The sequence below is a fragment of the Phocoena phocoena genome, chromosome 9 (genome assembly GCF_963924675.1).
Source record: "Phocoena phocoena chromosome 9, mPhoPho1.1, whole genome shotgun sequence".
In the NCBI taxonomy this organism is placed as follows: Eukaryota; Metazoa; Chordata; class Mammalia; order Artiodactyla; family Phocoenidae; genus Phocoena; species Phocoena phocoena.
In genome coordinates this window covers 14,762,333-14,834,421 of record NC_089227.1, presented here as the reverse complement: position 1 = coordinate 14,834,421, position 72,089 = coordinate 14,762,333, and positions in this window count along the sequence as shown.

Below are 72,089 nucleotides of genomic sequence, written 5' to 3'. Positions count from 1 at the left end.
TCTTTTTTAAAAACTTGTCTTAAAAGAAAAATCATGCCCAGACCAGCCAGATCTTCTACTTTGGTTTTTTTTCTCTTTTTTTTCTTTCTCTTTCTTTTTTTTTTTTTCTACTTTGTTTTTAAAGGTAGACTTTAAAAAATAAATTAGTCCCACTAATAAATTGTAACTGGTGTACAAAATGGTATGGGAATGAGGAGTATTCCTTTTACTTGTACCAACAATAGTTCATATGCCTGTCCTCCCAATTGTATCACAAATTGTCAAATCTTGGTGCACTGTCACATCTGATATTTCACATAACTGAATCTTTCCTAAATAATTATACTGTTTCCCAAGCTCACAACTCTTTTTCTAAACCAAGCCTCTCATAGAGTCTGTCTCCACACAAAGATTTTCTTCCCAATTTTCTTCTTCTAATAACATGGTGCTTATTTTTGATTGCTATTAAACACACCCACCATAATCTCCAGCATCGTTCTTCACAACCACTCCATCATGGCCCTTACAGTTTGCTACATTTCATATCTACCATTTTGTTTCCTTTCCCACTGCCACCACCCTAGCTCTGATATACGGGTAGTCTTTGCTTTGCATGGCAGTGAGAGACCCATAAAAATGACTGCAAACAAACCATGCAAAGCAATCTCATCACTCAAAGGGGGAAAATTACAGTTGTTCTGGGACCTTTAAAAAAATTTTATCAACACATTAAAAACTCTTTTACTGTAGGTTATAAGCATATAGGGAAACTGAAAATTATAAAACTCAGAGTTAATACGTATACTGTAATTTGAAACATTTGAAGCACTGAGCAGTAAAGAGGTTTTTTCTTTGTAGAAATCTTATCAAGAGCAGTTTGAACAGTGCTTGCCCTCCTCTTATCGTATTACATACAGTGTGGAGTGAGCATCTTTATTATGCTTTGGTGAGTTGTCATAGCACAGGGAGATCAGCTGGGTGCTTTGCGATGACCTAGAGGGGTGGGATAGGGAGGAGGGGAGGGAGGCTGAAGGGGGAGGGGATACAGGGACAGGTATGTGCATATGGCTGATTCGCTTTGTTGTACAACAGAAACTAACACAGTATTATGAAGTAATTATACTCCAATAAAGATCTATTAAAAAAATTGCATTAGCTTCTGACTACTTATCCTTCGTCCTTTGTGCTTTCAATGTCATGAAATACCTCTGATAGTTTCTTTAATGTGAAGATTTTGTTTGTTTGTTTTTTTGCTAGTGTGCCTTCTTTTGAGACATCTTCATCCTTTTCACCACAATCATCCTCCTCATCTGTGTCACTAAGTTTGCCTTCACTGACTTTCTCTGGCTGCACACTATAGTCTCTCAGACAGTGACAGTGTCAACATTCCCACAGACAGCTATTTCTTCTATAACTCCATTTACGTTCGATTTGAATTTCACTTGCAGCTTTATTAATTTTTGTTAATTTGTTGCACTTCAACTCTTATCCAATTTCCTCTTTGGTCATCCATTTTTCAAATGTTATGCAGGTTTATCACTGGAAGACAAGGAGGCAACACAACTACAGGCTTTGCTGTCTGTGTGTGAAACGAGTAACAGATGTGTGGTGGCCAATCACCAATAGACTTTGAAGAAAGTGACATGACTGGTCACTGATTATGATGTGCATCTGTTATTTCTGTAGTGATATGTGAACTGAAGATCTAGCAGTGAAGTTTCTACTTTATGCAGTTATTCACAGCTAATATATTATGGTAACTGAAATGAGAACTGTGTTGTTAAGGAACTGGTGTCATTTAACTAAACTGTGATAACTGCAATCTGTTTATTATTGTAACCATGTAAAGCAAGGATGACCTGATTGCGACTAGGATAATTTTCCGGCTTCTCTTTTTATCTTCGGTGTCTCTGATCCATCTGACATTCACTGGTCCAAATTTTCCTCTAGGATTACTATTGCCTTATTCATCACTTAACCACTCAAGGACCTCACAGAATCACATGTGTAGTTTTCACCCAACACACTTGTAACATAATTGTAACCATCTACCTAGTTGGCCTAGGCACCTCTACTTACATTTTGTAATTTCATCTCTATTAATCCTCTGGGGGTAACAGGTTTTCCTGAGCCCTGCTGCAGGATTAGGAAATTGAGGCTGCTTTGTTCTTGTTGTGGCTGTGGCTGCTGTTCATAATTTCTGCAGGAAGTTAGTACTATAGGAAGACTCAGCTCCGTTGTTAAAACTGGACTTTCGGGGTGTCATGTCTGAGTGATACCCCAGTAGGGTAGATTTGAAGAGCTGTCCCTTTTGTTTCCCTGAGCTCTCCACAAGACTTGCTCTCCAAATACACTGAGGCCTGTGACAGTAACTGCTGAACTTCCAAGTGGGAAACAAATGATTAGACTTCTCAAACTTGTTGCTTTGTAGATGACAGCAACACAGACCCTTCTGCCTGATGTTTTACCTGTTATCTCCCAAATCAGAGTCTGGGAACAGTCATCTCACCTTGATTATTTACTCAGGGGTATCCCTCTCCTTGGTACTGCTACAGTGAGATGTCAGTGCCTCCTTCACAGTCTGTCTTTTGGTTTCTAGGAAATAGGACAATATCACTGTTTTTCTTTGTATTTACCATAAAACATCCTCTAAAGAATAAGAGGTGAATATAAAGAGACATTTTCTGTCTTATTATTCTGAGTCCCCAAAGGAAAACCCATAGAATCAAGCTGGGCAAACTCCTGTGACTATCTTGAACAACAGAGTATAACGGAAGTGATGCCACAGGCCTTCTGAGGCTAAATAATAAGAACACCTTGCATTTTTGTCTTGCCTTCTTAGGACACTTATTCGTAGAACTCAGCTGCTATGTATGCTGTAAGGATGCCCAAGCTAGCCCACATGCAGAGGCCATGAATAAGTAATTTGGCCAGTAGCCCAGCCAGTAACTGGTGTCATCTGCCAGACATATGAATAAAGATGCATTCAAATGATCCCTGCCCTCATCTCAGTCTTTGAATCTCTCCAGCTAATACCCCTCACCTGTTAAAAGAGATATAAGCAGTCTGCCCTGGGTTCAGACTAAATTTCTGACCCACAAAATCTGTGACTACAATTGTCATTATTTTTATAAAATTGTATGCCCTGAGTTTGGGGTGGTTTGTAATGCAACAATAGTAACTGGAACAGAAATACTTGAAATACTTAAAACTGAGTGGTGAGATAAGTGAATTTATCTTTTCTTGTCTATACATTCTAACATTTATACAACACATATGGTAACTTGTGCGGTCAATAAGGACAAGTTGGTTGATTAGATGTGGCTGGGAGAGGGAAGGGTCTGGGGTGCCGCCCAGATTTCATGTCCTTGGACACCAGTGAGAAGAGGCTGTTATGCATTAATTGTCCTCCTTATCTCATCCATATAAAGGACACTGGCAGCATATTACTTCTTGTTAAAGTGCTGCATTAGCAACCTCTTTAGAAGTAGCCCCCAAACTGTAATAAAATGTGATGGGATAATTTCCCACCCTTATGAAATATGGCCAAGATGTAGAAATCGCCTTATCCTTTGTAGCTAAATGGTTAATTCTGGGAGAGACCCATCTAAATTCTATACAGCCAACTTGATAGTCCAACTGTGGACCACCTTCATTTTTCCCCATTTCATCTCCTAGTTTTGTGCTTAAACTGATACACTTCAAGATTTATGATCCTTCTGACAAAAATGAAATGAGCCAGCCAGATGGTTGTGGCTCTCAGAAGGATAAGAAACAGTTTGAATAAGAATCAAGGATCATTTTGACCACCAGTTCACCAAACAAAGCCAAAACATTAGCATCAAGGAATAAGCCAATTGCTGGCATAAGTGCAAGTGCCAGGAGTTGCTTGTTTCAACTAATTGAATTCAATAAATCATTGCAACTGGACAATTCTAAGTACTTTATTTATTCCTTAGCAAGTGAGTCTTACACTTCCATCTTCCGGGAGAGGGGCGGAAAGCATTTACTACGTCTGCAATGGATTGAGCTTGTTTACGAGGGGTCCCCCATAGAATCAGCAGACAGCATTCTATACACTAGTCTCTCAACCACATTAGAACTTTAAGATTGCATTCTGGTGGTAGTCCTTAGAAAGGAGAAAGAAGTAAAGTTTCACCTGTGGGATCAATTAGAGGCCAATTTGTTTCTTCTAATCTTGTAATCTTAAAGGAGTTAGTCTATAAAAAAATCTAAAAAGTTTCTATCTTGACCATTTTGGCATAGAATAGTTGGAGATTAAAGAGAGGAACAACAAGGCCTTTGGGGGGGACAAAAAAATGAAAATAACCAAAATTACGTCTTTGTTACATGTGTGGCCAAAAGTAGAGAGCTTCATATCATACAAGGTTTTTTGTCTTGGCAGCAAGTATTGCCCTTACACCATTGAATGCCATTGCAATCATATGGTATCAATAACAAATGAATTATGGCCAGAATGTCTAAGGTCTGTTCTTGCAGATTTTAGATCTGAATTCTCTTTCTCACAAATCTCAAAAGCATTTTCATTCTGAACTCTGGCCAGTTTTTTGACCTTTCTTCTGACCTGAAAGGGTTATGTAGCTAGGGTAAGACTCATACTATTGCCTGGAACATCCCTCAGAGTGGCCAAATATATTCTTTATGACTGTGAAGCAATTTCCAAGTCACATTTCTTTCTGTAGCAGAGTTTTCTAGACTACTGAGTTATACAGCATATCCCAGTATAATCATTTCCAATTTCTGTCTCAAGACTTGGGTTAGGCTCTTTCAAGATGGTCTAAACACTCTACCAATTGATAGCATTATAATGGGCCTTTTGAATTAGATTTTGGTTCCAGATGCCAGACATGGGAGCTTATGTCTATTTTCTACACTATTTTAATTGGTCTTTGTGGCCAGACTCGTCAAGACCTGAAAGCTTTAATTAAGGTGGTACTAGTGGAGTAAAGAAAATAATAAGAGAACTTGATGACATTCTGAATGTGGGCTGTAGGGGGAAAGGAAACGAGGTTGACTAAGTCTTCTGGGTAACTGGGCTAATAATAAGATGTCTGACATAATGTGGATGATTTAGTTTTGGATGGTCTCACGCTAAACTAAGAAATAATGTATTGTTAACATGCTTCAGCCAGGTCTTAGGTTTATTTTAAAGATATCCTTCATATAGTAAAACTGCTGTCAAACAATACTGTAATTTAAGCCCTCTCTCCCAAAACAGAGACGGTAAATTTTACAGAGGGTGTACAATCCAGAATTATTTCCTGCTGGATCTCAAAACTAAAGCATCCTGAAATTAGGTCACTCACCAAGCATTCTAAGACTCAGAGCCAATGAAAGCGTTCTCTCACCTTCAGGTTTTTTAAAGGTCTCTTCTCTTACTTAGCAACCTTAAGTGCAAGACATTCTCCTGTTACTACTAAAGACAAACTGTTTGTTTATATTTTAAAAGTAATGTATTAAAATGAGACTAAACATTTAAAAACTTGATCTTAATTTGATTTTAAAAATTGGTTAAAAGCCTATTTTAAACGTCATACTTAATGGTGAATTACTAAAAGAATTCCCATTGGTGAGAGAAAAAGTATGACTTCTTTCACTATTATCCAATACTGTTCTAGTTTTATTCCCAACACAATATGACAAGAAAAATTAAGGTATATTGAATGTTAGAATTGGACATAAATTATTTGCCACTTGATATGATTTTCAGAAAATGAAAAAATAATAAGCTAAGGGGACAGATAAAAGGTAACACAAAACTCAGTTCTCATCACAAGGAAAGAATTTTGTAACTGTGTGTGGTGATGGATGTTAACTAAATGTGGTCATCGTTTTGGAATATATATGTAATATTATGTTATATCATATATAAACATATATTAATTCTACACCTAAAATGAATACAATGTTATATGTCAATTACATCTCTTTCTTTTTTTTTTTTTTTTCGCTGTACGCGGGCCTCTCACTGTTGTGGCCTCTCCCGTTGCGGAGCACAGGCTCCGGATGCGCAGGCTGAGCGGCCATGGCTCACGGGCCCAGCCGCTCCGCGGCATGTGGGATCCACCCGGACTGGGGCACTAACCCGTGTCCCCTGGCAGGCGGACTCTCAACCACTGCGCCACCAGGGAAGCCCAAGAACCATTTTTTAAAAAGTATTAAATGAAAATTTGCTCAACTTCCCTTAACAAAGGCATGAAAAAGAAAAGTAGGGTTTAGTCTTTTGATTTTTTTTTTATTCATTTTTTTAATAAAAGAGGTTTGGCGGGGTCTTCCCTGGTGGCGCAGTGGTTGAGAGTCCGCCTGCCGATGCAAGGGACATGGGCTCATGCCCCGGTCCGGGAGGATCCCACATGCCGCGGAGCCGCTGGGCCCGTGAGCCATGGCCGCTGAGCCTGCGCGTCCGGAGCCTGTGCTCCGCAGCGGGAGAGGCCGTAGCGGTAAGAGGCCCGCGTACCGCAAGGAGAAGAAAGAAAAAAAAAAAAAAAAAAGAGGTTTGGCAAATTGACATCCAGTGTATTTAAGGAGGAAATGTCACTCATAATATAAGTGATAATGTAATTGGTACAACATTTAGAAGAACATTTGGCAGTATCTACAGTTTAAAATGTTCTTACTTTTTGACCCAACAATTCCACCTGTAGTAATTTTTTTCTGCAAAGTAGACACATAAAAATATATAAAGATGTATGGAAAGATGTTCACTGCCATATAGTGTGTAATAACAAAATTTAGAAACTAACTTGTATTAGTCATAATTCATTTCAATTATGAGTGGCAGAAAAAAGATGTAGCTCAAATAAGATGGATAATTTCTTCTTCATATAAAATTCCAGATAGGCAGTCTAGGGTAGGTATGAAACTTGATCAATCAAGGCCCAGGCTCCGTATGTCTTGTGGTTCCACTGTGTGGGCCTCAACTTCAAGATACAAGCATGTGCTTATAAGCAGCAGGATGGAAGAAGGGAGGTAAAAAGGCAGAGGGTGTAGTCATCCAGTCTCTTGGGAAGAATCTTGGAATCTGCTATGTGATACTCTACATACATTCTACTGTTCAGAACTTAGTCATATGATTACACCTAGCTTCAAGGGAGACTGGAAAATACAGACTTTATTCTGGGCAGCCATGTGCCTAGCTTAAAGTGTGGAGGTATGATTACCATAGCAGAAAGGGAGAATGGATTTCAGGGAATATCCATCAGTCTCTGCCACATGCCTGACTGACTAACAACAGGAAAATATGGTATAGAACATCATACAGTTGAATACTATACCGTTGTAATAAAGTAAGGCAGCTCTACTTGGAAAGTTGTTACAGAGCATGATCTACATTCAAGTTTCAAAAAAGCACGTGTGAGAAATGCCTGCATATGTTCACCAAAAGACATGTTAAAATGTTCATTTATGCATTATTTAAAACAGCCCCAAACTGAAAATGCCACAAATGTCCACTCATAGTAGGATGAATGAGTAAAGGCTGGCATATTTACCTAGTGAAATACTTTCGGTAATGGGAACGAACACTGTTGCCATATGCAACAATATGGCTGATTCTTAAAACATAATGTTGAGCAAAAGAAGCCAGGCACAGAACACATAATGTATAGTCCACTTTATGTAAATTAAAAAACAGACAAAATTACCTACAGGGTTAGAGAGCAGGATAAGGTTACCTTTAAGAGATGGTAGTGACAGAAAATGAGCTGGAATCCCAACTATTCTATGCCAAAATGGCCAAGATAGAAACTTTTTAGAGTTTTTAATAGATTTTTTATAGACTTTTTAGATTTTTTATAGATAACTCCTTTAAGATTACAAGATTTCTCTTTAAGCATAAAGAGAGACTCAAAAGTCTCTCTCGTGAGAGAGACTTGAGGTGCTGGTAATGTTCTAGTTCTTAAACTGAGTGCTGGGTACTTGGGGATATTGACTTTGTGAAAATTCATCAAGCTGCACAATTAGATTTGTGCATTTTTTTGTATGCATGTAACATGTCACTAAGATTTCTAAAAAGCATATGTACACTTGTACATATGTAGAAAATCTGGAAGTGTATATGTCATATTAAATTAGGAGTCAGTAAACTTTTTCTGTAAAGGGCCAGATAGTAAATATTTTAGGTTTTGTTGGCCATACAATCTCTGCTATAACTACTTATTTTCACTGTTGTAGTGCAAAAGCAGCCCTAGACAATACATAAATGAAGGGGTATGGCTGTGTTCCAATAAAATTTATTTACAAAAGCAGGTGACAGGCTGTAGTTTACCAGCCCCTGTACTAAACTGTTCATAGTGGTTACCTCTGGGGATAGCATTGAGGGGAAGGTGGCTTTTTACTCTTTACATATTTCTATAATGTCTAATATTTTACAATTAGCATTCTACTTAAAGCACCTACTATTATTAAAAGATCAAATATTTCCCTGAAACCAAAAACTGGATCTAAGCACAATCAGTGCACACCGCAAAGTAGCAACACAAATCTGATGCAAGTCAGGCAGCAAAGTATTCAGCATATTATCTGTCACCTACAGTGCCTACAGAAATACAGAAAATTTTATTGCCAATTACTGAGAGGAATAACATCTGTTGATAATAAAAAGTCTATTCACCAAGGGTCGTTATCTATACTTGTAATTTCCCATTTAAAACAGATGTTAGCCATGATACCGCCATAGTGTCAACTTTCCATGTTATAACAAGAAAATCATTGCTTTTACACTGCACATGGAACATGTGTTTAGATTAAGGTATAAGCATGCCAGTAGCATAAATGTGCATACGCAAAGAGAAACTATGATTAATGGGCTAGAAAAGTATTCACAAATAAGCTGAAATTTGCTTTTGAACTTTGTCAAGATAAATTTCAACTCTTTTGCTTTAGTAAGAGGAAAACAAATGTAAGCCAGAGTCCATGGCTTCTAAGGATTTAAAATCCACTTGTAGACCCAAGATATACAAAGGCAACAGGTAATTAACCTTAGACAGTCTGTGCCTCTTATTTTGGCAGATATATATCAGTGCTATGAAAAATAAGAAAGAAAAATTATTGTGACCCAGTGTAGAGACCAACTTTTCAAAGAAGCAGAATGGATAAGATTTGGAGAATGGCAAATGAAAATCAGATTCTCTTAACTGGGGGGAACAGCAGGAGAAACAGAGAACGAAGTTCCAAATGAGCAAGACCTCCTCAAAGGACATTGAAACCAGTTTGCTTTGGGGGAAATCCAGTTTAAAGAATGTAGTCTTTCTCTCGAGTTCATTGGGAAGTCAGTGGGATATTGAGCAAGGAATTAATAATTTCTTAAGAAGACTACTTTTGAGATCATGTGTACAGCCCATGACCTTCTCCCTCATTCCCTTCCAAATATCCAGCCCTACAATTGCAAAAATTCAGGCCAGGAGCTTAAGACATGACAGGAGCCTGGAGGCTCTAATCAGGGTAATATTGGTACAAATAGCTATAAGCAGCAGGTAGTTAACTTTCCACAGCTAAATAACCAACGCTTTTAGCAAAACTGTTGTTGAATAGTCCATGCTAATGCTGTTTTTTTTTGTTGTTGTTGTTGGTTAGTTTTGATGTTAGTTTTTCGTCACTATGATTTCTACCAACATCTCTGACAAAATTTCATTTCAAGCTCAAATCTTAACTCCTAACAGGTGGTCAGATCTCTAGCAGAAGCATTTCTTTCTTTCACTGTTTTTCTTTTATTTATTTTACTTAAAAAAATACGGCATAATACAAGGAATACACATGAACCTGTGTTGTTACTTAAAGTGGGTAAAGCTTTCAATTCTGAGGTCAGGTGGGGCATGCTGTCTGGGGTGAAACAGACAACAAGCAGAAATATCCAGGTGGCCTTGATCTAAGATCTGCTCTGTCTTTTCTTCAGCTTTGACATCACAGAACATGATGCTCTCTAATGCTAAGTCCCTTCTTTCAGAAGGAAGAAAAATTTTTTTAACTTTTTATCTTATATTGGAGTATAGTTGATTAACAATGTTGTGATAGTTTCAGGTATGCAGCAAAGTGACTCAGTTATACATATATATGTATCTATTCATTTTAAAATTCTGTTCCCATTTAGGTTATTACATAATACTGAGCAGAGTTCCCTGTGCACAGAAGCATTTCTTAAGTACTATGGTTTCTTGGTAGTTGCCCATTCTTTTATCCTCAGTAAACCTAGACTGTGTTTCCAGGTTTCTGGATCTTGTGAAGAGTGTCAGAACTAGAAATATTCTTGCTGAGGTATCTCTCCTCCTCCCCAGGAGGCTTGTTTTGTGTTTTAATTCTAATGCTTTCAGGGATAGTTGCCCTGTGAGAATAGATGGTTCACATAGCTGTTACCTACATCTTCTATCCAAAACTACTTAAAATGCCTATCATTCCTAACATCTTGAATCAGGCAAGAACCAGGTTAAGACCATTTGGGGAGGAAGAGGAGAAGGACAGAAGAGGATACCATCCTCTCTCATTAAGTCAAGGTAGCCTCTCTCCTTGGAAGATAGAGGTGTAAATATGAGCGTGAAAAAATACTAAGGGGAATGAAGTCAAAGCATGGCAACGACAAACTTCAGGAAAGAGGCAGCCTCTGCAGAGGGAGAGCATATTAAAATGAAATGCCTTTGACAAACAGACATAATAGGCTGCAGGGTGGCTAGGATAAAGGAATCTGGGTGTGGTAGCATTTTTTCCATGGACATATGTGCTAGTTTTTAAAAGGTTAAAAAAAAAAAAAGGATGTTTAATTTTCAAAGAGGAAGTTTTCTAGAAATATAAAGTGGTGGGAATAAGTCCAAATTGGCTTACCCTATTGGGAGACCATGGCTAAACCATCTACATCAGCCAGCTTCCAGCCTCACATGACCATGTATTGGGAGCATAAGGGGGTGGTTCATAGTTTTACGGGATCCCAGCTTTCACCTTGGCCCTCACTAACCGCTTAACATCTGGAGCTCCTGCCATCTCCATCTTCTTATCCCCAGGCATTTGGAAGGCTATTGTTCTCTAGATACAATATCTTCCTGTTAAAGATAGGATTGTTTATGTTATATATTTTTCCATATTTTACCTTTAACTTACCTATATAATTATATTTGAAGTGAGTTTCTTAAAGACAGTGTATAGCTGAGTCATATATTTTTATCCTCTTTGACAATCTCTATCTTTTAATTTGTGTGTTCAGACCATTTATTTATTATCTATTTTATACATATTAGTGTATAGATGTCAATCCCAATCGCCCAACTCATCCCACCACCACCACCCCCAACCCTGCTACCCGCTTGGTGTCCATACGTTTGTTCTCTACATCTGTGTCTCTATTTCTGCCTTGCAAACCAGTTCATCTGTACCATTTTTCTAGATTCCACATATATGCGTTAATATACGTATTTGTTTTTCTCTTTCTGACTTGCTTCACTCTGTATGACAGTCTCTAGGTCCATCCATGTCTCTGCAAATGACCCAATTTCGTTCCTTTTTATGGCTGAGTGATATTCCATTGTATATATGTACCACATCTTCTTTATCCATTTGTCTGTGGATGAGCATTTAGGTTGCTTCCATGACCTGGCTATTGTAAACAGTGCTGCAATGAACATTGGGGTGCATGTGTCTTTTTGAATTATGGTTTTCTCTGGGTATATGCCAGACCATTTACATTTAATGTAATGATGGTATTTTGGGATTCAGGCCTGCCATTTTATTATTTACTTTCTGTTTGTTACCTCTTTTTTCTTCCCTCAAATTATTGTTTCCTCTTGTCTACTTTCTTTTGGGTTATTTGAATATTCTTTTGGTATTAAATTTTACCTATTGTGCTTTATACTATGTCTCTGCATAGAATTTTTATTGGCTAATCTAGGATTTATAGTATACATACTTAACTTTTCACAGTCTACTTAAAGTCAGTATTTTACCACATCAAGTGGAAAAGAGAAACAGTATTATAATATAGGTTTTATCCTTCTCCCTTTATGTTGTAGTTGTCTTATGTATTGCATCTACATACACTGAAAACTCCATCAGACAATATTATAATTTTTGCTCTCAACCATAGTTTAATTAATTCAAAGGTAGGGAAATAGCCTATCAGAAGCACCCAGATATTCACCATTTCTGTTGCTCTTCCTTCATTCCTGAACTTCCAAGTTTCCTTCTAGTATTATTTTCTTTCTCTCTGAAGAACTTTATTTAGTAATTCTTTTAGTGTAGGTCTGCTGGGAAGGAGTTTTCTTAGTTTTCTCTCAGCAGAGATGTCTTACTTCATCTCTGTTCCTGAAAGATATTTTTGTTGTATATAGAATTCTGGATTGAGTTCTTTTTCTTTCAGTTCCTGAAAATTGTTGTGCCATTTTCTTTTGTGATTTCTCCGTGGTTTCTGATGAGAAATCCAATTATTCAAATTTTTGTTTCTTTGTATTGAGGAACTATTTGTCTATGGCTATTTTTAAGATATTTTCTTTGCCTTTAATTTACAGAAATTTGATTATGTTGTGCCTGGGTGTGGATTTTTTTATTTATACTGTTTGTAGTTTGCTTAGCTTCTTGAATTTGTATGTTTATGTATTTCACCAAATATGGAAAATTTGCCTCACATACGTTTTCTTCAGAAACTGTTTCTTTGTACTGAAGGTTTCTCCTCTCTTTCTGGTTCTTCAGTAACATAAATGGTGTACTTTTCAGTCTTGTCACTCAGGTCCCTGAGGTCTGCAAATTTTTTTCTTTTCAATATTTTTTCTCCTTGTTCAACCTGGATAATTCCATTTTTCTATTTTCAAGTTCATTGTCTTGTTCCTCTGTCACTTCCATTTGACTTGAGTTCACCCAGTGAGTTTTAAAATTTTATTATATTTTTAGTTCTAAAATTTCCATTTGGTTTTTCTTTTATATCTTCTATTTATTTTCTGAGATTTTTTATCTTTCCATTCATTCTAACAGTATTTGTCCTTACTTTCTGAAGCATTTTTATAATATCTGTGTTAAAGTGTTTGTCAGTTCCAACATCTGTGTCATCTCAGCACTGGCATTTGTTAATTGTCTTTTCCCATGTGGGCTGAGATTTTCTTGTTTCTTCACATGCTGAATAATTTTGGAGTGTATCCTGAACATTTTGAAAATTATATTATAAAACTCTCAGTTTTAGTTAAGTTCTATGGAGAATGTCGATATTTTGTTTCATTAGGCAATTGATCAGTTGGAGTCATGTCACAAGGTCCAACTAGACTTCTGTGGGTGGTAGTTTCAATGTCAGTTCCATTTTTAAAGCTTTTGCAAAGCTATTTAGATCAGCCTTGAATGTGTGCCACCCCCTGGCCAGTCTGGGACCTGGGCAGTTGTCTATCTTTTCATTTAGTTCTTAACTGAACAACTGTTAGCATGCTATTTAAGATCAGATCCATGTATGTGCAACTTGGGAGTGAGCCCAGGAGCTCATAAACAAATTTACAGGAGTCACTTAACCAAGCACCTCCTTCTCTATAATCTGTTGTTACTTTTGGTTCCCTGTGGCTCCCCTTTCAGTGCTCTGGACAGAAATCCAGGGTTTTATCTACCCTACACTGCTGCACAGTTTCCAAAGCTACATGCAGGTTTCAGCCAAGAGGTAGGAGAACAAGGAATAAAAAAGCTATGAGAGTTCATCCCACTCTTTTGAAACCACAGATACTCTGATTGGAGAGAAACACTCCCTTCCCTCAGAATTTAAGTCACCTGTAGGCCTCTGGTGCCGCTGTCACTATTGCCATTGCCATGGAGTTGGGATGCAAGAAAACCAAACAATAAGACAAAAAGAAAGAAAAAATTAAGGGATTTTCTCCACACTCTCTAAGCACTCAGAGATCCTTTTCACATGTCAAGGCAGAACTAGAGGACTTCTGTAACTCCCTCTTTCTGTGTCAATATCCGCTTCTGGGTTTCAGGCTATCTTGAGTCCAGGCTGGAGGATACTGGAGTGAAAAAATGTTAGACTCATTATTGGTTCTGTAGTATTTCAAATTCTGGTCTTCTCCAATCTGTATGTTACTTTTTAATTTCAGAATCTTCAAATAGCTGCTCCAGGCATTCTGTAGAGGTTTTGTGGGTGCATTCAGCTGGAGAGATAGGTTGGAATGTACTGACTTAGTCTTAGTCCAATATTTTTAAAATAAATAAATAACATGACAGCATAAAAACAAGAATAAAGTGAGCAAGACTGCATGTCAAATTTAGTTGCAAGTAAAAAGTTGATATTTTAGTTCTGAGTGCTAAAACTATTCAAATGTCTTGCCTGCTGCATAGCAAGTGGTAACAAGAGTCAGATCTGGATTCCCTAGTTCCACAGAGCAGTAGAATACCCAGCAGAAGCCAGCATTCATTACTCAGGCTAACTTACTTAGCTTATTTGCTTAGCTTTCCTGAGCAATTTACCCTTGCTTTGGATCTGCTCTCTGCTGGGCACATCTACATATCACAAATCACTTACTAATCACAACACCCTGGTTAGATGGTGGGAATTATCTTCAGATTAAGTGGCTTGCTTATTAAATGACAAATGCTGCCAGATGGATGGGGGGATGTGACTGGCCTATTGAGTGTAAGTCTGCTGGGAACTAATGGAAGTAGGAGGATAACTAAGCATTTTTCCCATTCACTGAATAAGTTGGCATTTATTTTCTATAGTCATGAGTTCCCCATATACTGCAAGCAGTATAAATGGATGGAGAACTAACCACCTCTACTGAGACCAATGTTGACAGACCTTGCTCATTATCCTAACTTTTCCTGAGCTTTCTCAGCTCTAAACTCTAGCTTTCTGCTAGCTTCTCTCTACCTTAGCTCAATCTGCCTTTCTAGATGGTCTACTTCTCTGGCACTAAATGTCACTCAGTACTTGGTATTTTTTCATATTCATTTGTGTTAGAGTTTAATAAGAAAAAAAACTACTCTAGGTTAGAATTAGGTGCTTACAAAACCTTTGAACACCTTAAGTAGCAAAAGTCACTCATTTTAGATTTAGTGCTACAGAGACAGAGTTGCTGTTATCTAGAGTCAGCAACCTGCAGAAATCTGTTGCAGATTTCAGAACTCCTTCGTGGCATCCAGGAAGGTGAATGGCATTAGAAAGCAGAATCTGCTGCAAAAACTCATGGCTGGGAAATCTACACCTCCACCCACTGTCATAGGAAAAAGAACATGGCTTCTGCTTTTTCTGCTTTGTGAGAGTGTATGTCATTGGTGGAGCTCTGAACAAATTCAAACCCCTGTTGGCAAGGGAGTCTAGGAAGGGAGTCTAGGAAGTTCCCTCCCAGGGCTTCTAGCCCTAGTCATACAGGAAGAGGACTGAAGGGGGTATGAAGAATATTGAATGCCACCAGTTAATATTAGCAAACTAATAATGTTTAATTCCAATGTCAAAAAACTAAACAAAATATGTTTTTTATCTGGCAAGTCAGACCTTGGTTTGTGGGAGTTTCATTAGTCATAACACATTTGGTAAGCATATAGATGCAGTGTTAAAGTTTTGATTTTACACATGGTCTGAGACTAGTGAAAATAACAGTATAAAAATGTAATGTAATGACGCTTAGTGTTGAGATTTTTCAATTACCAGGAGAGGATGTCTCATTCTGCTGTTCATGTTGAATGACCTGTTTGCTACAAATTGTGATGCAGAAAACCCCAAAGACACAAGGAGTCTATAATTGGAATGAATATTTTGGAAAACATTAGGAAACATCTGAACTCACTGCAAATTGAATTAATGTGGATAGTTATGATAAGTAGTCTTATTTAAAATTGGTTCAAGAATAGAATGTACCCAGAATTTACAGTAAAATATGCTTATTGTAGAATTACCATAAAGAAAGCACGATGCATTTTTTTTCTGTGAATAAAGGCAGTATTTTTTTCATTAAAAAAATCTGAGCAAAAGTAAGGAAAAAATATTTTAACTTATGGTTGTTTTATCCCTACAGATGTGCAAATTCCAGTGGCTTGTTTTGAGAAATACTCATTTCACACTTGAATTTAACAATTTAAAATCTATCATTAAATTTAAAATAATTCTAGTGGCCTCAAAATGAATCTTCAGATACTTTCTCAGTCTTCCAAAGTAGGACAATACCTCATTTTCTATTACCTCATCTATCTAGGATGAAAGAATTATAAATTAAAACACACACACACATGCAAGTGAAGCATTTTGAAGTTAAAATAAAATACCTTTTGGAGGATGTTAATGCTGAAAATAAGATGGAGTAATTTCACTTGCTTTATCACAACAGTATACAACATTTACAAAGAATGGATACCATATTACTAAATTTATATGTACGTTGATTTTTTAAATGGATTATAGCAAAATGAAATACAATTTCTGTCTCTATAGAACAAAGTAAACTAAGCAATGGACAAATGTGTAAAAATTTTAGATTTGGTGCAAATACGTCCCTAGACTTTAACTTTAAAACTATACAAAACTTGAAGTTATCTATTATAAATTGATTTAATTTATCTTGGCAATTTGTTTATTCAACACAATCTTTGCAGTAAAATTATCTTATATATTGGAGTCATTTCATACTGCTTGCCCTAGCCACTCTACAGCAACTGTTGAATGATCATTTTCTATTCTGCATTACTGAAAGACTAGATGCATCATACCTTGAGCAAAGAGCTAATGACCATTAAATAGAAATTGTTACCAAAGCTTTAGAAATCTCCAAGATCCAATACATCAACCAAGATAGTACTAACTAAATCTGATCTATAAAAAATTTCTTCTTAGATTAGTATGTCATATATAGCATTTTGAAGTTCAGCTTATGCATCCTAAATCTTGCTACTGTGGTTATAGTTTAGAAATGAGGTTAATGGAGTTGCTAAGATGGCATAACCAAAACTAACATGCTAATGCATGGAGATAGTCTCATATTCAAAACAAAATCTTTTGGATATAGTTAACTGGAACTATTTCTAAGCTTCATGCTTCTTTAATTTTCCCTATGAAGAAGTCTACCAATGTCATACCCACATATCTTGTGTTCTGTCTCTACTCTTCAATTTTAGTGGATGGTAAGGACCTACCATGATATCAGGGCATGAAACTCAGAATTGAAGGGGCTGGATGCTGAAGCTATAAGTTCTTATACAGTACTCCAATAAATAGTGGTAGTAATCATCATTATTCCTCTAAAGATTGTTGGACCTCATGGAAAAAATCTAGCATGGGCCCAACCTGTGGGTTGTGGATCCACCTATACAAAATAATCGTGCCCTTTGATTTATTGCTGAATGCAAAGATCTTCCTCCTTAAATTATGGATCTTTGTCCACTCAGGTAGGCAGAACCCCTGCAGCCTTACACTATAGACTTTTGTAGACTCAGCAGTCCTAGCTCTGCCTCAGGCCTATCAGATGCTGGAAAACCCTGTTAGAATTGTTAACAAAGGACAAAACATTTCAGCTCAAAAGTATCTAGGTTTTTCAGAAATAATTTCAGAAATATTAGCATACAATATTTCAGTTAGAGGAGGCTTTTCTTCCAATTTGATACTAACAACCAAGAACAGATTAAATAGACCCCTAAATCTTCTAGTGAGATAAAAGAGGTCAAATTCAAAGGACCCAGAATTAGGATGATTTTGAACTCCTTAACAACAATCTTGGATGTAAGAAGACAAGGAACAAATGCTTGCAAAATTGTAACAACAAATGATCCCCAACCTAGAATTCAATATCTAGCCAGATGGCCAATCAAGGGTAAGTGTAGAATAATTATATTTTGTAATACACACATTTTGAAACATTTACCTTCCATGCACTTTTTATAAGAAAGCTATTGGACAATAAACTTCAACAAGATTAGGGAATAACTTAAGATAGAGGAAGGATACAGGATCCAGGACACAGGTATCCAACACTGGAAGTAGGCAGAGGGAATCTCCAAGATGTGAATGAAGGGAAGCCCCAGGACAATAGCTGTCTACTTGGGTTCTGGGTGAATCCTGCCAACAACATTTTAAGTAGATTTTATTTTTAGAAAAGTTTTAGACTGGGCTTCCCTGGTGGCGCAGCGGTTGAGAATCTGCCTGCTAATGCAGGGGACACAGGTTCGAGCCCTGGTCTGCGAGGATCCCACATGCCACGGAGCAACTAGGCCCGTGAGCCACAACTACTGAGCCTGCGCGTCTGGAGCCTGTGCTTCCCAACAAGAGAGGCCGCGAGAGTGAGAGGCCCACGCACTGCGATGAAGAGTGGCCCCCGCTTGCCACAACTAGAGAAAGCCCTCGCACAGAAACAAAGACCCAACACAGCAAAAATAAATTAATTAATTAATAAAAACTCCTACCCCCAACATCTAAAAAAAATAAATAAAATAAAAGGAATTTAATAGAGCGGTTTAATTTCTTAAAAAAAAAAAAAGTTTTAGACCTACAGAAAAATTGAGCAGAGAATACAGAGAGTTTCCATATACTCTGCCCGAGTTTCCCTATATTAATATCTTGCATTAGTATGGTGCATTTGTTATAATTAATGAACTAATATTGATACATTACTATTAAGTATTGTCCACAGTATATTCATATTTCCTTAGTGTATACCTAATGGCCTTTTTCTGTTCCAGGTTCCCATCTAGCATAGCACATTGCATTTAGTTGGCATGTCTCCTTAGGCATCTCTTGGTTATGGCAGTTTCTCAGACTTCTCCTGTTCTGATGATTCTGACAGTTTTGAGGAATAGTGGTCAGGTATTTTGCAGGATACACACTATTGGAATCTTTCTGATGTTTTTCTCACGGTAAGACTGAGGTAATGGGTTATTGGGAGGAAAACACCAGAGGTAAAGTGCCATTTTTATCATATCTTATCAAGGGTACTTATTATCAGTATGATTGTTGGCTGGTTTATGTTGACCTTGATTACCTAGTTGAGGTACCATTTGTCAGGTTTCTCCACCGTAAAGTTACTACCCTCCCCTCTTTGCATACTCTTCTATTTGGAAGGAAATCACTACGTACAACCCAGACCTAAGGAGTGGGAAGATATACTCTACCTCCTTGAAGGTGGAGTACCTTCATATATTTGGAATTCTTCTACCTGGGAGATTTGTCTTTTCTCCTGAACTTATTAGTTTATTCAATCATATATTTGTATCAAGATACAATGAATTATTTGTTTTATACTTTGAATTATAATACAATCCTATTTTATTAATTCTTTTGCTCAAATTGTTCTAGCTTTGGCCATTGGGAGCTCTTTCAGTGAGCTCCTGTGTACCTTTGACATAGTCCCCATCAATGTGTGTGAGTTTTAATGTATTTTTCCCTTTATTTGAACACTTCCTTAACTTCTGCCTCTACAAAATGCTTCAGGCTTATCTTGTGTATTTCCTGTCCCAATCCAAGATTCAGTCATTTCTCTAAGGAGTCCTGGTTCCTTTTACTGGAGAATGGTATAAGAAAAGTTCTGGGTACTAGGTATGCTGTGCTACTGGATTATCATTTCTTTGGGGGTCTCTTAGCTGACAGAGCACAGAAATATATGTATGTATACCAACCTGTTTATATACACAAATATGTAAGTGTTTCTATATGTAAATATCTGTATTTATACTAAGTTAAACTTGAGTTTATTCTGAAATCTCCAGTTCTAATCTATTATCACATGGCTCATTTGCACCTCTTCCAGTTACTCATCTGTAAACTCTCATCCAATAATGAAAAAGCTTTCTCCCACTGTCTGCTATCCATCTACTCAATTGTTCAATTCCAGTATACATGGATAGCAGCAGAATTATTAACTCATAATGCAGTGGGAAACAGTTTTATCAATTAGAACACAGTTATTAATGTGCAGTTCCTTTTGCCTTTACTCTTACAGACTCTACTTATTACCAAAGTTACTTAGATCAGCCCCTTTCCCCTCAACCCCTGCAGAGAGGTTGTTTTATGTATTTTAATATAGTTAGATGTTCGTGTCACAGTCTGAATTCCTTACTGGCATCCCCAAACCATCTCAATGATTATTTTAAATATTGCATATATTAATGTTCACTCTTTGTGCTATAAAGTTCCATGGATTTTGACAAATGCATAGTCATGTGTCACCATTACAGTATAATACAGAAAAGTTTTACTGCCTTAAAAATCTCTTGTGTCTGGGCTTCCGTGGTGGCGCAGTGGTTGAGAGTCCGCCTGCCGATGCAGAAGACGTGGGTTCGTGCCCCGGTCCGGGAGGATCCCCCGGTCCGGGAGGATCCCACGTGCCACGGAGCGGCTGGGCCCGTGAGCCGTGGCCGCTGGGCCTGCGCGTCCGGAGCCTGTGCTCCGCAACAGGAGAGACCACAGCAGTGAGAGGCCCGCGTACCAAAAAACAAAACAAAACAAAACAAAATCCCTTGTGCCCGACCCTATCCCAGAACCCTCGGCAACTACTGCTTATTTTACTACTTCTACAGTTTTGCCTTTTCCAGAATGTTACATAATTGGATCATACAGTCTCCCTATCTTTTTTTTACTTGGTAGCTCACTTTGTTTTATTCCTGAATAATATTCCATTGTACAACTGTACTACAGTTTATTTATCCATTCACCTATTAAAGGATTTCTTCCAGATTTTGGTGATTATGAATAGGCTACTATTAACATAAGCATGCTGGTTCATAAGTTTTCAACTCAACTGGGTGTAACCTAGGTAAATACCTAGGAGTGTGATTGCTGAACTGGATCGTAAGACTATTTTTAGCATTGTATGAAACTGCCAAACTACCTTCCAAAGCCACTGTCCCATTTTCCATTCCCAACAGGAAGGAATGAGAATTCCTTTTGCTCTGCATTCTCACCAGCACTGTCAGTATTTGATATTGCCTGTTTAAATGTTAGCTTCTAATACATGTGTAGTGGTATTTCATTGTCATTTTAACTTGAAGTTCCCTAATCACCCATGATGTTGAATATCTGTTCATAAATATTTGCCATTTGTATGTCTTCTTTGGTGAGTTCTTTGTTCAGATCCTTTGCCCATTTCTTAAGTGGGTTGTTTGTTTTCTTATTGTTGAGTTTTAAGGGTTCATTGTATATCTTGGAAATAAGTCCTTTATCAGATATGTGTTTTACAAATATTATCTCCCTGTCTTTGATTTGTCTTTTGATTCTCTTAAGAGTGTCTTTCACAGAGCAGAAGTTTTAAATTTCAATACAGACAACATTTTCTTTCATAGATTGTGGTTTTTATATTGTATTTCAAAACTCATCATCAAACCCAAGGTCTCTGAGATTTCTCCCTATGTTTTCTTCCAAAAGTTTTATAGTATTGTGATTTATATTTAGATCTACAATACAGTTTTAGTTATTTTTTGTTAAAGGTGTAAGGTCGGTGTCTAGATTTATTTATTTGTGCTTATGGGTGTTCAATTGTTGAAAAGATTATCCTTTCTCCACTGAATTGCCTATACTCTTTTGTCAAAGATCAGTTGACTGTCTCTGTGTGGGTCTAATTTATGTCTGCTCTTTCATCTGACTTAACTACTTAAGCTTTGTAATAAGTCCTGAAGTTGGGTAGTGTCAGTCCTCTGACTTTGTTCTTCTTCCATATTGTGTTGGCTATTCTGAGTCTTTTGCTTATCCATATATAGACTTTAGAATCAGCTCATTGATATCCACAAAATAGCTTGATTGGATTTTGATCGAGATTACAATGAATATATAGACTGAGTTGAGAAGAATCGACATCTTAACAATATTGAGTCTTTTAATCCGTTACTATCTTTACATTTATTTAGATCTTCTTTGATTTCTTTCATCAGACTTTTATGCTTTCCTGCATAGAGATTCTGTACATATTTTCTTAGATTTCTATTTAAGTTTTATTTTTGGGGGGTGTTATCATAAACAGTATTATGTTTTTAATTTCAAATTCCAATTCTTCATTCCTGGTGTAGAAGAAAACAATTGACTCTTGCATATTAACTTGTATCCTGCAAACTTGCTATAATCGGCTATAGTTATAGGACTTTTGAAAAAATTTTCTACAGAGAAAATCATGTCATCTGTGAACAAAGACTGTTTTATTTCTTCTTTTTCAATATGTATACTTTTTATTTCTTTCTTTGTCTTATTGAACTACCTAGGACTTCTAGTACAATAATGAATAGATGTGGTAAGAGAGGAAATTTTTACCTTTTGGGGAAAGCATCTAATTTCTCACCATTAAATATGATGTTAGCTGTAGGTTTTTTTGGTAGTTGCTCATTACCAAGTTGAGAAAGTTCCTGTCTATTCTTAGTTTGCTGACTTTTTTTTTTTAATGAATGGATGTTGACTTTTTCAAGTGCTTTTTCTTCATTTATTAATACAATTATATAAATTTTCTTCTTGTACAATCTTCATCACATGAAATTTGGGGGTATCCTGGAATTAAAACTCATGAGAGTGTGAAGGCAGCCACTAAGACTGCACTCTCAAGATTTTTCAACTCTCAAGCTGATCCACACTCAGCCTCTAGCAATTTATTAAAATTAAAATTTTAGTCTTCCAACCAGTACACAGCTTCAGCAGTTTCTCTTCCTAGTGAATTGGTCTTTATGATTCTTTATATTCACCTGTTTCTCCAGATTTCAGGGTGGCACTTTGTACTGCACTAAGTCTGTGACCTTAGTTCTCCAACGAGTCTAATAAAAATCACCGAATAAGTTCATTTGGATTTTTTTCTCTTGTTTTGAAAACGGGAGTGGTGACTTCCATTCTCTTTACATGTCAAAGCTGAAACTGAAAGTCGACCTGAATCTCTTCTTCATGTCTACAGCCGAGGAACTAGATTTTGAAACTTTTAGTTCAATCCCTACTATCTAATTAAGGGTTTGTAGGTCTTCCTATTCCCACTACCTTGCTCTAACACTCTCTGTGGGTTTGTTGCTGTTGCTGTTCTATCTTTTAGGATATTTAGAATGATGACCACCTTATAGACTTAGGAGGACCCTCCAGAAGTTTGAGTCTGAGAAAACTTATGTTCCTTGGTTCTTCAGTGTTTTCCTGACTGTTCATTAACAACAGTGTAATTTTCACTGCTTTACAGATCAAGAAACATCAAAATAACATGATGACCAGCTATGGTAACTGAGATGGAGCAAGTTGTGTTTTACCTTTTAATGGTTCTGCTACTCAGTCTTTTCCTGTATATCTCTACCCCAGTTAAGACAGACTTGTATGTATTGTCTTTCTCAAATCAGTGAACTAGCAACAGTACACCAAATTACCATTAAGATTGTTACTTTTTTAGAGATAGCCTCTAGCTAAACAAGTTCTGGACTGCCTGGAATAGGAGAGAGTGGTAGTGCTGTTCTGGTGAGACAAGTACGTATGTCTAAGTCAGTGGGCAACTTGGTATCTCCTTACCTACTTGCTAGAAATTGTATTCTTTATCTCACAGCATATATTGGTACAATAAATGATTGCACCTTTGTCATCTTCTCCGACCATATGATCTCATTCCATCAGGCTTGAAATTGATGAAAACATTTCTCATGTTTGGGAAATAGGCAAATGGACACAGAGAGTCAAGCAAAATGAAGAAACAGAAGAATACGTTCTAATCAAAAGAACAAAATAAAACTCCAGAAACAGATCTTAATGAAACAGAGATAAGTAGTTTAGCTGATAAGGAGTTCAAAATAATGGTTATAAAGATGCTTAACCCTGTCAGAAGAACAATGCATGAACAAAATGAGAATTTAAACAAGGAGATAAAAAATATGAGAAAGTAACAAAGAGAAGTCACAAAGAATACAGTAACAACTGAAAAATTCAATTGAGGAGCTCTGCAGCAGACTGGATCAAGCAGAAGAAAAAAATCAGTGAACCTGAAGACAGTGTGGTGGAATTCATCCAATCAGAAGAGCAAAAGGAAAGGAGAATGAAAAAAGAGTGAAGATAAAGGAACTTATGGAATAGCATCAAGCAGTCCAATATATGTATTGTAGGGGTCTCAGAAGGAGGAGACACAGAGAAAGGGGAAGAAAGCTTATTCAAAGAAATAATGAATGAAATTTTCCTAAAGAAACAGAGATATCCAGGTCTAGGAAGCCCAGAAGTTTCCAAATAAGAAGAATCCAAAGTGACCCACACTGAGACACATTATAATTAAACTGTCAGAATTTAAATACAAGGAGAGAATCTTAAAAGCATCAAGAGAAAAACAACTTGTTAAACACAAGGGAATCTCTATAAGACTTTTAGCAGAAACTTTTAAGGCCAGAAAGGAGAGGGATAATATACTCAAAGTGCTGAAAGAAAAAAAAAATTCCAACAAAGAATACTCTACCCAGCAAAGTTGTCCATCAGAATTGAAGGAGAGATAAGGAGTTTTCCAAACAAGCAAAAGCTAAAGGAGTTCATTGCCACTAGACGAGCCTTGTAAGAAGGAAAATGTTAAAGAAAGTTGTCCCAACTAAAAAGAAAGGACATTAATTAGAAACAGGAATACATATGAAAGTGTAAATCTCACTGGTAAAAGTAAATATATAGTTAAATTCAGAATACTGTAATGTTGTAATGGTGGGTAAATCACTTATAAATCTAGTATAAAGGTTAAAAAACCAAAGTATTTTTACTTTAACTTGAACTATTACTTCAATAATTTGTTAATAGATACACAGGTAAAAAGATGTAATTGTGACATCAAAAACATAAAAGGTAGGGATGGAGAGTTAAATGCAGAGCTTCAGTATGTGCTCAAAGTTATTATTAGCTTAAAATACACTGCTATAAATATACAATGTTTATGTACACTTCATGATAACCACAAAGCAAAAACCTGTAGTAAATACACAAAATATAAAGGGAAAAGGATATACGCATGTATCACAGAAAATCATTAACTCACAAAGGAAGAGAGAAAGAGAAGAATAAAAGAATAGGGGAAAAGGGAACGCTCTTGCACTGTTGGTGGGAATGTAAATTGATACAGCCACTATGGAGAACAGTACACAGGTTCCTTAAAAAACTGAAAATAGAAGTACCATATGACCCAGCAATCCCACTACTAGGCATATTCCCTGAGAAAACCATAATTCAAAAAGAGTCATGTACCACAATGTTCATTGAAGCACCATTTACAATAGCCAGGAGATGGAAGCAAACTAACTGTCCATTGACAGATGAATGTACAAAGAAGATGTGGCACATATATACAATGGAATATTACTCAGCCATAAAAAGAAATGAAATTGAGTTATTTGTAGTGAGGTGGATGGACCTAGAGTCTGTCACACAGAGTGAAGTAAGTCAGAAAGAGAAAAACAAATACCATATGCTAACACATATATATGGAATCTAAAAAAAAGAAATGGTTATGATGAACCTAGGGGCAGGACAGAAATAAAGACGCATAGGACACAGGGAGGGGGAAAGGTGGCATGGACATATATACACTACCAAATAGAAAATAGATAGCTAGTGAGAAGCAGCCTCAAAGCATAGGGAGATCAGCTCGGTGCTTTGTGACCACCTAGAGGGGTGGGATAGGGAGGGTGGGACGGAGATGCAAGAGGGAGGGGATATGGGGATATATGTATACGTATAGCTGATTCACTTTGTGATACAGCAGAAACTAACACACCATTGTAAAGCAATTATACTCCAATAAGGATGTTTTTTAAAAAAGAATAAAGGAGTTACAAAACAGGTGGAAAACAAACAACAAAATGGGAATAGTAAGTCCATAACTATCAATAATAACTTACAATGTAAACAAACTAAATTCTCCAATAAAAAGAAAGAGTGGTAGAATGGATAAAAAACAAGAAGCGACAGCATGCTGCAAACAATCCCATTTACAACTGCATCAAAAAGAATAAAATATCTAGGGACAGATTTGATCAGGCGGTAAAAGATCTGTACACTGCAAACTATAAGACATTGATGAAAGAAACTGAAGAAGATAAATTAAATGTAAAGATACTCAATGCTCATGGCTTGGAACAATTAATATTGTTACATGTCCATACTACCCAAAATAATTTACAAATTCAATGCAATTCCTGTCAAAATTCCAATGGCATTTTTCACAGAAATAGAAAAAGGATTCTAAAGTTTGTATGAAATTGCAAAAGACTCTGAATAGCCAAAGCTATCTTGAGACAGAAGAATGAAGCTGAAGAATCACACTTCCTGATTTTTTTTTCATACAGCAGGTTCTTATTAGTTATCTATTTTATATGTATTAGTGTATATATGTCAATCCCAATCTCCCAATTCATCCCACCACCACCCCCAACCCCACTTTCCCCCCTTGGTGTACATACGTTTGTTCTCTACATCTGTGTCTTTATTTCTGCCTTGCAAATCTGTACCATTTTTCTAGACTCCACATATATGCATTAATATACGATATTTGTTTTTCTCTTTCTGACTTGTTTCCCACTGTATGACAGTCTCTAGGTCCATCCACATCTACAAATGACCCAGTTTTGTTCCTTTTTATGGCTGAGTAATACTCCATTATATATATGTATCACTTCTTCTTTATCCATTCGTCTGTCGATGGGCATTTAGGTTGCTTCCATGACATGGCTATTGTAAACAGTGCTGCAGTGAACATTGGGGTGCATGACTCTTTTTGAATTATGGTTTGCTCTGGGTATATGCCCAGCAGTCACGTTCCTGGATCACATGGTAATTCTATTTTTAGTTTTTTAAGGAACCTCTGTACTGTTCTCCATAGTGGCTCTATTGATTTACATTCCCACCAACAGTGTAAGAGGGTTCCCTTTTCTCCACACCCTCTCCAGCATTTATTGTTTGTAGATTTTCGGATGATGCCCATTCTAACTGGTGTGAGGTGATACCTCATTGTAGTTTTGATTTGCATTTCTCTAATAATTAGTGATGTTGAGCAGCTTTTCATGTGACTCTTGGCCATCTGAATGTCTTCTTTGGAGAGATCTCTATTTAGGTCTTCTGCCCATTTTTTGATTGGGTTGTTTGCTGTTTAAATATTGAGCTGCATAAGTTGTTTATATGTTTTGGAGATTAATGCTTTGTCCATTGATTCATTTGCAAATATTTTCTCCCAGTTTGAGGGTTGTCTTTTTCTCTTGTTTGTAGTTTCCTTTGCTGTGCAAAAGCTTTTCAGATTTATTAGGTCCCATTTGTTTATTTTTATTTCCATTTCTTTGGAGGTGGGTCAAAAAAGATCTTGCTGTGATTTATGTCAAAGAGTGTTCTTCCTATGTTTTCCTCTAAGAGTTTTATAGTGTCTGGTCTTACATTTAGTTCTTTAACCCATTCATTTTTTTTTTTTAAACATCTTTATTGGGGTATAATTGCTTTATAATGGTGTATTAGTTTCTGCTTTACAACAAAGTGAATCAGCTATACATATGTTCCCATATGTCTTCCCTCTTGCGTCTCCCTCCCTCCCACTCTCCCCATTTAACCCATTTTGAGTTTATTTTTGTGTATGGTGTTAGGGAGTGTTCTAATTTAATTCTTTTACGTGTAGCTGTACAGTTTTTCCAGCACCACTTATTGAAAAGACTGTCTTTTCTCCATTGTATATCCTTGCCTCCTTTATCATAGATTAGTTGACCATAGGTGCATGGGATTATCTCTGGGCTTTCTCTCCTGTTCCATTGATCTATATTTCTGTTTATGTGCCAGTACCATATTGTCTTCTTTACTGTAGCTCTGTAGTATAGTCTGAAGTCAGGGAGCCTGATTCCTCCAGCTCCATTTTTTCCCCTCAAGATTGATTTGGCTATTAGGGGTCTTTTGTGTCTCCATACAAATTTTAAGATTTTTTGTTCTAGTTCTGTAAAAAATGCCATTGGTAATTGGATAGGGATTGCACTGAATCTGCAGATTATTTTGGGTAGTACAGTCATTTTGACAGTGTTGATTCTTCCAATCCAAGAACATGGTATATCTCTCCATCTGTTTGTGTCACCTTTGATTTCTTTCATCAGTGTCATAGTTTCCTGAGTACTGGTCTTTCACCTCCTTAGGTAGGTTGATTGCTAGGTATTTTATTCTTTTCCTTGCAGTGGTGAATGGGATTGTTTCCTTAATTTCTCTTTCTGATCTTTTGTTATTAGTGTATAGGAATGCAAGAGACTTCTGTGCATTAATTTTGTATCCTGCAATGTTACCAAATTCACTGATTAGCTCTAGTAGTTTTCTGGTGGCATCTTTAGGATTCTCTATATATAGTATCATGTCATCTGCAAACAGTGACAGTTTTACTTCTTCTTTTCCAATTTGTATTCATTTTATTTCTTTTTCTTCTCTGATTGCCGTGGCTAAGACTTCCAAAACTATGTTGAATAATAGTGGTGAGAGTGGACATCCTTGTCTTGTTCCTGACCTTGGAGGAAATGCTTTCAGTTTTTCACCATTGAGAATGATATTTGCTGTGGGTTTGCCATATATGGCCTTTATTATGTTGAGGTAGTTTCCCTCTATGCCCACTTTCTGAAGAGTTTTTATCATAAATCGGTGTTGAATTTTGTCAAAAGCTTTTTCTGCATCTATTGAGGTCATCATATGGTTTTTATTCTTCAGTTTGTTAATATGGTATATCACATTGATTGATTTGCATATATTGAAGAATCCTTGCATCCCTGGGATAAATCCCACTTGATCATGGTGTATGATCCTTTTAATGTGCTGTTGGATTCTATTTGCTAGTATTTTGTTGAGGATTTTTGCATCTATATTCATTAGTGATACTGGTCTGTATTTTCTTTTTTTGTAGTATCTCTGTCTGGTTTTGGTATCAGGGTGATGGTAGCCTTGAAGAATGAGTTTGGGAGTGTTCCTCTGCAATTTTTTGGAAGAGTTTGTGAAGGATGGGTGTTAGCTCTTCCCTAAATGTTTGATAGAATTCACCTGTGAAGCCATTTGATCCTGGTCTCTTGTTTGCTGGAAGATTTTTAATCACGTTTCAATTTCATTACTTGTGATTGGTCTGTGAATATTTTCTATTTCTTCCTGGTTCAGTCTTGGAAGGTTATACCTTTCTAAGAATTTGTCCATTTCTTCTAGGTTGTCCATTTCATTGGCATAGAGTTGCTTGTCGTAGTCTCTTATAATGCTTTGTAGTTCTGCAGTGTCATTTGTAACTTCTCCTTTTTCATTTCCAATTTTATTGATTTGACCCTCTCCCTCTTTTTCATGATGAGTCTGGCTAAAGGTTTACAAATTTTGTTTATCTTCTCAAAGAACCAGGTTTTGGTTTTATTGATCTTTGCTATTGTTTTCTTTGTTTCTATTTCATTTAGTTCTGCTGTGATCTTTATGATTTCTTTCCTTCTACGAACTTTAGGTTTTGTTTGTTCTTCTTTCTCTAGTTCCTTTAAGTATAAGGTTAGATTGTTTATTTAAAGTTTTTCTTGTTTCTTGAGGTAGGATTGTATTGTTATAAACTTCCCTCTTAGAACTGCTTTTGCTGCATCCCATAGATTTTGGATTATCGTGTTTTTGTTGTCATTTGTCTCTAGGTATTTTTTGATTTCCTCAGTGATCTCTCGGTTATTTAGTAACGTATTGTTTAGCCTCCATGTGTTTGTGTTTTTTACATTTTTTCCCCTCTAATTGATTTCTAATCTCATAGCATTGTGGTCGGAAAAGATGCTTGACATGATTTCAATTTTCTTAAATTTACCGAGGCTTGATTTGTGGCCCAAGATGTGATCTATCCTGGAGAATGTTCCATGAGCTCTTGAGAAGAAAGTGTAATTTGCTGTTTTTGGATGGAATGTCCTATAAATATCAATTAAATCTATCTGTTCTATTGTGCCATTTAAAGCTGTGTTTCCTTATTAATTTCTGTCTGGATGATCTGTCCATTGGTTTAAGCGAGGTGTTAAAGTACCCCATTATTATTGTGTTGCTGCCGATTTCCTCTTTTATAGCTGTTAGCATTTGCCTTATGTATTGAGGTGCTCCTATGTTGGGTGCATATATATTTATAATTATATCTTCTTCTTGGATTGATCCCTTGATCATTATGTAGTGTCCTCCCTTGTCTTTTATAATAGTCTTTATTTTAAAGTCTATTTTGTCTGATATGAGAATTGCTACTGCAGCTTTCTTTTGATTTCCATTTACATGGAATACCTTTTTCCATCCCCTCACTTTCAGTCTGTATGTGTTCCTAGGTCTGAAGTGAGTCTCTTGTATACAGCATATATATATATGGGTCTTCTTTTTGTATCCATTCAGCAAGTCTGTGTCTTTTGGTTGGAGCATTTAATCCATTCACATTTAAGGTAATTATCAATATGGATGTTCCTATTATCATTTTCTTAATTGTTTTGGGTTTGTTTTTGTAGGTCCTTGTCTTCTCTTGTGTTTCCCACTTACAGAAGTTCCTTTAGCATTTGTTGTAGAGCTGGTTTGGTGGTGCTGAATTCTCTTAGCTTTTGCTTATCTGTAAAGCTGTTGATTTCTCCATTGAATCTGAATGAGATCCTTGCCAGGTAGAGTAAACTTGGTTGTAGGTTCTTCCCTTTCATCACTTTAAATATATTGTGCCACTCCCTTCTGACTTGTAGAGCTTCTGCTGAGAAATCAGCTGTTAACCTTATAGTAGTTCCCTTGTATTTTATTTGTCATTTTTCCCTTGTTGCTTTTAGTAATTTTTCTTTGTCTTTAATTCTTGTCAATTTAATTACTGTGTGTCTCGGCATGTTTCTCCTTGCATTTATCCTGCCTGGGACTCTCTGCGTTTCCTGGACTTGGGTGGCTATTTCCTTTCCTGTGTTGGGGAAGTTTTCAACTATAATCTCTTCAAATATTTTCTCGGGTCCTTTCTCTCTCTCTTCTCCTTCTGGGACCCCTATAATGCGAATGTTGTTGCGTTTAATGTTGTCCCAGAGGTCTCTTATGCTGTCTTCATTGCTTTTCATTCTTTTTTCTTTATTCTGTTCCACGGCAGTGAATTCCACCATTCCGTCTTCCAGTTCACCTATCAGTTCTTCTGTCTCAGCTATTCTGATATTGATTACTTCTAGTGTATTTTTCATTTCAGTTATTGTATTGTTCATCTCTGTTTGTTCTTTAATTCTTCTAGGTCTTTGTTCTTTAATTCTTCTAGGTCTTTGTTAAACATTTCTTGCATCTTCTCAATCTTTGCCTCCATTCTTTTTCTGAGGTCCTGGATCATCTTCACTATCATTATTCTGAATTCCTTTTCTGGAAGGTTACCTATCTCCACTTCATTTAGTTGTTTTTCTGGGGTTTTATCTTGTTCCTTAATCTGGTACATAGTCCTCTATCTTTCATTTTGTCTATCTTTCTGTGAATGTGGTTTTCATTCCACAGGCTGCAGAACTGTAGTTCTTCTTGCTTCTGCTGTCTTCCCACTGGTGGATGAGGCTATCTCCACACTTCCTGATTTTCACTGATATTACAAAGCTATAGTAATCAAAACAGTATGGTATTGGCATAAAAACAGATAAATAGATCATTGAAACAGAATAGAGAGCCCAGAAATAAACCCATAAATACATGATCAATTAATTTACAAGAAAGAAGCCAAGAATATACACTGGGGAAAGGATAATTTCTTCAATAAATGGCATTGAGAAAACCAGACAGCCACATGCAAAAGAATGAAACAGGACCACTATCTTACAATGAACACAAAAATTTACTCAGAATGGACTAAAGACTTGAACATAGACTGAAATTATAAAACTCCTAGAAGGAAACATAGAGGGTAAACTCCTTGAAATTGGTATTGGCAATGATTTTTTGGATTTGACACCCAAAGCTAAGGCACAAAAGCAAAAATAAACAAGTGTGACTACATCAAACTAAAAAAACTTCTGCAGGGCAGAGAAAAACCATCAACAAAATGGAAAGGTAACCTATAAAATGGGAGAAAATATTTGCAAATGACATATCTGATAAGAGGTTAATATCCTAAATATATAAGAACTCATACAACACAACAGGAAAACAAATAAACAAACAATGCAATTAAGAAGTGGGCAGAGAAACTGAATAGACATTTTTCCAAAGAAGACATCCAAATGGCCAACAGATCCGTAAAAAAAAGGTGCGCAACATCACTAATCATCATGGAAATGTAAATCAAAATCATAATGAGATATCACCTCACACTTGTTAGAATGGCTATTATCAAAAAGACAAGGGATAACAAATGCTGGTGAAGATGTGGGAAAAAGGGAGCCCTTGTGAACTGTTGATGGGAATGTAAATTGGTTTAGCCAATTATGGAGAGCAGTATGAAGGTTTCTCAAAAAATTAAAAATAGAACTATCATGTGATCTAGAAATCCCACTTCTGGGTATATATCCAAAGGAAGTAAAAACAAGATATTGAAAAGATATCTGCACCCACGTATTTACTGCAGTATCATTCACAATAGTCAAGGTATGGAAACAACCTAAGTGTCTGCCAGCAGATGAATGGATGAAGATGTGGTTTATATACACAATGGAATATTGAAGCCATGAGAAAGAAGTAAATTCTGCCATTTGTAACAACATGGAGGGACCTTGAGATATGCCAAGTGAAAAAAATCACACAGAGAAAGATAAATACCACATGCTTTCACTTATATGTCGAATCTAAAAAAAAAAAAAACCAAAATCATAGAAACAGAGTGCAGAAAAGTGGTTAACAGGGGCTGGGCAGTGGGGAAAATAAGGAGAGGCTGGTAAGAGTGTAGAAATTTTCAGCTATAAGATGAATAGGTTATGAGTATATAATATAAAACATGGTGACTATAGTTGATAACACTGTGTTGTATAAATGAAATTTGCTAAGAGAGTAAAACTTAAATGTTCTCTCATACACACAAAAAAGATAAATATATGAGGTGATGGATGTGTTAATTAACTAGAAGGGGGAATCTTTATATGACTATAAGGCAAATATTAAATACCTTATAATTTTACAGGTGAATTATACCTCAATGAAGCAGACATTTTTATAAAAAGAAAATCAGAGAATCTGCAGTGGTAATGCTTTTTGGAAATATTAAGGAAGAGGTCCAAAAACTAGCGTAAAGGATTCATTAGATATTCACAGTTGCAAAGGAATTCTATTAGTAGCCAAAACTGGGTGGTGTGTTGGTCTTTTGTCTTCGATTCTGGTATCCAACTATGAGTGAAGAGAGACTTAAAGTCTCTCATGGGTGGCCATGACTTTCCCCACCTAGAGCTGCCCAGAGCTCATCATTGTGATCTGGGGATATAATTGTGATGTTTCTCAGACTAGAGAACAGTGAAAATTACACTGTTGTTAATGAGCAGTCAGGAAAAGACCAGAGAACCAAGAAACATGTTTTGTCAGGCTCAAACCTCTGGAGATTCCTCCTGGATCTACAATGTGGTGATCATTCTAAACACTCTCATAGGTTGAAACCTCAGCCCAAAGTGGCTAGAGGCACATGGTTTGCATATTTGATAAGGTTCCTAGAAATCTAAAGTTGTAATGATCTTATTTAACCCCTTCCAATGTTATGATCTTTTCTGGCCATACCTCTTTTATCTAAAATGTTGCTGTATTTTCAGCTCATTTCTTCTCTAACTTTGCATTAGCCAGAGTCTAATTCATTTTTATCTTGGTGTTAATCACGTAAGAAAAGTTAAAGAAGTTAAAGTAAATCTCTCCACATTGATGCTTCTCCAAAATAACAATCTCATACATTCCTAAGTACTTTGAATGAAACAAACTATCTGGTGTCACATCCATCTCCCCCAAACCTTCATTTACTTCATATATTAATTCCTGAAGATATGAGTAGAGGGTCTTCAAGCTTGCATTTTGTCAGCTCATTTTGCAGCCTCTACGTCTCTGTCCAAAGAACTAACTCCGTAAGTTTCAAGAGACATACTTTAAAAAATCCCAAATACTATCCTGCCACATTCTTTTATCATATCTAGCTAAATGCCTACTCTGGCCTATCTATAATAAAGAAGGTAGACTATTTTTCCAACAAAGATGACTTGACATTATTTCCATTTATCATCTCTGTTTTCTTCTAAAACACCCCTAAGTCACCTATTCACACAAATATCTTCTTTTGGAAAGAAGAGTTACGGTACAGGGCAAATCTGTACTGATACTAAGACTCAGATGACCATTGAATTTCTTTCCTTGGTGTTTGATGTTTCATTGGCTGTTCTGGCTCCGTGTTCCTGATGCTTTGTCAGTGTCTCAAGTTATGTTTGGAAAAACTTGTCTGAATTCTCCATTTCACCTCCACTTAATGTAACTGGTGATGACATGGAAATTCTCTTCAAGGTAACCATGAAGAAACCTTAAGACAATGATACTTGCCCTTCAGTTGAAGTAATTACCTGGCCTTTACCAACTGCAGACTTCTGGGTGTTGATAGGAATCATTCGGCAGGTTCTTTTTAAAAATAGGTAATGATCCTTTAGAGGATGAAGCCCCACTTCATAACATGCAATTTTGTTAACCACTCTGTTTAGAAAACCGGGCTCCTTCTGGTTTCCCAGCGCCGGTAGCTCTGCTTGACGCATGAGGTTGGAGCTGCGTCCGTCATGCCACTTTAGATTACTGGATCTCACAGGATGCTACAAGGCAGACACACCCCAGGCTGACTCACTGAGTGGGAAGTTTAAAAAGATGGTTTTCCTCAGCCACCAATTAGATAAACCACATTTTCCAGGAGAAAAACAGCATCTTGAAAAGTTCTTTACAAACAAAGCTCTTTTGCTCTTAATGCTTTCGGTCATGTTTTCTTGTGAAGGGAAGTATAACTTTAACCTTAATTGCACTTACAAATTAGCAAGTAAAATATAATGCCACCCTTTCCCCCTTCCTTCCTTCCTTTCTTTTCTTTTTTTTTTTTCTTCAAAAGGAGACCCTTTCATGATTTTAGCTCTGGTAAAATTAGAGCTTTCTTCCTCTTTGCCTCTTCCCTCAAAGTTGTGGTTTTGACAACCACTTGGTGAATAAGTTATAGATGCCTGAGCTCTGTTTCCTCTGCTCTGGTTCCTCTTCTTCATATGCTTTTTCTCCTACCTTTTACTGCAACCTCCTTGAAAATGTAGTGAGAAAAGGACACTTGCAGCTTGTGCCTTTTTGAAAATGGCAATTTGTGTTTAAGATACATGTCAGGAAGAATGAGGCACCAAATAATAATTTAAATCTCCTCACCTCATGTTTTTCCAGTGCTGGTTACATGTTTGGAAAGTACTGGGTAAGTGTCTCTCACTGTGTTGTAAGATTCCCAAGGACAAAGGACATGTTTGTGTTTTCTATCTCCTGGTATACAATTTACCCAATGCATATTGAGTTACATGTTCAAAAGCAGACTTTCTTTGTCATGTAAAAGAATAAATAAGAGAAAAAACACAAAATCAAATATTTTGCACAAAATATTTTGCACAAAACCTCATGTCCTTATTCACGCAAAACTTGAGACCAAGGTGACAATATTATTGCTTGGGGGTTCCATATAGATATTCTGGGCCCGAAGACCCTTTGTGCATATTTTTAATATAGACATCTAGATTCGAGACCAGTAGTTGATAATCACTGTCCCCTTCCTGTAATCCTCTTGGGTATGTGAATACAAGGATCCAGCAACACTAAGGCATTCCCCTTCTTGCTGTCTCTTAGATCTGTCTTTATTGGAGTCAATTTACAGCAGCCAAAGGTAATATGTGCTCAATAAATTTGGATGAAAGTAGTGCCCACAGATAAAAATGATGTGACCAGGTTTTTTGTGTGGTTATGTGTGTGGGTGTGGGTGTCTGTACTATCCCATTTAGGTCTCATAATAATTAAGAAAGGTATTATCTCCACTTCACAAATGAGAAAATAGTGGCTGGCTCAGATGAATAGTTTGCTGAAAGTCAGAAAACTCAGTTGTTAAATCTGGCTTCAAGATGTGGGCTCTTGGGGACTTCCCTGGTGGCACAGTGGTTAAGAATCCGCCTGCCAATGCAGAGGACATGGGTTCGAGCCCTGGTCCAGGAAGATTCCACATGCCACGGAGCAACCAAGCCCATGTGCCACAACTACTGAGCCTGCACTTTAGAGCCTGCAAGCCACACCTACTGAAGCCCGCGTACCTAGAGCCCATGCTCCGCAACAAGAGAAGCCACCACAATGAGAAGCCTGTGCACCGCAACAAAGAGTAGCCCCGGCTTGCTGCAACTAGGGGAAGCCTGCGTGCAGCAGTGAAGACCCAACGCATCCAAAAAAAAAAGATGTGTGCTCTTAAATAATGCTGCTGCTACCAAATTATATTTCCTCTCTTGTATTAGATAATCTGCCACTCTTTTCCGCTTCAATTCCATTAGCTATTTCTTGACAGTTAGTGTACAACAGATTGGTAGGAAAACAGACACCAGAGAGATAAAAGAAGTCTGTGCCTTTACATAGCGGTGTTATGATTTCTTTGTCATGGCCAAAGGCTTCACCACCAATTCTTTAGGGGAGTAGGGGGATGGGGCAAGTGAAGGGGAAATACAGTTCTTAAGATGGAATGAACAATACCATCCAAACCTTTCCATATCACCACTGTCTCCTTGGGTGTCCCGGGCCCTGTCCTCAATTTTGAGGGGCTTAGGAGTACCCTGGGCCTATGGGTTGGATGCCTACATAGGGTAACTTAGACAAGCCAACAGTCTTCAGACTTAGCAGAGCACTCCCCTGTTGGACAATCAGAGGGCAATACAGGCACCTGCAGTGGGTGCTCACCTGGAAGGCAAGGGATGGTCCCTGGGCATCATTGGCTCAGGTCACAAAAGGCTTTGTGGTGATGCATGGTGCTGACATAAATAAGAGCAGACTTTGGATACTAATCCTGCTTCTCTCCTCCAGGTACAGAAGCCCTCTCCCAATCCTCCATCCTACTTGCCTCCATCCCTCCCTATCTCCCAACCTACGTATTCTACCTACTGTTTATGATCAAACGTTATGCACTTTCAGGCAGATTTAGGAGCATGTTCTGGAAGTCAATGCTGAGCACTGTTTTCTATGAACGTTCCATAGGTTCCAACCATCCTAACATTCTCCCAGGTAATGGATGGAATGAGGGAAGTTCATTAACAAGGAAAAGCAAGCATAAAACTCATATTAATATGTTTCAAATTATAATATTGCACTTAAGACTCCAGAGGATCTTACACAAGTTCTTTTCTTAATGTATTTGAAGGATTTTGAGGCTCATCACATAAGCATCATGTTTTCAAAAACTGTTTTTCAAGAATTGAAGCTGTCAAATGTTGAAATCAATACAGCTTTGCTACACTAAACTTATGCCACTTTTGTACTGTAATTTGCTAATTTTATACTCTACTGACCCTGTCTCAATATATCTGAATTTCAACAAGCCTTTTTATAAGAGAAAGTCTTTCTGATAGAAAGTTTCTATCATTGACCAGGGGTAACTACAGGCGAGTAGGTGGGTGGACCATGAATGAGCTTGATTCAGCTTGGAGAGGAATTTCTAGGGCTGCTTAACAGACATCAAAACCTGAATAAAGTTAGTAAGGATACGTTAACCCGATTCAGACACTGTGAAACGAGAATAGTAGACAGTGACAGATGTCCATGAGAGGTGCAATGTCGAGGGGGAGCTGAGAAACCTTTAAATGTGACTGGTCACTAACAAGCATAAATGTTCATTAAGCAGACCTAAATGCAAGATTCTACACCTGGGTTGAAAAAGACTTGTGTAAGATGTAGGATGTGGCTTATAGCACCACACATAAAAAATAAAACAACATAATGTCAAAAACTCCTCTTCTGAGTCAACATTAGAGTGACGACACAAATTCAGTGTAATGCTAGAATGATAGATTTATCTGTCTAAGAGGCTGCTTACTCTTGTTGTAGCTATAGATGTCAGGGGCTAAAATTTTCTTTACTGTCTTTGTTTCCTTTAGTGACTCCTACTATCTTTAAGTTTCCATAGAGACTCTTTCTTAAGTAGGGCCTGAGCTTTGCAGTTCTTTTAGCTATAATTCACTGTTATCATGTAGGAGCCCTATCGATGTGGTGGTTAAAATGTGGAGGGAGGGGAACAGTTCTACTCCCGTGATTAGGTCTTAGTCTTTTAGGGATCCCGTGCCCTAACCGACTTTCACAAGTACTTCTAAGCTCCCTGTCCCAGTCCTGTCCATCAGTGAGACAGTAAGGCTAGAGGGGGCTGCAGTAGGGTACTTCACTTCTCCTTAGTCAGTTGGGCTCTGGTTTACCTTGAGGTCAGGCCTTTGCTAAGGAGGGCAGAGAGTTCTGGGTATATTTCAGAATGATTACTCTCCCCTCCCTGCGCCAGAAGCACTGGGGTAGGGGGGTGGTTCCTCTGACCTTCACCCTAAGAACCTGATGTGGCTCCTGGAGGTAAAACATACGAAATGTGAAGTTTATCCACACTGAACCTCCAGCAATTTGTCAATGATCGTTTAAGTGCTCCTACCAGTAATGCCTCCACTTGCAGGCTTCTGTTCCTGGGCTTCTGCTTCCGTCATCTCTGATTCTTGGTATCTGCCTCTCTCTCTAGTTTTTGTGGCAGTGGTTTGCCATGTGACCTCAATTCTCAGATGGATCTAGAAAGGGTTGTTGGTTTTTCAGTCTGTTCAGCATTTTTCTTGTTTTGAGAACAAGAGTGATGACTTCCAAGCTCTTTACAGGTCAGGCCAGAAACTGGAAGTCAGAATGACAGATTTATATGTAATCTAGAGAGAAAAGAGTAGTCCTGATGTAGACTAACCACATTCAAGGAATGAAGTTCAGTTGTAGTCACCTCACTTGAAAGAACATATCGAAAGAATAGTGAAAGGAAAATAAAACCATCCTCAAATAAGAATTATTGAAAAATCTGAAAAGTGGCCTGACTCAGCATTAGTACCACACTGGTTTTCCCATTCAGGAAATTTATCCATGGTTGGTAAGCTATCTTAATGTCACTACTTTCCAGATCTAGATTTATAAAATATACAGACAACACCAACAATTTATTTTTTGTTACTTAGATATACATTGTGAAGTGATTTCTAATGAGGTGCCAGGAATTCTACCACAGAAACAGAAATATTTGGTAATCTCCAGCCACTGTTGGTAGAAATTCAGTAAGTACATTCTTTCTCATAGATGATGATGCTATATAATTTGGTAAAGTAAAAGTACTATGATTCACCTGTCAGTGAATTAGTGTCTCAGAAAATACAAAAAAATGCATATTAGATGATTCAAAGTCAATAAAAATTTTCCCACAAGAAAACATCAGACTCAGACAACTTTATAGAGTAGTTCTACCACACATTCAAGCAAAAAATAATTCCAGTTTTTCACAAAACTCTTCCAAGAGGATAGAGAAAGAGAATATGTCCAATCTCACTTTATAAGTCCAGCATTTTCATGTCCAAACCTGGCCAGTCAAACAAATAAAAATTATGCAACAACAGCACTCTTGAACAAACATGCAAAATGTAAGTAATTAAATAAAATATTAGCAATTAGCATAAAGTAATATATAAGTTAATACATCAGAAGTAAGGTAAGCTTATCCCAGGATTACAATGCTGGTTTAATAATAGAAAATCAATTAATATACCTTTTCATATTATTAAAGGAAGAAAGGCAGATGATTACCTTAACAGATGCAGAAAAAGCATTTTAAAAAGTTCAATATTCGGGGGCGTCCCTGGTGGTGCAGTGGTTGAGAATCTGCCTGCCAATGCAGGGGACATGGGTTCAAGCCCTGGTCTGGGAAGATCCCACATGCCGCGGAGCAACTGGGCCTGTGAGCCACAACTACTGAGCCTGCGCTCTCGATATGTATCTAATAACAGATTACAGCAATCTAATAGTGTATTAGAATTGGCCCCACACTGCAACGAAGAGGAGTCCCCGCTCGCCGCAACTAGAGAAAACCCGCACGCAGCAACCAACACAGCCAAAAATAAATAAATTAATTAATTAATTTAAAAAATATTTGCTGGTGAGACAGGCACCAGCATCACTGAGACGCTCTTCTCTTTAAGTTTGGAACTGTCATTACAGAACTGGGCTCGCAGACAGCAATGGGGATGATCCCAACATACTAGCGGCCAGGAGGTGTGGCGTAACCATTAGAATGGAGGTGGGCACAGTTATCACAAACAATAACAAATTAGCATGGCAGTCAGAGCAGCCATGGAGATATTTAACAGAATACAGTCTTCCAAGGGGCCCAAGAGATGGGCACTTTTCTGATCCAGACCCACTGAGCTTAAGCAGAGGCTGGGTGGCCAGGAGATAGGATCCTACAACATCACAACATCACAGCACTCGGTGGTAATTTTTTCTAGTCTTTGCTCAAAGGACGTAAAAGCCATTACCAGCAGGCAAAGGGAAAATCCAAATATATTGAGGACTGTTGGGCACAGGGACTGAGTTGACCTGAAGTGGCAAATGGTGTCCCTTGTTTAGGATAAGGGCACGTAGAAGTAAAGTAATTTTCTGTTTTAAGCCATTCAGTTTGTGGTCATTTGTTACTGTAGCCCTAAAAAACTAATACAGAACACTTCACTCTTGGCAAGGGCAGTGATTTATTTCATCTAAAGTTGATACGTGTTATGGGTATGGTTTGCCTTTCCTGCCTGCAGGACCTTGGCCAGCACAACAGAAAGCTTACAGTGACTCACCAGTACAGAACACAGAATGCTACCTAATACTGCCTCGGACCAAAGGTCCTATTTTACAGCAAAGATGGTACAACAGTAGACACATGTCCCAGGGACCCATGGGTCCTATCACAAAATACACTACCCAGAATATACTGACCTAATAGAGCAACTGAATGGCCTTTTGAAGGTACAGATGAGGCATCAACATTTTACTGAATTCTGAACTATGGCTACTGCCCAGTCCCTGAAAACCTCTGTGTCAAGAGAACAGCAGACAAGGAAAAGGTTTAATTGACTCTGCTCATCATTAGGAGAAGGCAGAGCTGCTATTATGCAATGCAGGCAAGAAAGAATAAGTTTGGCACATAGGTGATCTACTGTATTATCTCTTGCCACTCCCTTGCACAATTGTGACAGTAAACAGACAAGTGCAGGAACTGTGTCCTGAGAAAGGCATAATCAGAGTCTCAAACATTTAGGGATGAGGGTCTGGGTCATGCTTTGCGTAAGTCACCTGGACCAGCGGAGGTGCTAGTGAAGGGTGAGGAGAGTCTACAAGGGTGGTGGAGAAAGGGAATTACAAGTTACACCACTGAGTAATTATTTACTTGTATAATTAGGCATGATGGGCAGTTAATTCCATTAGCCTTCCTTTTGTAAATTTCCCCCCAAAAGAGAATAAGCTGAATCCTGAAGGATCTTGACTATAGTGGATGCTGTAGTGTACCACCTGAATCCACCATGGCACTCATTCCCCAAGCTGCCCGGACTGTTGACTGCTGATAGGTTATGGTTGACTCTCTCTGTAAGAAAGAGAGCTGAAGGGAGTTGCCTTACCACAATGTTATATTACCCTAGAAGAAGCAGTCGTTATGGAACATTTGGTTGATGTGAGGGTTAAAATGTCTGGCCTCTTTAACTCAATTTAGGACATCTCTGAAGAGTCCATGTAGCTCCAGAGCTTCTCATGATATCTACTGAGGCCTCTAATAAAATTGCATCACATTTAAATGTCTCCTTTAGCCCCATCCTGCTTGTCTCACTCCTTCTCAAGTATCGATCCCAAGGGCATAACTCCTGCACATGAATCCCCATCTGAGTCTATTTCCCAGGAATCCCAAGCCAAGACAAGGGTTTACTGTGGCATTTGAGAAGCTGATCTTAAAATTTATATGAAAGCAAAATTCAAGAATAGTCAAGAAATTGCTAAAGAAGAACAAAGTTGGGAAATGGGTGTTGGTGTTGGTGGATCCTGCACTATTAGATGTCAAAACTTTGTTATAAAGATATAGGAAATGAGACAGTATAATTTTGCTACAGGAGCAGATAAATAACTAATGAAGAAGAATAGAAAACTGGACATAGACTGAAACATACATGAAAACTTGAATCATGAGAGTGAGTCTCAGAGATCATTGAAGGGAAGATAAATTGCCTAGTAATTGTGTTGTTATGCAGAAATAAAATCCAATTGGATTAATGACATATATAGAAGACAAAACTGTAAAACTTTTAGGTGGCAACATAGGAGGATATCTTTCTGACATCAGGGTAGGGAAGGATTTTCTAAACAAGGCACAAAAAAGCATAAACTGTAAAGGAAAAATTACTACATTTGACTATGTTAACATTAAGAACTTCCTGTCATCAAATGTCACCATAAACAAAATGAAAAAGTAACTGACAAACTAGAAAAATGTATTTGAAATTCATACAACTATAAAGGAGTAGTATCCAGAATATGTAGAAACCCTGCAGATCAGTAAGAAAAAACTAAAAATTCTTTTTTTAAACAAAAGACATAAGCAAGTATCTTTTTATGACATGAATAGAAATCTTTTAAAAACATAAAATAAATAAAATAAAATAAAAATTGTCTAAAAATTTGTACCACTCAGATATATACAAATTTAGCCAGGAAAGATATTTGTCGGTTTTCACACTCTGAATGTAGACCACTCATTCCTTTTGCTTATCTATGTACATTTCTTTATACTTTTCCAGTGACTTCAATCCTCATGAAAATCTCATCCTAAAAATATTCTTAACATATTATTTAACGAGTAAGCAAAAATTGGTCTCATCTCAACTAGATTTTCAAGCACAGTTCTTGAAAAAAAATTAAAATTCTTCATAATGCTTAAGAAGCACCATATATATACACACACACATATATACACACACACACACATACATATATACACATATTCACACATATGTATATATATGCAATAGCTGTGAAGGTGAATTTTATATGTTTAAACACTATAAACATTAGAATTTATTTTGAAAATTAGCTCATGGGGAATTTCTGATCCAGTAGGAATTATGGTACAAACTGTCCAGGGAATATCAACTAGAAATGGAGTATTTAACCATATCCCTCTTACTTCCCATTAGTCCAGAAATATCAAATATGTTACGCATGTCCTGCCTTTCCTCTCACACTCAATCCTTGGTGCGATCACCAACATTTAGCATCTTTTCCAGTGGGTTACTAATTTTCTATGCCAATTCTCCTCCACGAAGTGCTCCAGGCAGCCACTATCAATTCTTCAGAGTTGGCAAAATAAATGACACTTATTTGCCATCTCCACTCCAGACCAAGAAGCATGATAAAATAGACATTTAAAATTTTACCTTTCGGGAACACTCTTTTCCTACAAATAACACAGACAATGTGTTTTTCCTCATCCATGAGCACCTTATTTGCAATCTGAAGCACCAAACCCAGAATCAAATAGACTTGGAATGAACACTGGTGCACACACCATCTTCTAATGCTAGAAGGGCTTGTTTTTATAAAAGCCAATCTTATTTTTAGTCCTAGTCACTTTAGTCACTGTAACCAAAATTATGTAAACTTTCTAAATAGACTAAATATTCTAAAAACACAGTAAAACACCAACCTCCACACCAACCAAGTCACAATATGGGTGTCTGGCCTAAACCCACAAAATGAGAATGATGGGAAGGTCGTTTATCAAACTGCAGTGACCATAACACACTCTCATCCCTGTATCAAAACAAGGCAATCAAATGGCTATTACTCAAAGTGATTCCATTACCTTTGGGAAAGCATCCCTGAACACCTGTAAATGCTTATCATATTAGACTTATGATTTAAATTCCATGCTTATATCAATGTGCCTTTTGAACACTTTTCCATACTTTGGAAAATGATGGAACTATTTCCAAATTTGTTACTATGTTTTCAGAATCTCCTATGAAGAAATATGAATGTGGGCTGTGGAAAAAGAGTTTGTCCCAGTCTATTTGTTACCACTTATAGTACAGCCTTGGGTACTTAGATTCCTAAATGAATGCTTTGACCATTAGGAAGAATTGTGAAGATAAGTACATCAAACATTATGACTTTCTCATTTCCTCTTGTAGCCTTGGCTAATGGAGGTCCCACTACCGATGCCTTTAAATTACTGAGGCACATTTGGTAAAACAGAGAAATGTGTTTTCCCTTTTGTTGTCACTTGCTGTTGGAAAAGCAGCAAAGCCAAGCTGCTGCCTTACACCTGCTACATCACTGTATTTACTGTAAAATATTTCAGTTAAGACGACACGATATGTGTATATAAGTTATCTTCAATCTACAATCTACAGAAGTTCGTTAACATTTGAGGTTTCCTAACCCTGAATTCACACTCCAGAAAGTTAGCCTTTGAGAGACCCTATCAGGTTTCCATGCTCTAGAAGCAAATTTAAAAGGTACTTTAAATTGCAAGGTCTGAATCTCCACTATTGCATTTGTTGATTAGAAATATTTTCATTGGTGAAATGAGTGGTGATTAAGACGTGTGATTAGCAAGGAAGATTAGTGTGGATACCTCCACCCTTTCAAAAACAGGGTAAAAGAATTTGGTGAGCCCAACATTCTAACACTTTTGCAGCAAATAAAGCCTTATGACTAAACTCCACATCCCACTACAGCCCCACCCTTTCACTGTAACCACTTAATGGAGGATTTTTGTCATTTTTACTGATTGAAAAACAAATGATCTTGGTGCTGCCCATTTTTTTCTTGCATTTCCCTTGCAATAAACTTTAAAGCAAGGTGCTCTCAGAGTATACTAAGGGCAGAAAGTAAAATTATTGCAGCATTGTTTAAAGTGTGAAAAAATAAAGTGTAAACAAGATGAATGCTGATCAAATGGAAAATGGTCACGTAAATTATTCATGGAATATTATGCAATATTAGCAACTATTATTAAAGAATAATTAAGCTATGTAAAGTGACTTGGGACATGGAGGTATTCTAAAATGTGCTGAATGAGGAAAATGATGTGTGAGGAAGAGTATTTAATATTCCATTTTTATAAAGTAAACAATGACAAAAAGTGTATAGTGTATGCATGTGTGTATGTACATAAAATTATGAAAGGATATATAAAATGGGGCATGGAATGAGAGAGACAAGTGGGGTGGGAAAGTAAGGCAAGCAGAATATAAAAGCTGGGAAAAGACTACAATAAAGAATTTATAATGTGAAATTTTATTTGTATAAAACAATATGTGCATATGTATGCTCACAGAAAGTGGAAGAACAAGTTGCCTCTCTACCAGTGACTTATAGGGATGTTCATAGTATATTAAATAGAAAAAGATAAGTATGTTGTAATGAGTATCTTATGATCGTATTTCAGGATAAAGGGAATAAACCACACCTCTACGCAGATATATTTATGGCCATATATGTTTGTATGAGCAATAAAATGATACACAATTAGACCTCTAGGGTCTGATCTTGGGGTGGGGTGGATTAATAGGATGTGGGTTGCTGAGGTGTGTGCTTTCTAGCTTTGCCCATTTTTGAACTGCATTGTATTGATTTCCATATTACCACACAAATGCATTACTTCTGAAATTTGAAAACATGCAAATTACAGACTGTGGATATCTGAACAGTTTTCTAACATTGTTGAAATGAAAAAAAATTTCTTAAATACGCTTATTTATTTAAAGAATTTATTTTAAACCATTAACTTCACTAAATTCACCAATGTACTGAATCCTTATTGGAAATCCTTAACTTAGCTCCCTATTTTGGCCCAAGAGTGCTTAAAATTAATTCATTTGTAGTACTAAAATTCTTAAGCAACTACTGGACTAAAGCCGTCAAAGTTAAATCATGGTCATTGCCATTTAATCATGTTTATTGTCATTTTTGCATAGGAGTGACACTTCCGGTTTTTGAGTGCTGATTCATGAAAACTATCAAAAATTAGCATTTATGGAGCTGTTACTATATGCCATGCATTACCCTTTTTTGGGGGAGCTATAATTTACATACAGTAACATTTCCCATTTTAAGTGTATTCTAACCATGAGTCCTCCAAGAAACAAATGCCAAGATGGGAATAAACATGCAGTACATTGGCAAGTGTTTGCTCGTTTGATTGACTTTAGTTATTGTAATAGGAGTTTAGTTGTTTCCCACTGATATCTTTTACACAGAATTATATAAACAACCCTATACCACAGGTGGAATCTGCAGAACAGATTTATTTTAAATAGCTTGCCCATGGCAACTCAGAGCTGTCTGATCTTTAAAATGGTGCCTGTAGCCACTCGTGACCTATTGTCGCCAAGATCCTGAGTCTTCCTTAAGTGACAGTTGGTTGTGCATGTGGTTACTCAGAGGCAATGGGGCATGCAATATATTTCCTGGTTCTTTCCTCAGTTCAAGGAGGTGATCAATATCACAGAAAGTTTTGAAACTTTTTTCAGGCTTATCTTTGGATAGTGGGACTATCCAAAGAAAATATGGAAAAGTAGAAAACAAAGATGAAAAGTCAACCAGACTCTATTCAGTCAGCACTTAAGTTTAAGTTGCAGTTGAGGGAAGACAATTATTGAAAGACAATGTCAATAGTAAGCTGCGTGAGGCTACTGTAAAATGAGTTAAGTTTATTTACATAAATTTTCTCTGATGTGCTTCATATGTAGCGATGACACATCAGTAAAAATCAATTTTTGTTTTTTAGGACTATAGCATAAAATGCAGAAGAAATAAGATCATGGAACAATGTTCAATCTTCCATCTTTATGATTCAGATTTTTGTAAAATTAGTGGAATGATTCTACTGAAAACTAGCGTTATTAATCATATGACTTCTAAGGAATTCATTTGATAGAAGGTGGTATGGAAGGGAAATTAAACAAAACCTTTGTGGGGTTTTCTTTGATGGTGTTTTGATCTTTTACTTTTGGCAGGGGTTAGAGTGCTGTTAGGGAAAGTGAGAAATGGTAGAGAAATGGAATTGTGTGATTTAGGGATAAATAACTGAGTAACATGGCCCCAATGAGACATCGGGTTGGGGCTGGAGGGTAGGTTTGAGAGAACGTGAACTGCAAGCTAGTTCATTTTTGTTTTCTGTATTTTTTGCTTTTTTAATCTAGGGTTACATTTATCCTTGCAGAAGATTATCAATAGAATACAGAGACAAAGAACACAGAAACTAGTCTTTATTCCAGACCCCTTGTGTGTGTGTATGTGTAAACTGGCAAGCTATAAGCTCTAATGAGCTTAGAAAAAGCATACCAGCTCCCATCTAACCAGAGCATCAATGTTTATCTACCTCTCCCATAATTAAAATCACATGTCTGACCACAAGCAATGGGTGAGGCTTTGCTTACCTTAATAACTGCATGTAACCTATTGGGCCACTAAGTGCCACTGGCTCTGTGAATTGAATCAGCGGGGAGAAAGAAAAGTGTCAGCATCGGAATCCACTTTAGGCATTTAAGCTGATTCCACATCTTATAAAACCATTCATATAAACAAATTCCAACTTCAGATATTTTTCTCCTCACCTCAGGTCCATCAAATTGTAAGTTAACTACTGATTCTGGTTGACTGAATAACTCAACAGACCAAAAATGTGTAATCATTTGCTTAAAGTGCAAATGATTTGCAAAATTTCACCTAGATGTTTTTATTCATGTCGTGGGAAATTATGTATATTACCATTATTCAACATTTAAAAATCAGCCACTTTCTAAATAGTTTGAAATGTCAAGTCAAATCTAAATTCTCTATATTTTAAATTTAATTAAAATTGCACTAAGAATAGCAAAAGAGGATGAAATTATTCAGAGCTAACTTAGACTATTGAAAGGAGAATGTAAATCTCAACCATTTCCAATAAGTTCAAAATCAGAAGTTAATTTTATTTCTTAAGTGAACCAAATTCTTTTTGTTTAAATGTCAATCTATTGTTCATAGAATTACAAACTTACTGTATTCTAGAAAAGACTTAAAGAATTGACACAAATAGTTAAAAATAAATCATTGGTAAAATACAAAATGTATGCATTCTAGATAAGTGATTCCATTCAATTATACATTTAATTGAGATATGTTAGATTCCCAAACATAAGTTTAATTTTTTTCTTCCCAAGTTTGGTCAACTTTGACTTAACAAAAACTGCATGCCTGCCTGGTTCTACCTTTTCTCTCTACTGGAATAGATAGATATCATGTTAACGAAATTTTACTATTTGTTTTAATTTTATAACACACTCTGTTTTACAATATCTTTTGTCTGTATGCATCAAGCATGGGCACTATTTGCAGACCTTAATTCTCGTCTAAGTAGATGGAAGAATTTCTTCAGAGGCATCTGATGTATGGTAACAAGACTATGAACAATTTGATAAATGTACATCAAAAGGCTGCAAGACATTTACCCATGTGAATCCAAGAAAACACAAAGCAATGCTAGGAGGAAGAGAAATGTAGAGAATAAATAAACTGAAACCAGCTTATGTAGAAATAATAAGTGACTTTATTGAAGTGGTTTGTGTCTCAACCTATCTTAAAGAGGAAACTATTTAGAGTGATCATATATGATGCCAGCCTTCTTATGAAAGTTAATGAAGCCAGCTGATGAATTTGTAGAAAAAGGTTTAGCTTTTTCTTTTTTCCTGTATTACATGATCTAGACTTGTAAATGGTGTGACTTTATTTTCAGGGATTGGGGTCTGCACCGTAACTTCATCAGTTCATTATTAATTACATTTTGTCAAGATAAAAAAAAGCTTAATATGATTCCAAAAGTAAACCATTCATTTTGGTATGTCACTGAGATTTTAAATTAAACTAGAATAGAAGCTTCTGTTTTATAAATAAAATAAAATAATTAATATAAGAACAGTAGTTTTAACATCACAGATACACTTTTAGAATCAGAATCTGATGAAGTGTCCTTTCTTTCCCAGGAAAAAAATGCATATTCAAACTAAATTTTGTATGCAGTTTCTCTGCAAGCTTGTCCTTTGACATCAAAGTTTAAAACTTTTGAAGTAAAAGTTGGGACCAAGTTAAAGAATACATGCATGCAATAAGGATCACTGTATAATTATGTTTATTATTGCAAGACTGAGCACAATTTGGCTCAGATCCTTAGGATGCAGGGGAAAATAGAAACCGTATTTATGATGACTCTCATCAAGAAAATGAAACACAGTTTTTAGGGAAAACAAAGCCTTGCCTAGCAATAAATCATAAATAATTTCCCCTGGGACTATTTGGTAAACTTTACTTTGGAAACTGCATAATCTCAAATTCAATAGTCAATTTCATATAATTTCTTAGTTTGGCCACTTAATAAAATAAGAGGGCATAAGATTGCTGGAAACAGGCAGCCTATTTGTTGCCTGAATCATATAGGACAGGCATTCAACTCAACCACTTTTATCACTTCTATTCTTGGGTTATGTTCCCTAAAATTTTACTTCTCTCTCAAAGTTGGGCTTTTTGTAGGTGCAATTCAGTTATCAGCCCTCTGAAGAATCTCTGCTACATCTAGCCTATGGAACGTAGGAAAAGAAGAAACAACATACGTATAAAAAAAGGTCCCCAAAGAAGAAAACCAAAACAATAAAATGAGATATTTTAAAAATCTATAATTAAAGACAAACTTTCCTAAAATTAAGGAGATACATAAATATACATGTGTTTATAAATATTCTGGAAGTACGTGTTGAAAAGGCACACTATATACCGGGGAAAATAGGCTGAGAACACTGAGAAAAATCTAATAAAATTATTGTTTATTCAAGAAAGTGAGTAAATTCTTTTGACACCTGGACAAAAAGTCTAATTCACTTACAAATGAAAGAAAATCAAATTGTTAACAGTTTTCAACAGCAAAATTTTATGTCTTCTGGGGTGAACCAAAAAAGAAAATCTGAGCCAAGATTTTTTTTATATTCAGATAAACTGTTTTCCAAGTATAAACCCTTTTCAATATCTCATGAGTTATTCCGAAGATATCTACTAGAGAATAACCTTCAGACAACTAAAATGACTGGGGATATATCAATTTTAGGACTGGTGGTGAGCATTAGTATATAGTTAATTGTAGCGCTATGAATAAATGATAGCAATAAAGAAAGAAATATAGTACATAATGTACCAATGCTAATGTTGACATCTTCCCCAAGGGTACAGAGTGAATGGAATGAAGGAACAGGGATGGAAGATAGACTGCTTGGAATATATTTTGCTTTATAGAATTGACTTTGAAACCATGTAAGCATCTGATATAATAAAAAAGTTTAATCTCAAAAATTGGAATTAAAATGAGATCAATGAATGAGATATAAATGGGTAACTAGTTGCTGGCATAATCACATGGCAACTAATCGAAGTAACTTCAAAAAATAGTTTTTGGCTATACATCCCTAATAGTATATGCCTTAAGGACAAAAATTGCTGGAAAAAATTTAAACAGTTTTCAGTGATCATATTGTAGGTGGTAGTGATGGTATTGCAATTCAAAAAATGCTGTGTTTATAAAGTATAATTCTGTGATATTATAATTCTATTATCCAGTGTCCTTCACAAGCAAGATTCGTGGCAAGTGAGAAAGGAAAAACAGATACCAGAAAGGAGAAATTAAGTAAAGACCTTTTAGTCCTGAATTTGAAGTGTCAATATAAATCAGTGATGTTTTCTGCTTGAAAAAAACTATTTTCTAATTTTTTCAACTGAAAAGTCCCATAAATACTGAGGCACCCAGTAGCCATGAGTACCACCAGCACCTAGAATTTAGTATTGAAATCTAATTTCCTTCTGAAAGGATCCAGAGCTCCTTGGAGAAATGGCTAATTCCAGGTCTCGGACAAGAAATATACAGATCATATTGGAAATCTTGTCACATCACATAATAAGGAAGCTATCAAAGATTACTAGATTTGTGTCAAAGATTTGGGAATCAACTTGCAGAGACTGTCAAAGATGAGACAATATGAAGATCAATGAGGGAAAAATCCTTCAAAAGATTGAAATATATCAAATAAGTTTAAATCCATGAGTTCATAATGATACTTAAAAAAAACTGGTCAGCAATTGGAAGACACTAGTGAACCAATTCATTATTTTGAAAACTTACAAACAAAGAAGCACTCAGTAATGAAATAGAAGATAAGAGTAAGATTTTCTTTATTGTGGTATTTTAGCAAATAAATGAAAAATAAATGATAGAATTGGAATATCACTCTCTTGTAACCCAAAATGAATTAATGGATCTAGGCATAGAGTTACTGCTAATATCAAAAAGAGAAAGATAACAAGATATTAGGAGTCTCCTGATAGAGGATCAAAGCACCTCCTAAAAAAAAGAGTCTTTTCAGAAAATCAAGCCTGATTCTGTCAATCCTCCAGATTCAATTACTAATTTATAAAAAAATTCAGAGGAAAGAGGAACACGTTAAACTATACTATGGGGTTGTAATCAGCAAAATCCTATAGGACAAATAATCAAGTTTCTTTAGCAAATAAATTACAAAGAGGAAAAAAAAAGATGGAGGGGGAAACCAATAGGTGAAAAGAAACTTAAAAGGAATATATTAACCAATCATTACATGTGGGCCTTGTTTGGATCCTGATTCAAACTAGACAAATTTGTGACATTAAAGAGATAATTGGAAATTTGAACTCTGACTGAATATTTGATGATATCCAGGAATTATTAATTTTTAAAAATATAATAATGATATTGTGTTATATAAAAAGAACAAAAGTCCTTTTCATTTACAGTTACATACTAAAATGTTTGTTCATAAAATAAAATGTTGTCTGGAATTTGCCACAGAATCATTTGGGAAGGTGGATATGGGCAAGGATATTTCGTTGAAGCTGGAAAACGGCACACATAGGGAGTTTATTATATTGTTCCCTATATTTTGGGGGGAAATATTCAAAAATAAAACATTTAAAACAAAAACATGAATTTGGAAGCTTTGCCCGCATGGCATTGTCATGCCCTAAAGGCACTTGAAATATTTGCAATTATCTCTGTTAAGGAGTTATTTCTTTTCCCCTGTGTCTGAGAAAAGCAGCCAGTGCTGCTTGTGAGACCAGTGAGGGTTAAAGAGCACAAGCAGCTGATACATCTGGGGAGCATTAACTATATTAAGGACAAGCCAGAATGAAAAGGTAACCGGAAGAAGCAGCTGAGTACTCTCTGGTCAAGCCTTGAGGTCATCTGAATTAAGGGACTGCGGTTTACAGTCTAGCATAGGACATTTATCATTTCAGCACTTTGTTTCAAACCCCGGCACAAGAGTTCCTTTGGTTTGGAATTGGATCAAAACCAAGTAGAAGACTTTTTCATTCTCAATAAGCAATTTAAAATGTTCTGTATCACAATACCTTTCAGGAAAGAATAGACAGGATTTATAGTATAGTAACAAAATTTATAGTAATAAAAATTGAATCTTGTTTGGATTTTTTTCTATGTTACAAAAATTTCCATTAGCCATATATGTGAATATAATGATAAACACTTCTTTTGATTGTCATATCAGTTGACTATCTACAGTATTTATTATGTGGTGGCACTGTGAAAAGCATGGTAGAGTTATAGGGGTATTACAATTTCATGGAACGGGAGACTTTGAAATAAAACAAAAATTGTCTAAAATCTTGACTCTGCCATTTCTCAGCTTGTTGAGTTGGGCAGTCTCTCTACTTTGGTTCCCTCATCTGTAAATCAGGATGTTTTGTAGTGAGGTTTAAAGATAATGCATAAAGCACCTAGCCCATAGCTTCAACATGTGGAAGAATTGTCATTTTCACATTTGCTTTCTTATCATCAGTGAATTCTGCCACTTGCCTTTGAGTAAAGGCATCTTTGAGTATTTGACATCTTTCTCCTTTTGTAAACACCACTACTTGGTGCTGTCCTAGGCTACCAGCTCAATCTCTTCTGAAGAAAAACCTGAAACGAGTCAACGCTCACAGATTAATTTTTCTCTTGCAGTAAAACCATTTTTATTAGAAATTAAAGGCTTTTTGGATAACAACGTGTCATAAAGACTCAAGTACTGGTTTTAACCTTGTAATATTCTGATAACTGATACTAAGAGAGATGCAAAAGTAAGTGTAGTGGATTAAGCAATTGGAGAAAACACAGCTCTCCCTTAGTCCCAATGGAAACAGAATACTGAATATACCACGCTTCAGCCATTCACAGTTTGAGCTGGGACAGGGCCTCTCTTCCTGGTCTCTTGTCTTTTATTGTTAAAAACAGCAGTGAATAATTGAAATGTATAAACCATTTTGATGCAATTTTAATACGTATAACTTCATGCCATGCTTATAATCAGCCATATCTAGATTGTAAATTTCATTCAAACTACATGATAAAATGAGTCTATTTCATTTACAGTAAAAGGTAAAGCCACAAGTGTTTTCCATCAACCCCTGTGTCATTTAATGTAGGATAGAAGTTTCCAAAGCAAGAGATTTGGTAGTTTAAGCAACAGTTAGGAAGGCCATGAAGCCGCTGTACAACACTGTGGACCTACTTTCATTCCTACTAGTTATGTCATTGACTAGAGGCTGTGACTCTGGGAAATATTACACTTTTTATTGTACTCAGCATATTTATTATATAATCAATCCAAGTCCATTGCAGAGAGATTAGAAGTAGTAAAGTTAAAAAAAAAAAGCCTAAAACCTCTCTAGAGATAATCACCATTATTACAGATTATATATCTCTATCCAGATTTTGTATAAACATAAGAAAAATTTAATTTTACAAATATTTGGCCAACTAGGTATGTTTCATAACTTATTTTTTTCCATAAGAATTTTGATATTGTTTTGCAAATATTTTCAATGATATTTGGTATAGATCTACATTAAAAACTGTGATAATAGAGCATTCTGTTATATGGAGGACTCATGTACTTAACCAATTTTCTGTTCGACATATTTGTTTTTGTTATTTTTTTCCCTTACAAATATGTGTCTTGGATAGAGATCTTTATACTAAGGAAATATGATGTGTGAAAATTCCCAAAAGTGTAATCTTAGTATGTTTTAAATTCTCCTTCCTAATCTCCCTGTTTGTGCTCTTTAAAAGGAGTATTTTATTCACTTCCCATGGCAGACTTTTCTATGTTAGCAACACAGCATGTTAATGGAAAAAGGGCACAGAAGGTGGATGACAATGGGTAATTTTTTTTTTTTTTGTCCACCATCCCTCTGGAACAGGTTTTCTGTCTAATGAGAAAAAATTTCCTCAGATATGTGATCTGGCCACTGGTGACCAAACCAGGGCATTGAGAGGAGATGCATGTGATCTACAACTGTGGCCCCGCAGGTGCTCTGGAACCGTCTCTATGTTTGAGAATGAATCCATTTGACCAGATATTTTAGAAAGCTTTTGAGCAGCCAAAAGTTTAACTCAGATATAGCTTAGTTTCTTACAAAGCCAACGCTATGGTACTCTTCAGCCATTTTTAATTTTATAGATAAAATTTGGTTTATCAAACATTGCAATGGGCGCTTTGTGCATTATGGTTCTTCTCCATAAGCTTCTAACTTTCAATTTCTACTCTGTCAAAGTCAGCCATTTCCCATGAACAAAACCAGAATAAAATGTCCTGTTTCGAATGCAGAATCAGGTTACATTTCTGGTTTCAATGATTATGCATAAGAAATACATTTTTGGTGACTGAAGCTCTGTAATTTTTAGTGACTAACTATAAAGAAAATATTTACAAAGAAAAGTTTTAGTCAGTGTCTATGTAGCTTACACACACTGGTATCCCCCCGGATCCATTCTGTGCACATTCTCATTGTATAATACACTGTTAGCACTACCTACCTCAAGCACCTAATTTAGGAGTATTCTGCACACAAGAGGAGTCAGCTTGTGGCCAAAATTAGAATGAAGCCAACCTTCCCAACAGACCACTCATCTGTGCATCTCTGCACATGGCTTAAATTTGTCTGCATTTGATACAAGATGAATAGTGCCAACCCTGGCAAGTGAGAAGGTCGCTTAAGATTTGAATCCAGAGAATAGAAACATATTAGGATACAAGAACATAAGGACAAAACCAGAAGTGAAGAAACACACACGAACGAGGTTGATGTCCATAGATGTGCAATCAGGACCTGGTAACAGAACAGCTACATAGATAAATAGCGTTCTTTATAGAAAAAATGCTTTCCCCAGGTCTGCCCTGTCTTGTTATACCATACCTATGCTCGGGGAAAGTTTGACCAACCACTTGTTGACCATTTGCAAATTATGTTCAAATTGGTTTAAGTATGTCCCATTTGTTAGTTATGCTAAAATTAGTTGCATATCTCCCTCTGAAAATCAATGCTGGGTCACAGCAGGAAAGAGGAAAGCATAACTAAAACAAAACACTAAAGAAAAATTAGGCTCCTTTTCCACCCTGATTTGGCAGTGCACTGGTGAGCAGCTGGGAACATGGTCTGCTTGGCTATGGGAGCCTCTGGGTCTACAGGGGTACAGCTAGTAGGAGTTTTGCCAGGAGAAGGAGTTTCAACACAATGAGGACTTTCATCAGGTCATGTCACTTACCTGGGCAGCCTTTGCAACAGAGAGCCACTGCTCACATTGCTGATGACCACAGCCTCACCTCTAGCTTAATAGGTAAGCAGCAACTCATGTCAAAGAAAAGGTAGGAAGAGATTTGGTGTATAATGTGGGTAGGTTTAGTACTTGGAGCGGGGGAAGCCATCTCAATGCAGACATTGTCACAGGTCCCTGAGCTGAGGGCCCCAGTAACAAGCACACGTTGAATCCATCAGTGAGGGAAATCCCAGCTAGCCGTGGGACTGGAACCTGCAGACCCTGTAATTTGTTGGGATAACATCATCATAGAACTTGCTACTAGCCTAGAGAATGCCAGTTTTGCAACTGGTACACAACACCATGCTGGCCCAAGAAAAGAGGTAGTTAAGGGCTGACAGAGGCAGAAGTGGCAACTAGGTTAAAGCATGGGTGAGAGAATTTGAAATTGACAAGTAATCCAGGCAATGCTCCTAAAATATGTAGTGAACTGGAGTACCAAACCCAATCAGGACCTACTGCGTCTTCAATCAGCCCTGGTGCCAATTTTGGATCTGGAAAATGCCCTGGGACCTCTAGGGAGGGAGCCTGATGCTGAGGTGACCATCTGCTGGAATTGCGGGCTCGACTATACTGGAAGTCAGTCCAGGACAGCCCAAATGAAGAGATGGGGTGGAAGTATACCTAAAGGGCTTTAGAAAGACCCAAACCAAGGCTGACACACAGGTTGGGAACAGATCTTACGCTAGCATCAGTGTAGCGGTGGTGAGTGAACACTGCTACACAGTAGGAATAGACTCAATACAGCCTGGAGGAAGCCTCTGTTAGGACAAGCCCCAGGGAGCCACAATATCTCTGAGCAGGAGAAGCAAAGCGGAGTCTGGTGATCAATCCTGAATGATGATGGAGATGGAGGAGCTAAAGAAAGAACCACTTTTGACAAGTGAGGGTCATCTGTTGTATGACTTCTTCCCTATTTCAGTGGTCATATCTCAAAGGGAATGGTAGGGTCACCTAGCCAGGCATTTTAGAAATTTTAGGAGGCTTTTTTCCCCTTTTGTCACAGTAATTGGGAAATCCTACAGACATTCAGTAAGAAGGTTCAGGGATACATGGCGTCCTGCCATAGAATACTTGTCCTACATCTGCACAACTTCCAAATTGTCTCACTGGATATTTACATAGAGAAAAAAATCTACCTAGAGCCTAACTTCTTTTATATATAACACAAAATATTTCTGTACAGTTTTAATATACACTGAATCTTATAGTAATAACTGTAAGTTGAGAGAAGGTCCTATTTGACTTGATTGGAATGATTCCATGAGCTGTTCACCATCTCAGAAAACCATGCCCCTGACAGTAATGCTGCTCATGATATCTGGACCACCTACACAACACACCTGCATTATTAGAGTCTACTATCACATTCATGTAGATTCTATACCTAGTTGCCAACATTTGGATGCTTGATTATGTCTAATGGTACAGTCATATCTGAGTTATTAAGAATTAAATGTAAACATATAGTAGAGAAAATTAATAAAACCAAAAGTTAGTTGTGAGAAAAGATGAATAAAATTGATAAACTCTTAGCAAGACTAATGAAAAATAAAGAGAAAAGGCTCAAATTACCAATATCAGAAATGAAAAAGGAGACATCGCTAGAAATCATGCAGGCATTAAGAAGGTAATAATAAGATACTATTTCGAACACGACATCAATTACCTTGAAAACTTATTTGTAAAACGGTCAAATTTCTAGAAAATCTCAAATTACCAAAGAGCCACATGAAGGAAAAGAAGTTATGAATAGTTCTACATCTATTAAAGGAATTGAATTTGAAATTCAAACTCTTCCCACAATATTAAATAACTTTCATTTTTCTCAAGGTCTTCCAAAGATTAGAGAAGAGGAAACCCCTGCTGACTTCTGTAACGAGCCAAGCATTTCCTTGACCTCCACAACCCAGCAAGGGCATTTCCTTTTCCACAAAGGAAAATTAAAAAGTAAGCTTTCTCTTCAGACTAGGTAAAAATTCTAAACACAATAACTGCAAACACTTCCAAGCTCTATATAAAAAGGATCATATATTACAACCAAGAAGGACTTATTCTGAGAACATGATGTTGGGTTAACATTTGGTAATTGAGCAATGTAATTTAGTAATTAATAGAAAATAAGGAAAGAAATATGGCTATCTCAATAGAGGCAGGAAAAGCATTTGGTAAAATTCAACACTCATTCATAATAATGTCTCATAATACACGAAAAATAGCTCTTCTTTATCTGATAATAAGCATCTCAAAAGAATACAAATATTACAAATACAAACAATAGAATCATTTCAAATTTAGAGGTAAAACTTCAAAAGTTTTTATCATAGGATTGGGAATGAGACATGGATGCTTGCTATCACCACTTACCATGTAGGGCAGGCATCACAAACCCAAATACCTACAAGGGTCATAGCAATAGGGAGAGGTGGGGTCTATGGAATTTGAAAAAGAATATGCTGCCAAAAGTCATTCAAATTCAATTACAAAACAGGACCAAACAAAACCAAGACTAAACAAAACAAAAATCACTGGCCCAGCCAAACAAAATATCTGCAGGCCAGATTTAGCCTGCAGTCTGCAAATTGGTGAACTTGGTTGGGGTTATTTTAGGCCCAGCCTTTAAAGATTCTTTCATATAACGAGCTGATACGATAGGATACTAAACTTCACATCCTAAGTGAAAACAGTAATCAAGTCTGTTACGACCTGAAGGAGACCTTGTGTTTTAATAGATGTCAAAGCCTAAGCTAAACTGTGTTATTTGGAAAAGAGAGCTGAAAAGGCAAGTCACCTAATAAAGAGAATAAACAATACTAAAGATATAATATGAAAAGGGAGGCTTAGACTGTGGGCCATCAGGAGTAGTGAAATAACAGCAAAACCACTTGGTTATGAATTATTCTAAGACATCCCCAGGGCACCTCTTGCCTGAATTTGTCATATTGTACAAGTGTGAAAGGAAGATGGACAAAAACTGCAGTTTTGAGTTGGCTGTTTTTGTTTGTTAAACCCTTTCCTACACTTTACCACTGGAAGTGTTTTGCATGTAATACGTACTGGTGAAGTCTTTGAATTTAATAGTTTTCTCTTCTGATGTTTTTTATGCCTACAGTGAGTAGGAATGGTCCTCTATGGCCCTAGACTGGTGTCATCAGCTTGCTCCTGGGCTCATCGTCGCAAACACAGGAAGGCAGAAGGAAGGAAGGCCATTTTGCTCGGGAAGAGCCACCTCTTGGGTGGTCCCTTTTGCACATGTGTTAAGAACCAGCCTGACCCAGAACCACTTCTCTCATTTCTTCAGGGAGAAGTTCATGGAATCTTTGGTGCAGTGACTTTCTGAATTTAAACTGAACTTGGTTTTTGTGTTTCCTTGGAAAACCTTCTCTCCGCTTTGCAAGGGAATGAGTTTTTTGCCTGCTTCCCAGAATGAGGTGGAGATTGCATGCAGTTGGCCAGAAGCCTAAACCCGATCCCCTCTGGTGCCTTTGGCACTTGGTGTGGGTTTCCCAGGTCAGCCAGTTAGGCGGCTCCAAGAGATCCCCCAGAGTCCTCAAAGGAAATCTCGTCCTTGAAGCAAGATGTACATCAGTGCAGCCTGACAGAACTGACCACCCGCCCACTGCCAGGTCTGGTGCATGGAGGTAACTGTGTTCAGAAATGCCAGCGTTTGGAGGAGTTATTGACTGTGTTTGTATTTATGATCACAACTCTATGTTTAGGATGATGTGACTTGGATTCTTCCAGTTATTTTCAGGCTTTCTTGTCCTTCAGATAACTAGCTACACTGGCAGCCACCAAGAGCCTAAGCAGGTGACACTAGGGACAACTGGACAATTCTCCAATTAAAAGCTATTTCCTACAAACTCCAACTTACCTTTGCACTCCATCCTTATAAACCACCTCCAGTTGTCTCCAATTCACTAAGCTGCCTTTTGCTTCTTCCTGAACAAGAGGGACAACAGAAGAAAAAAAAATGTTTTTCTTTTATTATAAGTTGTTCTAAGAACAGTGCCTGGCAGCACCACTTTGGTTAGAGTTTCTGACACATAAGCTAGTTTTCAGGAGTTTATCACATTCACTATTTTATTTGTTAAGTTGTAGAAACCTTAACCAGGGGTCAGAGTTCATACACATGCTCCGTTTACGGAAACATGACTCCAACTGCAGCTGGCCTGTTGCTGTTTGCTATGAATAGTGTCATTTGTATCAGACCACACTTATTGGAATCTGCCTTCAAATACAGCTTTGGTTAAAATGAAATACTGAACTTTTGTTGAAAAAAATTTCATTTCTTACATGGGGCCAAATCTAAGCTCAGATTAGAGACAAAAGATATAGCTCTGAATCTGGGTAAATTAGATTCATTATGCTGAATCTGTGGACAGAGACCCTAATTTACTTGTTAATTAATATACCTGTGCCTAAATAGAGCGCAACTGGCAGGCACGTAATACATGGCTGCTGAATGACTTAGTTGTAGGAAGTTTATTTTGGGAATTAAGATATCTCATTAAGAATATTTGGGAGGATAGAAGTGGCTCAAACTGTGAGCCAAAAAACTATAAACCACATCTTTAAAATACACATATATTAAATACTTTATTAAAGGGAAAAACGACGACTTGAAAAATACCACTGGTTATTCTTTTTAACATCTTTATTGGAGTACAATTGCTTTAAATGTTGTGTTAGTTGCTGCTTTATAACAAAGTGAATCAGTTATACATATACATATATCCCCATATCCCCTCCCTATCCCACCCCTCTAGGTGACACAAAGCACCGAGCTGATCTCCCTGTGCTATGCGGCTGCTTCCCACTAGCTATCTATTTTACACTTGGTAGTGTATATATGTCCATGCTACTCTTTCACTTCGTCCCAGCTTACCCTTCCCCCTCTCCATGTCCTCAAGTCCATTGTCTACGTCTGCGTCTTTATTCCTGTCCTGCCCCTAGGTTCTTCAGAACCTTTTTTTTTTTTAATTCCATATATGTGTGTTAGCATATGGTATTTGTTTTTCTCTTTCTGACTTACTTCACTCTGTATGACAGACTCTAGGTCCATCCACCTCACTACAAATAACTCAATTTCATTTCTTTTTATGGCTGAGTAATATTTGCATATATGTACCACATCTTCTTTAACCATTCATCTGTCATGGACATTTAGGTTGCTTCCATGCCCTGGCTATTGTAAATAGAGCTGCAACGAACATTGTGGTACATGACTCTTTTTGAATTATGGTTTTCTCAGGGTATATGTTCAGTAGTGGGATTGCTGGGTCGTATGGTAGTTCTATTTTTAGTTTTTTCAGGAACCTCCATACTGTTCTCCATAGTGGCTGTATCAATTTACATTCCCACCAACAGTGCAAGAGGGTTCCCTTTTCTCCACACCCTCTCCAGCATTTATTGTTTGTAGATTTTTTGATGATGGCCATTCTGACTGGTGTGAGGTGATACCTCATTGTAGATTTGATTTGCATTTCTCAGATGATTAGTGATGTTGAGCATCCTTTCATTTGTTGGCAGTCTGTATATCTTCTTTGGAGAAATGTCTATTTAGGTCTTCTGCTCATTTTTGGATTAGGTTGTTTGTTTTCTTGATATTGAGTTGCTTGTAAATTTTGGAGATTAATCCTTTGTCAGTTGCTTCATTTGCAAATAGTTTCTCCCATTCTGAGGGAGAAAGGTTTATGGTTTCCTCTGCTGTGCAAAAGCTTTTAAGATTTATTAGGTCCCATTTGTTTTTTTTTTTTTTTTGTTTTTATTTCCATTTCTCTAGGAGGTGGGTCAAAAAAGATCTTGCTGTGCTCTATGTCATAGAGTGTTCTGCCTATGTTTTCCTCTAAGAGTTTTATAGTGTCTGGCCTTACATTTAGGTCTCGAATCCATTTTGAGTTTATTTTTGTGTATGGTGTTAGGGAGAGTTCTAATTTCATTCCTTTATATGTAGCTGTCCAGTTTTCCCAGCACTACTTATTGAAGAGGCTGTCTTTTCTCCTTTGTATATTCTTGCCTCCTTTATCAAAGATAAGGTGACCATATGTGCGTGGGTTTATTTCTGGGCCTTCTATCCTGCTCCATTGATCTATATTTCTGTTTTTGTGCCAGTACCATACTGTCTTGATTACTGTAGCTTTTTAATATAGTCTGAAGTCAGGGAGCCTGATTCCACCAGCTCTGTTTTTCTTTCTCAAGATTGCTTTGGCTATTTGGGGTCTTTTGTGTTTCCATACAAATTGTGAAATTTTTTGTTCTAGTTCTGTGAAAAATGCCATTGGTAGTTTGATAGGGATTGCCTTGTATCTGTAGATTGCTTTGGGTAGTATAGACATTTTCACAATGTTGATTCTTCCAATCCAAGAACATGGTATATTTCTCCATCTGTTTGTATCATCTTTAATTTCTTTCATCAGTGTCTTATAGTTTTCTGCATACAGGCCTTTTGTCTCCTTAGGTAAGTTTATTCCTAGGTATTTTATTCTTTTTGTTGCCATGGACCACTGGTTTTCAATCATTAAAATTTCCATGGGAAAAAAACATGGTATACCACAGGTTCCAGTGGTCTCTGCCCATCTGGAAGTGTAAACAGCTAAAAAGGAGGCAGACTTCACTAGTGAAGACAACCCGACTGTCTTCTAAGAGCCAGGCAGGCGTATTGGCAAGACCAATGATGTTAGAGGCATGGCAAATACTTTCTAAGCAATAGATGCTTATCAAAGCTCCATTTAGTGAATAATTATTTTGCAGTGGAAAAAATGTTCATTAGCACAGCACCACTTCAGGGAAACTCCCTTCCACATTTTTGTGTATATGATCCAGGTTGGACTGGCTCCAACCCCAATCATACAGGTCTGGACTAGAGACAATCTAAAGACTTTTAATAATGCCATCAGAAAAGGGATGCATTTGTTTTCGTGAAGTTGTGAAGGTGATAAGAATGAGGAATTGAGTTATTTCTGTCCATCTTTACCACTAAGTGGGAAGAGCCTTTCAGAGAATGAAGATTATGCAAAGAAACTTAGAGATGAGAGATGAATACAGAGAGTTTTCTGGTCATATTGTGAGACCATCTGGATCCAGCTATACCTGAAGCTGATATCTGTACTTTCTGTTTAGTGGAAAACTTTTTTAAGTCCATTTTTTCCCCAGCATATTTCTCTCCATTGCTTTTCCTCAGTTCTCATCCAACAAGGTAATATTTTCCCTAAAAAATTCATATCCAAAATAATTTTTTATAATTTACTAATAAATGATCTATGTCTCTATTAGGTATCCTTAATGCTCTACTTTAAAAGTATCTTTCCAAGTATAAAACTATTTGAGACCTTATCATTTAAACATAATTTTTAAGAAAAATCTCTGAGAGCTCAGAATATTGTATACAGTAGTTCAGTGAGAGTCTGGTCTAGCTCTTTTCAGAAGGCAGAAGAGCTATCTGTAAGAATAAAAAAGATTAACCAGCCTGTAAAAGCAGAGTTTTTCTGAATCGAAAGCAGTAACACAGGCACTAAAAACCTTGCTTGACTTGTAATCAGCCTTTGTATTTTATCCCCTCCCACACAGACAGTTGGGTCAGGGAAACTCCATTCTCTCATATTCCTACATCCACACTTCTCGCATTTATTTAATTTCTAATTGAAAAGTCACCACTGCCAGTCTGGCAGGCACTTGGGAGACGTTCAGACTTTCCTTCTTCCGATGTTACCATGCCAGGTTCCCAGAGGTGGGACTTCCACTTGTGACACTTGGACCACAGCCTGTCCTCCCTTTGCTATTTCAACTTCCTTTTAAGACTTTAATCATCTTGTAACTTGGCTGGTTTATACTACCAGCACTTGGCTACCGGGATTGGGAGCTACTGGGAATCTATCTACTGCTTGTATCACATTATCTCTCTTTATCCCCAGAGCCCTACCATTTGAAATTAGGGGTTTAGTAGACAAATTCAACTGATATGACTTGCCCATAAAAATTGCCTCCAAAGACCCAATAGCATTTTGTAATTGGGCTGTTGTGTCTAAACATGGCGTACTGTGGTACCCTTCTCTGCTTGAGAATATTGGCATTTGTCCCCAATTCTAGTCAGATTGGTCTTCATACCAAAAACATGTGAAACAAGTGTCAGATGAGCTACAGAATTAAGTTTCTAGACAAAGGCACTAAAACTTAATGGAAGCAGGGTGGCCACACCACACAGAAGTAAGTGTGGCATATCCCAACACATCTTCCCCTGGCCCCCAGACCCCCTAATCAAGAATCTGCCCATGCAATGTGGAGTCCAGCCAGATCTGAGAGCTGTATTTTGCAGTGGCAACTGTTCCCATATGGAGCAGATGATTTCTGATTTCTCTGGTCTATTTCAGATTTACATTGATCTATTTGCCTATTCATGCCCAGCACTACACTGTCGTAATTACTGTGGCTTTATAATAAGAATTGGCATCTGAGAATAAGTCTTCTCAGCTCATATTTCTTCTTTAAGAAAGTCTTGGCTACCTTAAGTCCTTTGTATTTCTTTATAAACTTTATACTCAGCTTGTCAAATTTTTAAAAATCCGTAAGAGTTTAGAGTGCAGGGTTTCATTGACAATTGGTATAAGACTGAGTTTTCCAATTCATTCATATTATATAACACGATTTAGATTTTCTTTAATTTCTCTTCGTGTTTGCAGTTTTTTGTGTAGAAGTCTAGCAGAATTTTATTTAGATTTATTCCTAGGTGTATAACACTATGATGCTATTATAAGAGCATACACTAAATTTCATTTCCTAACACTTTTTAATATATAGAAATGAACTGATTTTTAAATATTGATTTCATGTACAGCAGTCTTGCAAAACATTCTTTAAGTCTCATGATTTAAATGTAAATTATTTAAAACTATTTTATATATAATCGTAGTATCTGCAAATAGAAGTTTACTTTTATTTTGTCATGTCTAAACCTTATGGCTTTCATGTGTTTTTTGTTGCCTTGCTGTATTACTATGAACTCGAGCAATTGTTGAATAGGAATGATAACATCCTTGCCTTTTCCCAATTCCAAAGAAAACAATTTCATTATTTCATCATTAAGTATATTTGCTGAAGTTTTGTTGTTTTGTTTGTTGTACATATTCATTATTAGATTATTGAATATCTGTTCTAACCTGGTTTGCTAAGAGTATTTGGGTTTTTTCGTCATAAATGAATGTAGAATTTTATTATGTACATTTTCTGTGTCTGTTCAGGTTATCAGGATTTTGTCCTTCAGTTAATTAATGTAGCACGTTACTAGAGCAATATACCACTCAGAGGTGAGGATTAAAAATTTTAAAGTTCTGTGAAGGGCAGGGGCTCAATTTTGTCAAGGAATATCACATTGTTTATACTAATAGCAGTTATAAATAAATGCAAGTAAATCAGAGAAGAAGTTACAAGGTACTTTTCAAAGACAAAAGACTTGAGAGGAAGAGTATCTTAAAATATGTTATGAGAGCCTTAGCATTATTGCAACTCGTTAAGCACTTACCACATGCAGTATCTAACTTATCCTCAAAAAACCCAATCACTTCCACTTAAGAAAGTTAAAACTGAAGCTCAGTGTGGTTAAATAATTTGGCCAATGTTACACAGCTAATAAGCGCTGATGAGGGCATTCCAAATGGCTCCAAACCCAAATTCTTAAGTCTCTTTTGGAGAAGGCAACGTAACATTAGTGGGTGAGGATTTTACAGTGTCAGTTTTGATAAACAATGTTTTAAAGTGATATTCTTATAGATGAAATAAAATCAAGAAAAAAATTCTACTCCGAACCATTTTATAGGGATTATTCCTCATGTGAAGAATTATAAAATCTGCAATTCTTTTATTCTAGATACTCTCACATAACTTTCCCTAATTGAAAGAACTTAATTGTGTGTCTTTGGGTCTGTGGGTTGAGCAAAGGGTTGAATGTTTGCATGTCTTATGGTAAAATTCATTCTTCAGTTCCCTTCATTCCTTCCTATGTGAAAACTCAATGTACTCGTAATAGTCCCTAATATATTGTCTGTCACTTTTGACACTGTTAACTACTCCAATACTTTGATGACACTCTATGATAACATCACATTCTTCCATTCTCCTTCTGCGCTTCTGTTCTTTTTTGTAGGCTGTTCCATCCATCTCTTTTTTTTTTTTTTTGCGGTACGCGGGCCTCTCACTGTTATGGCCTCTCCCGTTGCGGAGCACAGGCTCTGGACACGCAGGCTCAGCGGCCATGGCTCACGGGCCCAGCCGCTCCGCGGCATGTGGGATCCTCTCGGACCGGGGCACGAACTCGTGTCCCCTGCATCGGCAGGCGGACTCTCAACCACTGCGCCACCAGAGAAGCCCTGTCTCTTAAATGTTGATGTTCATATTCACTTATTGGAAATCTCATATCTTGGGATCATATCGTATATCTTATCTACCTAGTAGCTCATGCCAGAAAATAAAAGTGATAAGTGATTTATACATCATTAATACTTCAATATAATATCAGTATGATTATCAGTTTTTTCTTTTTGCTAATCAGCCTTAACTTTTTAAAAATGAAGACTTTATATTTTTAGAGCAGTTTTAGGTTCACAGCAAAATTAAGGGGAAGGTACAGAGGTTTCCATATACTGTTTGCCCCTCCACATAGAGAGCCTCTCCCATTATCAGCATTCCCCACCAAACTGGTCCATTTGTTACAATTGATGAGCCTACACTGACACATTATAATCACCCAAAGTCCATAGTTTACATTATGGTTCACTCTTGGTGTTTCACATTCTACAGATTTGGACAAATGTATAATGACATGTATCCACGATGTACCATACAGAATATTTTCACTGCCCTGAAAATCTCCTGTGCCCTGCCTGTGCATCCTCTCACCCCCCAAGCCCTGGCAACCACTGATCTTTTTACTTACTGTCTCCATAGTTTTGCCTTTTCCAGCATGTCATATAGTTGGAATAATACAGTATGTAGCCTTTTCAGATTGGCCTCTTTCACTTAATAATATTCATTTAAGGTTCCTCCATATCTTTTCATAGCTTGATAGTGCATTTCTTTTTAGTGCTGAATAATATTCCATTGTCTGAATGTACCACATTTATTTATTCATTGACCCACAGAAGGACATCTTGATTGTTCTCCAGTTTTGACAATCATAAATCAAGCTTCCATAAACATCTATGGGCAGGTTTTTGTGTGTACATAAGTTTTCAACGCCTTTGGGTAAATACCAAGAAGTGCGATTATTGGAGCCTATGGTAGGAGTATGTTTAGCTTTATAAAAAACCACCAAACTGTCTTCCGCCGTGGCTATACAATTTGGCAATCCCACCAGCAATGAATGAGAATTCCTGTTGCTCCACATCCTCACCAGCATGTGGTAATGTCAGTGTTCTGGATATTGCCCATGGTGTGCAACTGTGCAGCGGTATCTCATTGTTGTTTTAATTTGCATTTGCCTGATGACATATGATGTAGAGCATCTTTTCATGTGCTTATTTGCCATCTGTACATATTCTTTGGTGAGGTGTCCATAGATGTCTTTGGCCCATTTTCAAATCAAGTTGTTTTCTTTATTGTTGTTTTAAGAGTTCGTTGTATATTTTGAATAATAGTCCTTCGTCAGATGTACCTTTAGCAAATATTTTGTAGTCTGTGGCTGTTCTTCAGCATTATTTTTTATATTCTTCATTATATAGAATTCCAACATTGCAGAAAATATGAAGATAAAAATTACAAACAGAGGGTTTCCCTGGTGGCACAGTGGTTGAGAGTCCGCCTGCTGATGCAGGGGACATGTTTTCGTGCCCCAGTCCGGGAGGATCCCACATGCCGCGGAGCGGCTGGGCCTGTGAGCCATGGCCGCTGAGCCTGTGTGTCCGCAGCCTGTGTTCCGCAACAGGAGAGGCCATAGCAGTGAGAGGCCCACATACCGCAAAGAAAAAAAAAAAAAAATTACAAACAGAAAAAAAATTTAAATTCACAAAATATATTACACATATACACGGGGTAATAAAATATGATTTAAAAACATTAAAACATGGAAATGTGAACAGCAAATGAGGAAGGCGACAGAGAAATAGGATCAGTGAGGAGTGTACAGGGCTTTAAAATTCAGATTAAATAGTTGTTGACTATAATATGGTAAAACTTTACATCAAGATTTTGAACCATGTTCTTCTCCATTCTTTTCTATGTGTTCAAAATGTTTCATAATTTAAAGAGGAAAAAATAGAAATCGGAACGCATTCTGTTGTTTGATACCTGTGATATTGCTGAACATATTACTTTAGTCTAACCTCTTTTCAGGGTTCAATTTCTTTATTTAGAAGATTCTCTTCCATTCCAAAATTCTAGAAACAGTTTTTTTCATTTATTTATTTACTTACTTACTTACTTATTGGTTGCACCGGTACAGCATGTGGGACCTTAGTCCCCTGACCAGGGATTGAACCTGCATCCGCTGCCTAGCAAGGTGGATTCTTTACCACCGGACCACCAGAGAAGTCCCCTAGGAATGCTTTTACGATGTTATGTTTCACTACTTTTCTAGGTACATCTTAATTTACAAATATGAAACTTCAAATGTTTGCTTAAGAAATGCCTTCAGATTAGTTTATAAGGGGAATGTAAACACATTGTAACCTTAGTGTTTAATGTATTGAAACAAGTGCCCTCACTTGAATCTGGACTCTGCTATTAGCTGAGTAAATGAACTCAGTAAACGGTCAGTAGCTTGTATAAACATCACTGGTCTAAATACAGGATGTGTTATATCATGCCCAGATTGGGTCAACATCAAAAGGAGGTATGTGCTAATGAATTTTTCCCACTTCTTTTGGAAAAGCATATATCCATTGAGCTCACAGATCAGGGTTTCCCATATGCAGTGCATTTAATGCTAAGCTAAAATTTAAAAAAATATTTCCAAAATGATTTGACAAATCACAACCACCACATTTCTAAACGGTCCTTGGGGTGGACCAAAAACAAACAAGGGCTTTCAGGCTCTTCCTGACTGAGGCTTCCAGCTGTACCCCAGAGCAGTTAATGCAATGATCTGGGCAGAACTTTCCTCCCTGACGTGAACCAAACCATAATCATCTACAGCAATCGAGTCCTTTAAAAATATTCTCCAAAAGTGAAAGTTTACAAAATAAAGCTGGGACTCCAAATATTTGCATAGGCCCTAGATGTGAAGAATTAAAGAACTTCTGACCCTGCTCAGTTTCTCAGTGGATAGGCCAGTGTCAGGGCCTCCAAGTTCTGCTAGTTGTAACTTGCTTTCCACAGGGACATGAAGAAGGAACTGGTAAGACACTTAATTGCCTACATGAAGGAAGTCATTGAGGACACTTAGGCTGATAAAAGAGAGAATGAGGAGTAAGAGAGAGGCCATGGCTTGAAAGCTGGAAGGATTCCTTTTACTCTGCTCCCTACATTCACACTCACTCCAACATGGATCTGAGATGACTAATGTATGGACTTCTAATTCTGTTTGCTCATCGTCTAAGTAGGAACAAGCCCTTTTGAAGTCTCCTTGTTTACTCTTTCATCTCATTCTTTACTTCTTTTTTTTTTAATTGAAGTATAGTTGATACAATGTTGTGTTAATTTCTGCTGTACAGTAAAGTGACTCAGTTATACACATATAGACATTCTTTTTTTATATTCTCTTCCATTATGGTTTATCACAGGATATTGAATATAGTTCCCTGTGCTGTACAGTAGGACCTTGTTGTTTATCCATTCTATATAAAATAGTTTGCATCTGCTAATCCCAAACTCCCAGTCCTTCCCTCCCCCACCCCTTCCCCCTTGGCAACCACAAGTCTGTTCTCTATGTCTGTGTCTGTTTCTGTTTTGTAGATAGGTTCATTTGTGCCATATTTTAGATTCCACATATAAGCGATATCATATGGTATTTGTCTTTCTCTTTCTGACTTACTTCACTTAGTATAATTTCTAGTTGCATCCATGTTGCTGTAAATGGCATTATTTCGTTCTTTTTTATGGCTGAGTAGCATTCCATTGTATATATGTACCACATCTTCTTTATCCATTCAACTGTTGATGGACATTTAGGTTGTTTCCATGTTTTGTCTATTGTGAATAGTGCTGTCATTCTCTACTTCTTAAATTCTCTAAATCGTCAAATGTTGACTCTATCAAAAATTTGGAGTGCCATGGCAGTTTCGGGATCTGTTGTAGGAGAATTTGTCTTACTTCTTTTGAATTGGGGTTGGAACTAAAGAAGGGCAAAGACACAGGATAATTGAGATAGAGGTTGAAACACATGGGTATGTTATATTTGTTTGTTGAATTTGTTATAAATTCAAAAACTTGAATTTTAAACATATGTAACTTCCTTGAACCTTACATGGTTGTCTGCCCCAGGAGCTATTTTCTAGGGAGGCCATGCCTGAACTTCTGATGGGAGGTCGTTTTTATCAGGTTCCTGCTTGAAGGTCTCTTGATCTCAGTATATGTGTGCAAAGTGAGCTGTGTGAAAAAGACCAAAGGCAGCACATGTTCTGATATATCTGGAGGTAGGCTTTGTGGGTGGTGGGGGGAAGGGGTAATGTGGGCATAGAGTTGGAGAACAGAAATGAAGATCAAGCACAAGGTCAGGGGCTTCCCTGGTGGGGCAGTGGTTAAGAATCCGCCTGCCAATGCAGAGGACATGGGTTCGAGCCCTGGTCCAGGAAGATCTCACATGCCGCGGAGCAACTAAGCCAGTGCGCCACAACTACTGAGCCTGCGCTCTAGATCCCGCAAGCCACAACTACTGAGCCCGTGCGCCACAACTACTGAGCCTGTGCTCTAGAGCCCATGAGCCACAACTACTGAAGCCCGTGTGCCTAGAGCCCATGCTCTGCAACAAGAGAAGCCACCGCAATGAGAAGCCCATGCACAGCAACAAAGACTCAACGCAGCCAAAAATAAATAAATAAAATAAAAATTTAAAAAGCACAAGTGTCAGTCAGCTGGCCTGAAAAATGGCAAAGAAATCAAGGTTTTGTTTTGTTTTTTTTCCCCAAAGAACACTGTCAACATGAACTTTGAGAGTAAAAAGAACTAAGTCCTGAAGGAATCAAGAATAAAGTTTGTGACATTAGTCAGAGCTTAGAAGGGGAAAAGATGAAAAACAAGACCACTATCACCCCATGAGGGAAGATGGGCTGGAATAGGGGGGAAGCATGACCTGGGAGGAGGACAGTGCAGCCCTGCTCAGGGGATGCACCTGAAGGGGACCAGATACTTACGAGTTGGGAGCTGGCCTGGCCTCTGCCAAACAGATCACTGTTTATCTTGAGCCGAGGCAATAACTGCAGAGTCCGCTGCATTTGGGACAGCTCCACACACCTCTCTAGAGGAGTACCTTGGTTGTTCTTCTGGTTATCATACAGGGAAAGCTCCCATCTGGAGATGTCCTCCTATCTCCTGTTGATCATTTGGCAGGAAGAACGTCTGTGCCCCAAGACTGCACAGTCCTATCTGAACAGTCCTCAACGGAACTTCCCTCTTTCCAATGGCCCAAGATAGCCGTAAGGCTTTTTTAAAAAGAGGTTGTATCCTTGACATCAAGAATGTATGAGGTTGGAAGGCGAACACCTCTGTGACTGTACATGGGTGGTACTAAAGAGAACAAGCTCCAGGTGTCCACTTGAGCCAAGAGACAGATGCAGCTCTATGCTCCATCTACGAGGGTCTTTTATCCTGCCTCCAGACACCCACCACCTCACCATGCTGCTTGACTCAACCTTATGGTTCTTTGGGTTTCTCTACATGGATTGTCTTTGCTATAAGCAGTTAATTGCATTTAGGTAAAACAAACCAACCAACCAACCTGAGCATTTCTCTCTCCCTTGAGAATACTAGCATGTCTTTAATTCTTTCTTGGGAGTCTACAACTTTCTTTCTCAAAGTAAATAGCATGAAAAAAATTTTTCTGTCAAACCCAGTTAATTGGTATCTTTAGGAAGTCCCACAGGATAACTGTGAATGTAGCCTGATTCTATTTTTTAGAAAGATGATTCTATTTCTTAAAATATTACCTGGAAATAATTCTATAATTCTTCCACTGCCACCTTTTGCCTCTGCTGGTTCCTGCTTTTTCCTCCCTCCCTCCCTCCCTCCCTCCCTTCCTTTCTTTCTTTCTTGTCTCTGCTTTCAGGTATTCATTCCTAGTCAGCTCCTAGCAATTTCCGTACTGACAGATGGTCTCCGACTCTGGTTTGCCTTATTCTTGCCCTGCCTTTTCAACTGGTTCTAGTGTGTGTTCTCTATCCCAGCAACGACTCCTGGCAGACTCCCGTTTTTGAGTTGCTGGTGTTTTGTGGCCAGTACATCGGTATAATTTTAGCAAAGGCAGAAATGGGAAAAGTTGTGCAATTCTTTTATTCTTCCTAATCTCTCCCCCGGGAGAAATAAATCTGGGGAAAAGGATAGGGAGGTGCAGTGGAAAAGGTCAGCGCAGATTGCTGTGCTTCTGAGAAGAGTGAGGACAGCACTATTCAGACAGCCGGATTGGGCTGGAGAAGTTGGCCCCTG